At 37.7% G+C, this 71,477-nt stretch overlaps 5 protein-coding genes, 1 long non-coding RNA gene and 1 other non-coding gene across 11 annotated transcripts; 5 read left to right on the top strand and 2 right to left on the bottom strand.

Annotated features, from left to right (window-relative positions):
- The first annotated feature begins 14,597 nt into the window (after positions 1-14,597).
- Positions 14,598-18,039, top strand: LOC107811518 (protein IQ-DOMAIN 21). 4 transcript variants are annotated; one of them, XM_016636466.2, is made up of 6 exons: positions 14,598-14,712; positions 14,795-14,882; positions 14,983-15,083; positions 16,242-16,547; positions 16,686-17,054; positions 17,177-18,039. In XM_016636466.2, the coding sequence occupies exons 3-6, from the start codon at positions 15,003-15,005 to the stop codon at positions 17,828-17,830; spliced, it is 1,410 nt and encodes a 469-aa protein (XP_016491952.1). In that variant the 5' UTR covers positions 14,598-14,712; positions 14,795-14,882; positions 14,983-15,002; the 3' UTR covers positions 17,831-18,039. The 4 variants fall into 4 exon arrangements, with proteins under 4 accessions (XP_016491952.1, XP_016491953.1, XP_016491951.1 ...); XM_016636467.2 differs by having other exon boundaries at positions 14,606-14,659; XM_016636465.2 differs by having other exon boundaries at positions 14,680-14,882.
- Positions 18,040-32,233: 14,194 nt separating this feature from the next.
- On the top strand, positions 32,234-46,289 carry LOC107811519 (soluble starch synthase 1, chloroplastic/amyloplastic). Of its 2 annotated transcripts, XM_075255564.1 has the most exons (16): positions 32,234-32,452; positions 32,639-32,929; positions 34,104-34,471; positions 34,879-34,956; positions 35,054-35,178; positions 35,908-35,989; positions 36,766-36,939; positions 37,144-37,225; positions 37,480-37,571; positions 37,885-37,947; positions 38,030-38,119; positions 38,725-38,849; positions 38,927-39,035; positions 39,116-39,171; positions 45,743-45,782; positions 45,865-46,289. In XM_075255564.1, the coding sequence occupies exons 2-16, from the start codon at positions 32,656-32,658 to the stop codon at positions 46,021-46,023; spliced, it is 1,917 nt and encodes a 638-aa protein (XP_075111665.1). In that variant the 5' UTR covers positions 32,234-32,452; positions 32,639-32,655; the 3' UTR covers positions 46,024-46,289. The 2 variants fall into 2 exon arrangements, with proteins under 2 accessions (XP_075111665.1, XP_075111664.1); XM_075255563.1 differs by lacking the exon at positions 32,234-32,452 and having other exon boundaries at positions 32,488-32,929.
- Positions 46,290-47,734: 1,445 nt separating this feature from the next.
- LOC142182450 (U4 spliceosomal RNA) lies at positions 47,735-47,885 on the top strand. Its single transcript, XR_012711271.1, has one exon. It is a non-coding gene; the product is annotated as a U4 spliceosomal RNA (small nuclear RNA).
- A 121-nt stretch (positions 47,886-48,006) lies between these two features.
- On the bottom strand, positions 48,007-49,671 carry LOC107826160 (uncharacterized). The gene is made up of 2 exons (XR_001657213.2): positions 49,413-49,671; positions 48,007-48,489 (listed from the first exon to the last, which is right to left on the bottom strand). It is a non-coding gene; the product is annotated as an uncharacterized LOC107826160 (long non-coding RNA).
- Positions 49,672-50,509: 838 nt separating this feature from the next.
- LOC107826159 (phytolongin Phyl2.2-like) lies at positions 50,510-52,107 on the top strand. Its single transcript, XM_016653116.2, has one exon. It carries the CDS (start codon positions 50,891-50,893, stop codon positions 51,707-51,709), a length of 819 nt encoding a protein of 272 aa, XP_016508602.1. The 5' UTR covers positions 50,510-50,890; the 3' UTR covers positions 51,710-52,107.
- A 3,350-nt stretch (positions 52,108-55,457) lies between these two features.
- Positions 55,458-58,310, top strand: LOC142182095 (uncharacterized). Its single transcript, XM_075256019.1, has 6 exons — positions 55,458-55,803; positions 55,976-56,180; positions 56,329-56,879; positions 57,054-57,490; positions 57,563-57,664; positions 57,867-58,310. Exons 1-6 carry the CDS (start codon positions 55,458-55,460, stop codon positions 58,308-58,310), a joined length of 2,085 nt encoding a protein of 694 aa, XP_075112120.1.
- Positions 58,311-59,100: 790 nt separating this feature from the next.
- On the bottom strand, positions 59,101-64,288 carry LOC142182094 (uncharacterized). The gene is made up of 12 exons (XM_075256018.1): positions 64,142-64,288; positions 62,432-63,259; positions 62,122-62,325; positions 61,801-61,932; positions 61,613-61,718; positions 61,247-61,327; positions 60,765-61,191; positions 60,536-60,662; positions 60,142-60,221; positions 59,972-59,999; positions 59,329-59,867; positions 59,101-59,242 (listed from the first exon to the last, which is right to left on the bottom strand). The coding sequence occupies exons 1-12, from the start codon at positions 64,286-64,288 to the stop codon at positions 59,101-59,103; spliced, it is 2,841 nt and encodes a 946-aa protein (XP_075112119.1).
- Positions 64,289-71,477: the final 7,189 nt, after the last annotated feature.

Genomic DNA, 71,477 nt, shown 5'->3' with positions numbered 1-71,477 from the left:
AGCTAAACAACAGTATAGATACAAATACATGAATACAATGCAATGCATATGATAGTACATTCCCGTACCCACTATGGCGTGCAGCCCGAGCCATCACTATTTATTTATCGTCGACGGCGCTCACTGAGGGTGTTTACAGACTCCGGAGGGGCTCCTACAGCCCAAGCGCAATATCTTGGTCAGTCATTGTTACCTGACCGGTCAGCCATTATTACCTGACCAATTTATATCATACTGTGCCATTGTTACCACTGTTCAAGTATATCACACAGTGTCATTGTTACCACTTTTTCAAGTCACTTTATAATCAGTCCAGAAAATAATATAATAAGCCCCTTGGGCATTTACAAAACAGAAGTTCCCAGCCCGGAATACATTTAAAAATATCATTTAAGTTTTCAACACTTAGAATTATGGCTGAGTTTACAAAACAATATTGAAAACCTTGGACTGAAATTAAATGATATGCAAATCATGCTAAGCAGTAATATCAATCCTCGAAGGATTTTACAAATCGGCACAAGGCCCCAACATGGTATCAAGCCTAGTAATATCAATGAAGTATGTGTATCAATCACCAGTATAGTATAAACATCACACGGGATGGACCAAGTCACAATCCCCAATAGTATCCGACCCCGCACTCGCCATGGAGTGCGTGTCACGCCTCAATATAGCGTTACGATGTGAAAGTTCGGGGTTTCAAACCCTCAGAACAACATTTACATCTATTACTCACCTCTAGCTCGCTATGCCCTTGCCTCTCTAATTGGCCTCCACGTGTGACGAATCTGCCAAAAATCACACAAACCTCGATGAAGTTCGATTTCTAAAAGACGGGGTTTTAACCATACATATCTGAAATTCGCCCCTTAATGATACTATAATGATCTCATACAGCTATGTAAATTCAATCTACAATATAACACTCAGTATGGCCAATATTAGTACTAGATCCCATAAATTATGCCATTTAGGCATATTATCAAACATCTTATAGGTATAAATATTTACACCTCTTAACTATAGCATTGGTTCCTCCAACTATCACCATTAACCAACAATTCATCACACTATTATTCTTTAACAATTTATACTCCTAACATCACATGTGTGATCAACCATTCACACCCAAACCAACAAAAATTCCATCAAATAAACACCTCTAAATCCCTACCATGTTCATGTATTTAAATAGGGAATTTATGGCTTCCAACCACCATACAATAAGTTGTAATACTTGACTCATACTCATATTTCCATAATATATCCATATATGTGAGTCTAATGCGTAGGATTTACCTTTTGGAAGAAATCTTGCAAAACCCTTCTTTGAGTTCTTGAAGGAATTTCTTGAAAATCTAAGGATTTTTAAGATCAATCCATGTTAATATAAGTGTTTGGGAGTAGTAATCAACTCAAAATACTCAAAACATCTTACCTTAGGAGTGCAATTAGGTGCCTTGGTCGAATTGGGTGTGTAGAGGAAGCCCTAAGCTTGAGAAATGACTCAATTCCTTTCATTTCCGGTCTTTAGAGTACTTAAAAACCTTCAGTCGCGTAGTTCGCACGTTGTTCGCGCGTTTTGCTGAGCATTCTGCCTCAGACGCGCGAAATGCGCGACTTCGCGCGATACTTCGCGCGCTCTGACACCTGACCAGTGAAATGGTCATAACTTCCTGTATACACTTCCAAATGACGAACGGTTTGTTGCGTTGGAAACTAGACTCAAAGGGCTTTAATTTAAGGTTGTATCTCACACAAATCCTTATATAACAAGAGATATTATCATTCAAAGTGAGGCCTTGTGCGCACTCATTTACAACTTTCGTCTATTATGAAATTTCCAACTTCAAAAGTTCCCGTTAGCCATCCGAAATCATCCCGAAGTCCTCAGGACCTCAACCAAAAATACCAATACATATTATAATATTATTCAAACTTGTTCCAATTATCAAAACACCTCGACTAATACCAAAATTATCGAATTATACTGAATTCAAGTCTAAGTTCCTTTAAAACTTCCAAAACGCACTTTCGATCAAAACTCGACCAAAATATGTCAGAATGACTTGAAATTTTGCACAAATATCCAAAATGGCATAACGAAGCTACAGAAATTCTCAGAACTCCATTCCGACCGTCGGATCAAAATTTCACCTATCAACCGGAAATCGCCAAAATACTAACTTCGCCAAAATGAGCTAATTTCTTCACCGGACCTCCAAAATTAATCCCGATTCCGCTCCTAGGCCTTAAATCATCCCCCGAAACTAACCGAATCATCGGAATTCAATTCCGAGCCCTCTAACTCACAAGTCAATGCCCGGTTGACTTTTCCAAACTAATTCTTCCTTAAAGAGACTAATTGTCTCATTTCATACCAAACTCGATCCGAATTGACTCAAATTCACCAAGTACACATATTGAAACATGAATAAGCATTTAACGGGGAATACGAGACGAAAATACAGGAAACAACGGTTTGGGTCATTACACCTGCACCTTAATCTAAAACAACTATAATAATACTATCACTAAGTTAAGAAAGGTACAACTATCGCACAACGAACGACAAGCTTATTTTGTATAAAAACGGGCAGCATCTCCCCTATAATCCTTACTTCCTCCAAATTCAAGATAACACCAAAAATACAAGAACACAACAATATCAATAAATATACATTATTTTTAAACCTTATATACACCACAAAATACTACAAAACATCCCAACACAACCCAATCTCTTTATACACAAAACGACCACCGTAGCAATGTCAAACAACCCGAATATGTTATGACGAACAACCATACCTCCACCCTGCATTTATGTGGTGTTTCTCCACATCCTTCCTCATCCAAAAATCCAGAAATCAGTAGTAAAACATGCAATCCAACATCAACATAAAACAGTCTGCTACAAGTGAATAACTCGAACTCACGACTTTCGGTCACCGTCCATGAGTTCTTACAATTATAGAACGACTTTCCATACATATCCACCAGAAAAAATAGATAAAAGAGAGCAGTAAACATACCTTATTTGTTGAATAACTAATCTCCTAGCTTGGTTCTTCAAACTCTAGGTTATACCTCTAACTAGAACTTGAAAAGGAGAAAAAATCAATTAGGGTTTGTGGGCAATTTTTGGGAGGATGTTTGCATGAGTTTAGGTCTGGTTATTGTGTTATGTAATTGAGTGTTATATTGTAGGACATAAGCTATTAAATGGGCTCTTTGGCAGACCCGAAATATCCCCTTTTTGGACTCTCATTTAAGCAAGTAGGTGACATACCTACTTGTCAACTAGCAGTCTGTGCAGTCTTGCGGAAATGCACATATATCTCTACTCCAATATTATATTGATAAAAAATTTAATGTGTGAGAAAATAGACTCATAGATATTCAATTTGGTAGGTATATCATCCCCTAATTCCAAGTATATTGGGAGAAAATCGCATCTATATTTGACCTAATTTTCATCACATTTATGAATGTAACTTGTGATGACCTTTGCCTACTTTTGTTCCAAAACTTGCTTGACTTAAAAACATAACACACGACTATCACACGACTAAAATAACTCATAACATAACCTCTTTATCTTGTTAAGCACCCTAGTATCATCACAAAAGTACACGTTATAACATTTTCAACTTGCCGACATTCGACGAAACTTATTTTTTTTAATTTGTTTAGCTTCTTAGCCTTTCAACCCTTTTGGTATTTGTTATCCATGATCTTAAAGATTTGTAATCTCCAAGGTAACATGATTAACTTACTTTATGTACTCTCAAAGATGATCTCATTTTTTAGCTTACATTAGTTGACTTACGAATACTCTTTCGTATGAAGCTATGTGGTGTAACAGATGTCTTTGCATCTTATCTATATTCGAAAAGTAAAATATTGGAGTTGGTTACTAGAGAACTTCATGGGAATTTCTTTGTGGTGGTACAGCCGTGAAACTACCTCTAAAGGCATTTCCTGACCATCCATTGAGACTTGGGATACAATGAAGTGTTTTTTGAGAAGAAAGTTTGCACCTTTGAGTTTAAAAGATATGAGGCACAAGAAGAATGAGACTTCCAAGATGGGAAAATCTATTTTTTTTAATTACCCAAGAACATTAAAACATGTAAGCCTTCCAAAAGGAGAGCTTCTAACGAAAAAGTCTTCTTTATGTTTAACTTCATCTGCACATTTATATTATTTATATGGTGAGGAAAGAGTGATAAAGCATGAAGGGTGATGTCGTGCACATTTCATATTATCTCCTTTGTCGGGATGTTGTTGCTTTGATATTCTCTCCCTTGCCGGGACGTTATTATTCATGATATTGTTTCCCTTGCCGAGGTTTTATTGTGATATTCTTGATTTTCCCTTGCCCAAATTGCTTTATGATTGTTGTTTGGGTGAGGAAGCGTGATAAAGCATGAAGGGTGATTGTCGTGCACATTTATATTATTCATATGGTGAGAAAAGAGTGATAAAGCACGAAAGGTGATGCCGTGCACATTTATATTATTCATATAGTGAGGAAAGAGTGATAAAGCATGAAGAGTGATGCCATGTTGCACGATGTACAAATCCGTGCCAATAACATTGATTTTACAGTAAGGATGAGAGTAAAAGCACGATGGGTGATGTCGTGCAGTTTATATTCTTATGGTGAGGACGAGAGTAAAAGCACGAAGGGTGATGTTGTGCACTTGTCCTTGATTTTTTTCCTGATTCTAATTGAGTTATGTTGTCCTTTACGTTTATTTACTGATTTTTTGTTGTTACTTGATTTTATTTCGATGTTATAGATTCCCTTACTCTATTTGCCTTGTGTTTGTTGCTTGGGTGAGGAAGAGTGTAAAGCACGAAGGGTAATGTCGTGTATTGTTTTGGTGAGAGAGTGTTAAAGCACGAAGGGTGATGTCGTGCACTTTCTATTTGTTGTGTTTACTTGTTATTAACAATCCATAGTGTTTTCAATACTTCGCCTTATTTTTTTTATATGTTCAATACTTCAAATTTCAACTATTGTTACATTTTTGTTTTACTTAATTGATTTCTCAACTAAAGTTTCCTTAAACCGTTTGAGGTCGTACTTTACTTTAAAAGGAATTTCTACTATGTTTTGATTTATTGATTTCTCGTTTTAAAGGTAATGACTCATTCGATATTGTAATTTAATTGAAAAGGGTATTTTCTTTATCAAATGATTTCAAAAGAAAACTTCATCTTTTCTTGTTGATTTCCTAATTGGGTTGGAAGTTGTACTCTACTTTATGTTAAGTGAATGAGGCTCCTTGAACATTCTTAAATTGTATTGGGTTATGGAACCTATGAACTGAGTAACATGAGAATATTGTTGTGCAATGTGAGACAGAAATATGTGGGCACAAGGTGTCGGGGAAAATATTATGATTTTATTTAATGGCACGTGAGTTGTCCGTGCAGTTGTGATATATATAAATATGGGCACGAGGTGCCATAAAAATATGAAAGTGGGCTGAGACCTATATTATTTATGATTATAAAATGAGGCATCACAAGGTGACCTTTACTCGAAAAAATTATATTCGAAAGATGCTTATTTGAAAGATATTTATTTGAAGGAAATATATTCGAAATATATTTATTGAAAAGCATATTATCTTAGAGATTATTACTTGAAAGGTTTGTAGGCGAAAGAGTTATATTTGAAAGACTTGATTAATTGATTGCACTTATATTTATTATTTGTTGAGAAACATTTATGTTGTTCTTGTTGCCTGCTATTTATATCACTGGTTGATCATTATTGCCACCATTGTTATATGCTTCCTATTATTTTTGTACGCTATATTGCACAGGTTTATTTGGTAGTCTGCTCCTAGCCTCGTCACTACTTCGTCGAGGTTAGGCTAGGCACTTACCGGCACATGGGGTCGGTTGTGCTGATACTACAATTCTGTACATTTTTGTGTACAGATCCAGGTATTTGATCGATAGTAGCTGTTCGTTGCGGTGGAGACTCAAGGTAAACCTACTGCAGCATTCGTAGTCCTCGGAGTCACCTTCAATTGAGCTTATTTCCATATGTTCCCTTGTTTCGGAATAGTGATGTATTTATGTTGTATGACTACTCCTAAAAAGGCTTATGACTTGTATACCGGTTTTGGGAATTGTATTTTGTTCAGAGTAATTTAATTTAAAGTTAGTAAATACCCATATAATTACAGTAAATGTTAGGCTTACCTAGTCTAGAGACTAGGTGCCATCACGACTTCTTTGGAGGGACTTTTGGGTCGTGACAGAATTACCTTACTTATCATTTGCTATTACTATCTGATATGATCCTGGATAGTTCGGAAAAAATGGAGAATATTGAAAATGATGCCAAATTATCTTGTGGATCGGTTGATTTACTTCAAATCCAACAATGTCCAAGGGATGCACATTAAGGAACCTACGTGATCTTCTACAAGTGACTAGAAGATGTTTGGAGAATCACTTTGTGAATTCATTCAAAGAAATAATATGTTTGGAGCCTTGAGAATTGAAGAATCAAGACCCCAAGTCAAACCGTGTGACACAGTTTCACCAACCGTCGGCTACGCTTCAAGAGGGGCCTGAAGAGCTGAAGAAAATAAGCTTCTGGAGTTCGTCACGGTTCAACTGTGTGTTACAGTTGGGGTTACGGTTTAGGCTACGGTTTGGCCTGGCGAGTTTCTTTTGGAAATTAATTTTGAAACTTTTCATATTTTATCCATTGGGTATTTATAATAGCCTAGGGTTATTTCATTTGCAACTTATCATATTTTGACATAAGAAAACTCTTGAGAGAGATTTGGGAACCTCTTGGTTCAAGTTCGACTTTGAATTATCAGTTTTCAAGACTTGGGTTCTTGAGGGTAATCTTCTTCTCCTTTCTTTATATCTAGGGTTTCTAATATGTCGTTTTTGGAAGGTGATCAGATGTTATTTTGGTTGTTGTTTGAGACGTTCACTTAGCGTTCTTGATTGTCTTCTATACTTTATTATCCATACTACTTTGATTATCTTAATCAAGCCTATCATTAGTTTTGCTTTAAACATTGTTATTTTCATATTCTGTTGTTTTATTTATCTCGGATTATATCAGAGTGAATGCTCAATTATTGTTCTAACAAATTCATGTTCCCCAATTTTGAAATCAAGATCCGAATGAGTAAAAAAAGGTATAGTTCTTGTTTTCGACTAAACCATAGTCAAGTTGATTACAAAAAAAAATCTTGAGTTTAAAAAAAATATAAAGGAAATTATTGACATGTTCTTGTTGATTGTTGGGGAAAGACTAGTTTTGGGTAAGAAAGATTCATTGGGATTCTTGTTGAGAACGAGCTAGTACTAGTTCGCATTAAATCGTTCTTAAATATTTTAAACTGACTATTTCTTTCGTGCCAATTCGTTCGTGCTTTTTTTGTTATTTTCGTAAAAATTTCTTGGCTCCCGTCCTTAGTTTTTAAAAGTCCATTCTTGATTACGTAAACTCTACTCTTAAATTACTTTCAAGAAAACTCATTCTTGGATAACCATGTGAATCACGATAAGAAACATACTAAAAAGTATGATAACCATCATGCTAGTCATGGAAGATATGGAGTTGAATCGAGGAACATGAAAGAAAAATAGGGAAATTCTTTTACAAGGGCAGTGAGGTAAGTTTGATCCTTGGAAACTATAAGATATCGATACCATTCTTAGAAGGAATTCATGGTCCGAATGCCTACCTTAATTGGGAGAGCAAGGTGGACGTTATTGTCATGCCCCAAACCTGAAGAGGTGTGACCAGCACCCGGTGCCATACTCGGCCCGAGCATACCACTCTGTAACTGTAAACTCTAGAGGGGTAACACTCAACTTAGGCCGATGAGGCCATATTCTGAATCGTCTGAAAAATGCCTCTCTCATCTGCGGGGTAAACATACCCAAAATCTGGTATATAACTGTGCAGGCCGACGAAACCGTCATGAACATCTACTAATATACAAAATATACAAGAGTCGTCTACAAGCCTCTAAAGATAACTGAACTGTACCATGGTCGGGACAGAGCTTCGACCTACTCATCAAACTTGTATATATAAAATGGACTTCAAGGTCTAGACCAGATAACTCCGAGAAAATGGAGCTTACTAACCAAGATAATGTTTGACTCTGTCTGCTGGGAGGGTCTGTCCAATTGTCAATCAGGACCTGCAGGCATGAAATGCAACGTCCCCAACAAAAGAGACGTCAGTACGAAATAATGTACCGAGTATGTAAGGCAACAGAATAACTGAAAGTTGAAACTGAACTGATAATATAATAACTGAAAGTAACTGGGATTCAAAGATAATCTGAAGATATGCTTACCTATTGATACTGACTCAACTCTCTCAATAGTAAGTAAAATAGATGTACGGCCTTATAAGGCTTGGTATGTATAACTTTTCTACCGTAGTAGGCTCGCTCATAGGTGCTCCACCATACTATGCTCTGTATCTCGGCCATTCTGGGCTCGCTCATAGGCGCTTGACCACAGTAGGCTCGGTATATAATTTACCATCTGATCAGAGATTGCCCAATAAGGGCTTGCCCATCAATTATAGCTCGATGGTGGTGAAAATATTGTAATATTGTATATATATATATATATATATATATATATATATATATAGAGAGAGAGAGAGAGAGAGAGGCCCTCTACTCTCTTGGATGAAAGAAGACAAAACCAAACTGAATATGAAGCCTTGTTAGGGAATTGCTGTAACTTATGAGACCAGGACAATGTACATAGATTCAGGAATATGAACTTCTCTTTATATCTCGTTATCAAACACATGTGTTACTAGATCATGCCAAAATAAAGGGAAGGTTTAGCCTTAACATACCTTATCACAATCTTTCCAATCACCAAGTTCAACTCGCCTCCTTGCACCTTAATCTAAAACAACTATAATAATACTATCACTAAGTTAAGAAAGGTACAACTATCGCACAACGAACGACAAGCTTATTTTGTATAAAAACGGGCAGCATCTCCCCTATAATCCTTACTTCCTCCAAATTCAAGATAACACCAAAAATACAAGAACACAACAATATCAATATATATACATTTATTTTCAACCTTATATACACCACAAAATACTACAAAACATCCCAACACAACCCAATCTCTTTATACACAAAACGACCACCGTAGCAATGTCAAACAACCCGAATATGTTATGACGAATGACCATACCTCCACCCTGCATTTATGTGGTGTTTCTCCACATCCTTCCTCATCCAAAAATCCAGAAAATAGTAGTAAAACATGCAATCCAACATCAACATAAAACAGTCTGCTACAAGTGAATAACTCGAACTCACGACTTTCGGTCACCTTCCATGAGTTCTTACACTTATAGAACGACTTTCCATACATATCCACCAGAAAAAATAGATAAACGAAAGCAGTAAACATACCTTATTTGTTGAATAACTAATCTCCTAGCTTGGTTCTTCAAACTCTAGGTTATACCTCTAACTAGAACTTGAAAAGAAGAAAAAATCAATTAGGGTTTGTGGGCAATTTTTGGGAGGATGTTTGCAGGAGTTCAGGTCTGGTTATTGTGTTATATAATTGAGTGTTATATTGTAGGATATAAGCTATTAAATGGGCTCTTTGGCAGACCCGAAATATCCCCTTTTTGGACTCTCATTTAAGCAAGTAGGTGACATACCTACTTGTCAACTAGCAGTCTGTGCAGTCTTGCGGAAATGCACATATATCTCTACTCCAATATTATATTGATAAAAAATTTAATGTGTGAGAAAATAGACTCATAGATATTCAATTTGGTAGGTATATCATCCCCTAATTCCAAGTATATTGGGAGAAAATCGCATCTATATTTGACATAATTTTCATCACATTTATGAATGTAACTTGTGATGACCTTTGCCTACTTTTGTTCCACAACTTGCTTGACTTAAAAACATAACACACAACTATCACACGACTAAAATAACTCATAACATAACCTCTTTATCTTGTTAAGCACCCTAGTATCATCAAAAAGTACACATTATAATATTCTCAACTTGTCGACATTCGACGAAACTTATTTTTTTCAATTTGTTTAGCTTCTTAGCCTTTCAACCCTCTTGGTATTTGTTATCCATGATCTTAAAGATTTGTAATCTCCAAGGTAACATGATTAACTTACTTTATGTACTCTCAAAGATGATCTCATTTTTGAGCTTACATTAGTTGACTTACGAATACTCTTTCGTATGAAGCTATGTGGTGTAACAGATGTCTTTGCATCTTATCTATATTTGGAAAGTAAAATATTGGAGCTGGTTATTAGAGAACTTCATGGGAATTTCTTTGTGGTGGTACAGCCGTGAAACTACCTCTAAAGGCATTTTCTGTCCATCCATTGAGACTTGGGATACAATGAAGTATTTTTTGAGAAGAAAGTTTGCACCTTTGAGTTTAAAAGATATGAGGCACAAGAAGAATGAGACTTCCAGGATGGGAAAATCTATTTTTTTTAATTACCCAAGAACATCAAAGCATGTAAGCCTTCCAAAAGGAGAGCTTCTAACGAAAAAGTCTTCTTTATGTTTAACTTCATCTGCAACAAAACAAAAGTGAGCAAGCGAGACAAAAGAAAGAGAGGAGTAAGAGAGTGACAATTCACAATTTAATAGAGGCAAAAGGAGATATTGAGAGGAGTAACGTGAGAGAGATGTCAAAAGAGAAAAAATCGATTAAAAATGAAAAAGAGAGTGTTGCAAAAAAAAACGTTTGAGTGAAAATACTTCTTGTCTTCATTCTGACTTGTTAACACCTTCTTTGTATAATATGTATTTCTCTAATGTGTAGACCTTAAAGGATACTTTGACAAATTAGAGGAAACCATGGAAGATGCCACTATTTAAAGTGGTAAGGGAAAGCCAGATGATAAAACATTAAAGCATAATGATCCATTCTTAAGTATAAGAAACAAAGGTAAAGAAGAACTTCTGAGAATAACTCAAAGTATAATGACTAATCACAACTCCTTTTGTTTGAGAGAATTTGATTCTCGTATAAGTGCTTGTGTTCGTTGTGACTATTGTGAGCCTAGTGAATCTTTACTTTTTGTTGCAAATCATGAAGTTTGTTGTGATGATTCACTACTTGAGCTCAATAGTTTGGATAACAATTACTCATATGAGTCTGAACTCGATGGTCTTATATAGGGTGGCCTTATGAATAATATATTTGAAAGAAGAGGGAAAGTTGAATGTGCACCTTATTCTGAGGGAATTGATGCTTTAAGTGGAGACATCACTCAAAGTACTAATGATTTTGTTGGTTATTTGTTTCAATTTCATATTAATAATTGTGTTGTTGAGCGAACTTCCTTAATGAGTGAGTTTGATCTTCTTCTCATGAGAATAATATGATGCAATGTGATGAGAGCATGGCACAAGAAAAGTTGAATAAGAATGAAAAGAGAGCTCAGGGGAGCATCAATCTTGTTCATATATTAATCCATTAACAATTTCTTATTTTAGTATTATTTCTCTGTTTATACAGGAATTTGAAAAAGATTACGAGGAAAAGGACAATAATGAGAATGCGAGTGGTCAAGTTAAGGTGTATTATTCTAAGCCCTTATGGGATGATGACATAAAGATAAATGTTACCAATAAGAAAAATAAGGCCCATGGATATTTTGGTTACTTAGATGCCGCGGGGATTGAGTTGAAAGAAGAATATAGTGGCTCAAGTTTAGAAGAGAATGTCAAGACTGAAGACTACAAAGATGAAGGGAAGCAAACTATTTGATATTACTTTTAGTGTTTATATCTGTACCTGTTTAGTTTCTAATTTTGATGAGTCATCCTCTTTAGTTTACACCGAGAGATCTATGTTGAAACTAGAGTTAGATCCTTTTGAGGATTGGCATGATATTTATTTAGGACCTAGAGATTCTATCATTAGGAAGAGGGATTTGTGTAATTATTTCTTTAATGCATTAGCTTTATCTAGTATACATCATATGTATAATGAATTTAAGAGAGATTTTAATCCTATGTATCTGGGTTGGCATAAATTTTGTCGGTATGATGATGTCCATATGCTTTCTATGGGAGTGTTTATACTTTATAGATGTAATTGGATCAAGTGGATGCATGGACACTATCTTATTTTGCTAATACTAAATAAGTATTGTTTTTTTTTTTTTGGTAATTAAAAAAAAGTATTGTTTATCATGTAAGTTTTACATCTTATTATGGTTTTTCTATGTTATTTTTTTTAAAGAGGGGGAGAATGATATGATCTTGAATAGTCCGGAAAAAATAGAGAATATTGAGAATGACACCAAATTATCTAGTGGACCGTTGACCCGCTCCAAGTCCAAAAACGTCCAAGGGATGCACGCTAAGGAACCTGCATGATCTTCAACAAGTATCTAGAAGATGTTTAGAGAATCATTTTGTGGATTCATGCAAAGAAATACCACGTTTGGAGTTGTGTGACACGGTTTCACCAACCGTCGGCTACAGTTCAAGAGGGCCCTGAAGAGCTGAAGAAAATAAGCTTCTGGAATTCGTCACGGTTCAGCAGTGTGTTACGGTTTGGCTTGGCGAGTTTATTTTGGAAAATTAACTTTGAAACTTTTCCTATTTTACCCGTTGGATATTTATAACATCCTAGGGTTATTTCATTAGCAACTTAGCATATTTTGACATAAGAAAACTTTTGAAAGAGATTTGAGAACCTCTTGGTTCGAGTTCGACTTTGGATTACATCTTTTCAAGACTTGGGTTCTTGAAGGTAATCTTCTTCTCCTTTCTTTATATTTAGGGTTTTTAATTTGTCATTCTTGGAAGGTGATCGGATATTATTTCAATTGTTGCTTGAGACATTCACTTAGGGTTCTAGATTTGCTCATATACTTTATTATTCAGGCTACTTTGATCATCTTAATCAAGCATATCATTAGTTTTGGTTTAATCATTGTTATTTTCATATTCTATTTTTTTTTTATCTCGGATCGTGTCACTATCACAAGATAGTTGCCTCTATCTCTAAAGAGATCTGTGCATTCCACGACTTTCTTACCAGCTAAAAATCAGATGTTACTATTTTAATACTATCTCTTAGTGAATATTGTCTATGCTTTCATTTTCTTAGAGAAAAAATTAAAAGACAAACGACTAATAACTAAGGTGGGAGGTGGTTATCACAAAACTTAATTTGAACAAACCATCATTAAATCATTAAGGACGGTACACCATAAAAGCTTCTCTCTTCCTCCTAATTCAAGAATCAAACCAACTCTCGCTTCAATGCAAGCAAAACACTTTAAATCCAAGCAAAACACTCTTATCTACCTAATCATATAAGCTCACCTTTTATTGTAAGTCTATTTCGCTCATGTTAGAAGTGTTTTTTAACTTTGTCTAGATCTTCTTAACATTTTGCTTGGTTCTTTTTCCCTTAGCAACCACAATAATAACAAATTCAATGTAAATGAGGTTTGGTGAAGATAGTGTGCATTCATATCTTATATTTTTCTTGTGAAGATAGAGATGATGTTTCCAATAGATTCTCGACTCAAGGAAAGGTGAAAAAAGGAAGCAATACCAATCAACAGTAACAACAACAAAATAATAAGATAACTGAAGCGAACGAAACACATGTAGTAACAAAGATCTAAGAATAATACTAATAGCACAATACATATAATTAAACTGAATTACTAAAATAAGATGGGAGTAATGAACACAATCACAATTTCCATAATTTATACTATGTCATTATCATGCCCGTGAACCTCCGAATTAGGCCTTGCATACACCTTGCTCAACTTGTATGTATTCAATAATTGGACTGTCTTATTCCAGGTACATCACCTGACTCCCATTAAGGTATGTAAACTACCCTGAAAAAAGGGAAAAAGGTCCACTCCAATCTTTTCCTATAACACCTTTTCTAATATATTACTTTAATCTGCATCCTTCAACTCCTTCATTAATTTTACCAATGTTTTGTAATTAAACTATGTAGACAAACATATATACTTTGGCATATTAACAAAAATGTAGCATCTTGGGGTGTGTCCTAAGGATTAATAAAGTGAGTAAAAATCAATGAGTGATTAGGATTCAAATCTCAATATAGACAAAATAACTTTAAATGATTTCTTAACATTTGCCAATCATTAAAGGCAGATTCAAAATTTTGACTTGATGAATTCAACGTCTAAGGTCTTCACATTAAACTCATTATATTTTTAAAATTATGTGTTCATATCTAATATTTATAAAATTTTACACAAAAATCTATTATTCGAGTCTAAGATATAATATTTTTGGTGCCAATAGAAGATACTAGCAGTTACCTAGTGCTATAATCGAAGTGCGCATAAACTGACCATTTTTATTTGAAAAGATTACAATGAATGAATATTGAGTGTGATATATTTAGGAGGAAACAAGGAAATGGTCGAGACCTATGAAGGGGGGCAAGAATAGTGTAAAAGACACGTGTAAGAAGGCCAGTTGGTGATGCCAACTGTATATAGATTAGTGAAAGTGTATCGTAGTAACAAAAGAGGAGAGTGTATAGACTATAGAGTGTAGAGGCACTAAACATTACTCCATAAGGAAAGGTACTGCCTTGACCCCCCGTGAGAATGATAAATACTAACGGCAAAATGAGCGGGTCTGCAGTTACTACTCTTACCAAATACTACTACTACTTGTCTTATTATTAGCCAACTCTTTTTTTCTTCTTTATTGTTCAGTTTTCTCATCCTTAATGCTGTCAAAAGATGCACATGAAGAAACAAAACAGATCATGATTCAGCAACAGTAGCTTAATTCTGTCCTCAGGTTTTGTGTTTTTTGTTGGATCACTGTGAAATTTGACTTGGGAAAGTTCTGTTTTTTCTTATCTTTATGTTTATGATCTGCTGAATGCATGTTCTTAAAGGTCAATTCTTTGGCTGAATTATGGGCAAGAAAGGGAGTAGTTGGTTTTCATCTGTGAAGAAAGTTTTCAAACATTCTCCCAAGGATTCACCAGAGAAGAAGGTCAGTTCATGTAGTTTTTACATCTTATGATCAACAGAGAGAAAGAAGAACAACAACAGCATTTTTTTTAATGTCATTAATATTTCCATGTCTATTTCAGGGCAGAATTCTCTTTGGTTATTCATGTTTAGAGAGAAATCTTTCCCTGATTTTCAACGTTATGATCCAAATTAATTACCACTGACTTGCTAATTACGGGTGTAATTATTATTATATTTGCTATATTGCCTTGTGTTGTTCTATGATAATTGCTGTTTTCTTCCCTTCAATTCCGTAAAAGAGGACAATTAATGTGATAATTTTAGCATAATTGCTATCATTAACATTAGCAAGACAAATGCCATTATGCCAATAATATCAATAAATCATAATTATACTATCATCTCTTGCTTTTTAATGAGTATGTCATTTTGTTGGATCTCTGCTAAAAACCTTCCAATATAGTATCTCAGAAGCTGCAATTCATGGGCATTTTTCCCTTCAAGAAATAAACAACCTAGTCATTTACTCTTTTTTTTGGCTACTATTGGTCCCCCCTACAATATGACCCTAGGGAAATGGCAGAGTTCAGGACATATTGCTTTCAATCCACCTATTTCTTTCCCACCCATATTCATCATTACATGTGCTGTTTACGTTAGTTCTCAATCATTCCACTACCACCACCACTCTGATGTTACAATTAAAAAAACAAAAGGGCAGCTCCGGTCCCGCTATTTGCCGGGATCGGGGAAGGTTCGGACTACAAGGGTCTATTATATGCAGTCTTACTCTTCATGTATGCAAGAGGTTGTTTCCATGGCTCGAACCCGTAAATTTCTGGCCACATGGCAGCAACTTTGCTAGTTACGCCAAGGCTCCCTTTACTATGAGGTTACAATATCCCATAAATAAGATCATATCCCAAATATTTAATAGTATGATTTTTTTTTTTATTATTATTTTTTAACTGTGGTGTCCGGTGCCCGCATGCGGGCACGACTATTCCACAGGGCCCTGGATGCGCGACCATTTTTCAATGCCTCCAGTGGCCCTGGGGGAGGCTCGAACCTGGGACCTTGAGGACGTCTTGTTTTTCTACTTGTACCCCTCAGGGTTAATAGTATGATTATTAAGTGTTAATATTGTTTAGTATAGTAATTCTTTTATGCTTTTCAGAAGGAAACATTAGACAGCAAATGGCAACCTGAAGCTCCAGAAGTTGTGTCACTTGAACATTTTCCAACAGGGAGTTCTCCAGATCTTATTAGCCATGGAGAGAGTAACGTCGATTCATCGTCTACAGTGGCTGAAGATCATAACCATGCCATTGCTGTTGCAGTGGCCACGGCTGCAGCCGCTGAGGCAGCTGTTGCAGCTGCTCAAGCGGCTGCTAAAGTCGTTAGATTAGCTGGTGGCTACGGCCGCGAGTCCACAGAGGAAAGAGCTGCCACGCTTATTCAATCATACTACAGGGGATATCTGGTAACATAAAAGCCTAGCCAATTTCTTATTTCTGTGTCACTCTAATAAAATGTCACATTGTCCTTGATATGCTAGTAATGTTAATTAGATATGAGAAGGTTTAATTGGCTAGCTAGCTATATGTTACTAATTTTGTAGGCAAGGCGTGCTTTGCGCGCTCTGAAAGGATTGGTAAGACTGCAAGCACTAGTGAGGGGACATAATGTGCGGAAACAAGCACAGATGACCATGAGATGCATGCAAGCATTAGTACGTGTTCAGGCCAGAGTACGAGCAAGAAGACTCCAGTTAGTCCAGGAGAAGCTAGAGAGCAAGCTAGAAGAAGCGCGAAGGCACGCTAATGAACAAAAACAACAACACAAGCACACCAGCCCCATTAAAAATTTAGAGACAGAAGGTTGGGATAACAGGAACCAAAGCATGGACAAGATCCAAGAAAGCAGTAGGAGAAAATATGATGCTGAAATGAAAAGGGAGAGAGCTCTTTCTTATGCCTTTGCCTATCAGGTTAGCTATAATTCCTCTTACTATCTACTAAAATTTGTCTTTATTACACACACCATTATCTTACCTAACTTACTATAAAACGAATTCTAATGTTGTCTTACTATTATTACTGGTGCTGACAGCAAAACCAGCAACAACAACTATTGCACGTCGATCCACATGGTGAGGACGCCGAGTTCTTTGGCAATGAGCGCGAAAAGTCGCAATGGAGTTGGAGTTGGCTCGAGCGTTGGATGGCTTCGCAACCATACCAATACTCAAGACACATTGTGCCAAGGGACAACTCCTATGTGACAATTTCCACCACAAGTGACATGTCTGAGAAGACAGTAGAAATGGATCTAGTCACTGGCCCATTGGGCTCAGAGAATGTTAACTCGGCCCGTCATGCTTTCGACCAAGCTGAAACAAGCCCATATTCAGCCCGGCAACAACGTCAGTCAAGCTCTGATTCTGTCCCAAGTTACATGGCCCCAACTCAGTCTGCAAAAGCTAAGGTTAGGAGTCAAGGCTATGTTAAACATCGTAGCCCACCAGCGGCGCAATGGAATACATCAACAAAGAAGGGAACACACTATGGATTGGGCCTTGAATCGAGCTCAGGAGCAAGTACAACAGCAATCTATCAAGTCTCGAGAAGCCCAAGCCCAAAAACTACGACGAATCGTAGTAGTGGATATGCTAATAAATGGATGGCAACTTACAGTCCAGAATCAAGTGGCGATGACCGGGCCTCGCCATTAGGAGTACATGGCAGGAGATACAATTTTAGTTGATCGTTTGTGGTAAATAAAATACTCAATAATGCCGTTGATGTGTGCTAATAGCTTAATGTTTTTATTTCAGTATCCTATTTTGACTTGAATTGTTAAATATAAAGTTTGAGTATTTGCATTGTTTGTAAAATATAATCTGCGTAAGTGTACGATAAAATTATTGTTATTTCATCTGTTGCAATTTATATGAGACTCCTTTTATCTTGAAACTTTTCAAAATCTTTGACACCATTTAATTAATAAGTAGTAGGTCAAGTTTGTGAATTGGAGAGGAAGGAAGGAATCAACTTTTACCATTGGACACTATTTTCTATATGGTCATAATTATGGGTTGTTTAGAGGGAGGAAAAGGAAAATGAAGGCATGAAATTTGTAGAATATCTGGCTCTTGATCTAGTTAAATTCTACACTTGCAAATATATGAGACCCAGTTGGAAGAGCAAGAAGAAGATATCATATCATGGCTATGCACAAATCAAAAAATCATCATATATCATGGTTATGCACAAAGCAGAAAACAATACAAGCTTTAAGAAATATACTTCCTTCAGTTCCAAGGAAATAAAGGAAACGTACGGCTTTCTTTTTATTTCTCCTTGACTATTTATTCTGATTTTACTATCTTTTCAGTTCGTTACTTTATGTTCGCACCTAAACTTGTTTGTATTTATTAAGAGATTGGGAGATACAGAGGAAAAAGGAAAAAGAAAATGTACAAGCCAAAGACTCTAAGGGGTCGTTTGGTAAGATGCATTAGATAAAATAATGTATGCATTAGCTTTGTGTATTAATAATACCTTGTTTGGTAAATATTTTGAATCTATGCATTACTTATGCAAACATTAGTTATACATTCTATTTGGTATTATCTTATGCATAACTAATGCATAAAAAAACCATGGTATTAGCAATGCAATGGATTTTAATACATGCATTAGCTTAGTTAAAGACAAAATTATCCTTCAAAATTTATGCTTTATTAAAATATGCTTGTTATTATATTAATGCAAGTTTAAATAATCCAAATTGTGAAAAATAAAATTATTTCCTATTAAATAAATAAATACTTAGCATATTTTCTTTTTTATAAATAAATATTTAGTTCTATATTACAATATAGGTAGACAAATCAAATAATTTTTTTAAAACTTTTTCATATAAAAACATTTCTCAACATATGTTTCTTTTAAAAAGTTAGAGTGATGGACTGGTTTTGAGGGCATTTTTGTAAACAAACAATTCTTTTTAGAAATTGTGCAATGCTTTAATATATCAAACCAAACAATAGATAAGAAATATGTCAGCATAACTAATACCAGCATAACTAATGCAAGCATAACTAATACCAGCATTACTAATACACCCTATTCAGCATTATTCGTATGCAACCTACCAAACGACCCCTAATATTAACCATAGTGGCAAAGAATCTAACGAAGCTTTCTTATTTTTCGATCCCGTTTGGATGGGCTTGTTGTAAGTGACTTTTAAGCCAAAAGTCATGCGTTAGGAATTTTAGCTTTTGGCTTGTTTTTGTCATTTTAGGTTAAAAACTAGTGCTTAAAGCACTTTTTTACTTTCTCCAAACACTACAAAATGACTTAAAAACTATTTTGTTAAAAACATATTAAGTCAATCCAAACGGGCTCTTCTCTTAACAACATGAAAAATAAAATTAACCAAAAGTAATTCTGGTTTAACCAATTTATGTTTAAACACTAAAATAATCTTTACACAATTAGGTTGCTTATAAACTAAGGGGTCGTTTGGTATGAGGTATAAGGAGGTATAGGGGTGGTATAAAAATTTAATACCACCTTAATACTCTGTTTGGTTAGCAAGTCAGGTATAAGTTATCCCGGTGTAAATTTTAACACCGAGATAACTTATACCTTATAAAGGGTGGGGTAATTAGCACCGGCATAACTTATGCTTTCTTCTTAGAAATTATGCAATTGTCATTCTTAATACAACATACCAAATAGTAAATAAACAATAATCCCAATATAACTAATCTCAGCATAACTTATCCCAACATAACTTATACCGGCATAAGCCGTATTCCAACCAAACGACCCCTAAGTAGTATAAGTAGTTGGAGTCAATAAACATGTGAAGTAACAACTTGAAAAAGATGATAAGTACCAAGTTAATTAAATTATCAATTTTTTTAAAAAAAGTTGTCTTCTCAATTATTACTCAATAGAAACAATCGCCTGAAGTAACAACTTGTTTGGGTGGTTGTTATGTATTGTATATCATTGTACTATATCATTTTGATGTATAATGTTGGGATAAATTATATTGTTTGTCATCATTTCATGATGTCATGCACCAACAATATGAAGAATAAACTTGCAATATTATAAAGAAAAACTAAGGTACGAAGTAGAATTATTATACAAAAGGTTGGGTAAAGGATAAAATCATATTTTATTTAATAATAAGGAAGGGCAAACTAAGATAAAAAAAAATAAGGTAATGATACGACTACCAAATCGTTCGTTCCATAAAGTAACACTTTTCGTCGTTACGTAATACGAATTTAATGATACGATATAGTTTACCCTCAAAAACGGATAATAATTAAATTTGTAAGTGATTTAAAGGCTACACAGATTAATTCGATACAAACGATAAATTGTGTTAGACTAAACAGATAAAAGATGTAGTAAATTATCAAACCACTTGAGGAGGATAATTTCGGACTTAGCAACAGCCTTAATGAAATGTCTGCCCTCTATCCGGACTCACAATGACCAAGCACAGATGAACAAGAATAAGAACTTTGAATAACAGAGAAAATAACAGTATTGCCTCGGTATGCGTGTATTATAATGTGTTTAATGAATAATCAGACTCCCCTTTATAAAGTAGGGGAATTTTGCCCTATGTACAATTCTATAAAAGGTAAAAATATCTTTTGTTTAACTAATCATCGGTTCTCTATCGTTACGTGCCGAGAGCTACACCGTGATATCCGGCCGGTCGCCGATATCACGGTCTTCTGTTGGTCGTGCTCGATCGTCAGGCAGTGCTCTCCGGGGCCTTTGGGGTTCGAACCGAACCTGGGGCTATGGCCCCGATATCCTCAAGGGCAGGCATTTCTCTCGAACCCCGATCGAGGGGCCCCTTGCCTCGATTCTGGTTCCTCGCCTTCACATTTCTTATTCCATTTATTTCATCGGAAATCGAGGCATACCATGAGCTCAATTTTACCTGTATATAGATAGTCCCCTCGTTTCTCGGAGAGTAAGTTGATGAGAAACGACATGAGCTCCTCGATTCCTTCTTCAACACGCCGTGACAGAAATGACAAAGAACCCGAAACTTCTCGTCGGTTAGGTCATTATGACCTCAAACGCGTGTCAGCCGTCGATTGGCTATCTGTGGATGTGAAACGTCGGGAGGCCTCTATAAATATCCCCCTTCTTTGTTTGTTTTTCACTTTACGTCCAAGATTCTACCCTCAAGCCTTCAGGATTTTACTATCCTTCTTTACACTCTAGTATTTTTACTTCTATTCTTCAAGATTCCTCCGTAAGTATCAAATTTTTACTCATTTTCTACTCAAGCCAACACATCTGAGCTTTCATCTTTCAAACTTTCTTTATCTTTTTCAAGATTTTCCAGATAACAATGGCCAAAACCTCCAAATATGTTCCCCAAAAGGTGGCTTCTACTTCCAACCAATTACCAAAATTAATGAAACCACCCTGATGTGGTCGGCCTCGAGAGGTCTGTTGCTGACGTAGCTACCGATGAACCGGCTGCTTAACCTCTTTTGAAAATGTTCATTCCGTGGGGTTGTTCGGTCGCTGATGACTTCAAGGTTGAGAACCCCTCTTCGGTGCAGGGTCTACGTAAGGAGGCACCAAGATATATTTGCTCAATCACCGAAGATGTCCTCCCCGAGGTCTGAAAGGACTGCAACTGGTCCGACAAGGACATAGTGGTCCCCGACTCGGAGAATGCCATTACTACTCATGTTGAGGGATATCTAAGTATTTACACTTATCCCTTTACACTGGGTCCGGTGGACCCGGTCTTTATAGATTTTTGTAGGAGATACGATGTATGCCTCGATCAAATCCATCCATCGTTGTAGAGGATCGTAATCCTCCTTCGATTCTTTGTGAACAAGATCGATTTATGTCGGCTCACTATAAATCATCTACTCCTTTTGTACAGTCCCTGAATCTTCCGAGGGGGACTGATAAAGCTCGTGCACGGGACTAGCAAAGCCCCATTCTCAAGCATCGATAAGGACCGAGATCGAGGCTGCGGGGTGCTTTGTCCGGGTCAGGACCTCGGACCTGATCCCTGCAGTTAGGCCATTCTTCGAGAGGTGGAATGCATCACAAAAGTACAACTTTCCTTTGAGTATTGATTTTATGTTCATCTCTTTTTTCCTTATCGGTGTTTGTGGTGGTGCAGTTGTAGCCCGAATCCCAAACGTTGTCCCTCAGCTCAAGGACTGGATTGAGGGTATTGTCACACATATGCTTTACTCCGAGCGCTCATGGCGCAAACTTTCAAAGGGCCGTTAGGAGGCTTGTTCCCATGGTAATATTTCTTTCCCCAAATAAGTTACATTAGGCTTCTTCTTTTAGCATTACGTTTTTATTTCCTTTTCATAGGTTTGCCTAAGACCGTCGAGCTTAGGCCTCCGGTCGAGGACGAGGACTTGCAAGTTGATTCCTCTACTTGGGGGCAGTTCGGGGCTGCAACAGAAGAGAAGAAGAAGAAGAAAAGAAAGGCTCTGGGTTCCCCGAGCTTAGAGAAGAAAAAACCAAAGAGAAGATTGGCTCGGAAGTCAAAGGAGAGCTCCAGCTCCCGAGCACCATACTCAAACTCGCTCTACCAGCTCAGGGATGAGCTTGAGGAGGAAGATCTTTTTGCGGCCTACGAGTCGTTGGCCCCTAAAGGGGGGGACGTTGAACAGAAGATCCATGAGGCTGATCTCCCTCAGATTAGGGATGTTGATGACGAGGCCGGGGCTGAGACTTCCCAGGATGTCGGCAGTGCCCCGAAGGAGGCACCCGGTGTGATAGATATTACCAGGTTACTTTCGTTCACCAAGTCTATGTTCGATAAAGCCCGAATGGTGAAAGAGCAGTTCAACGACGATCCCCTTCGCTCTTTTTTTTGAGGGTGTGGACTCGACCGCTCTAGAAGACTCTTCTGGGTTGGGTGACTTGGAGGTGCCGAGGAAAGTCCCTCCTTCAAAAGTTATCGGGCTAACTTCGAGACCAAAACTGATCAACAGGTTTCCCGCCCCGAGTGTGGATCCCGGCCGAAGGAGGTCAAAAATCATCAGTGTCCCAGAGGTTGCCCGGGTTCTTTATGCCCTCATTGGAGTGGCGAGCTATCTCTGGTGTCTGGTAACCTAAGAAAACCAGGCGAGAATAAACGAGATAGAGGTGTTGTGCTTATTCAACGAAGCGCAGCAGGCGCTGAACCGGGTAAGGTGTCATTTCGCTTTTTCGTGTTCTAACCAAGTTTGTAATGTTCATCATGTCTTCTCTCTCTTATATTTGCAGGCCTTGGTTCTTCACCATGAAAGTTTTCTCAGGTACAGGGGATGAGGTTAACCAGCTTGAGGTCGAGGTTAGGGAGCTTGCTGAGAAGAGGGATTCATATAAGCTTCTCAGCGAGCAACACGAAGAAGTTATCAAGAGCCTTTAGGCCCAGTTGGATGCGGCTAAGAGTGAGCATGCTGACCTGGTGGAACAGGTAAAGAAATTTGAAGTTAGTGATGACGAGTTAGACATGGCGACTAACGACCAAACCTTGCAGGTTCAGCAAAAGATTGACAAGATCGCCCAACTCCGAGCCGAGATGAACAAGGTCAAGGCCATGGCCAACGGATGGAAAGAAAAAAAAAGACTGATTAACTCCGGAGAAAGAGACTGCCCATGAGCAACTGGCATCGATGGAGGTCCAACTCCGAGTGGCGAAAGAGAAAGCCGAAGCTCGAGCTCAAAAAATCGAAGACCTCCAGTCTCAACTAGGCTCGGCCATTGCTAAATGGGATGCTCTTGGCAAGGAGCTTGAATCAACACGGTCTGTGTTAGAAATAACCAGGGCCGATGCTAAAGATATGGTGGCCCAATATAGGGCTGATGTCGAGGCAGCCCAAGACCGCCTGAAAGTTACTGTTGAGTATGTGAAGTGGCAGTCCCGAAGGGAGGCTCTCGAGGAGGTCCATGCCCCAGGTTTTGAACTGTCGACCGAGATTGAAGATGCTAAAAAACTCAAAGCCAAAGTGGTTGACCCTAAGGATGAGGAAGTCTCTAAAGACTCCGGCGAACTCGAGGACAAAGAAGACCCCAATGGCCCCGGTGACGAGGCGGGCTCCGGTGAAGATCTGGCTTAGGTGCATTGGAGACTTTTCTTAGTTTTTGTATATTTTGTATATTTTGTAGAGGTCGTTTGGCCTTTGTAAGGCTGCTTAGGTGCTTTGTAGATTTTTCTTTGTTTGTGTACTTTTGTATTTTTTGTTGAGGCAATTTGGCCTTTATAAAGATCTTTATATATATATATATACAAGGCTTTTTCCCTTCGACAAATTTCAAGCTCGTTTCTTTTGGATCCTTTTTTTATGATTGCAAAGATTTCGAATGTCTTAGCATGGAATAAATCGTAGTAATCGGAACTCCGTTCGGAGGTTCGAACAAGGCTCGTTCCTAATGTAATTTTGTTTAAAACTGGGGGGGCTTGATATGACCGAAAGTTTTCTCCAAAACGCTTACTTATGTTTTTAGATTATAATTTTACTGAACGTAGCCTTTGGTTTTTTGAAGGCCTTAAGTTTTGGTTACGGGCTTCGGACGTCTCCAAGCCATTTCTAGGATGTTCGTAGCCTTTTAAGTTTAGATTTTGCCTACTAGGCTTTTTACCCCGGGCTTCGATACCCGATCCGTATGGGCTTGCCTAGGACGACGGTCCCCGAGTAGGGGTGGTTATAGCTTTTAAAGTTTAAGCACTGTCTAATAGGCTTTGTACCTTCGGCCTTCGATGCCTGAGCCGTCCGAACTTACCTTGGACGATAGTCCCCGAGTGGGGGTGGTTGTAGCCTTTTAGGTTCGGGTGCAGCCTAATAGGTGTTATGCCTCCGGGCTTGATAACTCGAGCCGTCCGAGTTTATTTTGGACGATAGTCCCCGAGTAGGGGTGATTTATTGGATCCAAACAGAGGCGGCCCATGGGCACGATATATTTAAGGAACAAGATGTAACAGTCTTATGAGACAAAATATGTATCTATAAGGTAGAAACTTTCTTTTATTTCTGTGCACAATATACAAGATTGTAAGTGTGTACAGCTTCTTGTTGTGGCTTAGGTGGTTTATCCGGGCATGCTTAATTTGACCGTTTGACCTTTACAGTAAATCCTATCCACTGAGCCCAGACTATTCAAGAACAAAGTTTCCTTCCTTGCTAAAATCATTATCCGACGATGATGGTCCCCAGTATTCGAGGCCAATCGTAAAGAGGGATTGGATACTGTTGATGTGATCCTCGACTATGGTTTATAACCAGTCTTCAATTCTAGTTTAGCACGATCTACTGTTGCCTCATTAAAAACCTTGCAGGAAAACCCATTTGGGACAAAATCGGTTCAAGGGAAAAAGAGTACAACATGTGCTTTCAGGCCTAAAAGTTGCATCATTCTTTGGTCGTTGCCGGCAAACATTAGTCCAATTCATAATATATGTAAAGAAAAGAATGAATGGGGTTGTACCTTAGCAGTAGTATCATTTTAAGTGGGTTACGTTCTAGCTGTTCGATAGTCGCTCACCGTTCACTGCTTAGAGTTTATACGAACCTTTATCGGTAATCTCGACAATCCGATATGGACCTTCCCAATTCGGTCCCAGCTTCTCTTCATTCAGGTTCCGTGTATTCACTGTCACCCTTCATAACACCAAGTCCCTGATATTGAAATGTTGGAGGTTGGATCTCCAGTTGTAACACCTTTCGATCCGTTGTTTTTGGGTGGCCAACCGGACCAGGGCAGCCTCGCACCTCTCGTCCAATAGATCCAGGATTATGCTCATGGCTTCACCGTTTGACTCTTCGATCGTATATCGGAACCTGAAACTCGATTCTCCTACCTCGACCGATATTAGAGCTTCAGCACCGTAGACCAACGAGAACGAGGTGGCCTCGGTACTAGATTTTGACATTGTACGATATGCCCACAGTACTTCGAGCAAAATTTTCTTCCATTTTCCTTTGGCGTCAATTAATCTCTTCTTGAGGTTTTTGAGTATGGTCTTGTTAGTAGACCCCGCCTACCTGTTCTCCCTAGGGTGATAAGGTGTTGATAGGATCCTTTTGGTCTTATGGTACTCAAAAAATTTACTTACCTTATTGTCAATGAACTGCTTCCCATTGTCGCATACAATCTCGGTTTGCATTCCGAACCGGCATATTATATGGTCCCAAACAAAATCAATAACTTCTTTCTCCCTAACTTTCTCAAATGCCTGGGTTTCAACCCATTTAGAAAAATAGTCAGTCATAAATAATATAAATTAAGCCTTACTGGGCGCCCATGGCAGGGGACCGACGATGTCCATTCCCCATTTTATGAATGTCCAAGGTGACAAGACCGAATGCAGTAACTCTCTGGGCTAGTGGATCATCGGAGTAGGCCTCTAACATCCATTACCTTTTCGTACGAACTCCTTCGCGTCTTTCTCTATGTCGATCCAGTAGTAACCGACTCTGATTATCTTATGAACCAACGATTCTGCACCCGAATGGTTCCCGTAGGTGCCTTTGTGAACTTCTCTCAAGACATATTCAATATCTCCTGGTCCTAGACATATGGTTAGTGGTCCATCGAACGTTCTCCTGAATAAAGTGTTATCTTCAGATAGGCTGAACCTGGACGCCTTCGTGCATAGATTTCTCAATTCTTTAGGATCCGAGGGCAACTTTCGAGTCTTCAGGTAATCGATATACTTGTTTCTCCAATCCCAAGTTAATCTTGTCGAGTTTATCTCGGCGTGACCCTTGTCTACTACCGATTTCATGAGTTGTACGACCGTTCCCGTGCTGAATTCATCATCATCAACCGACGATCCCAAGTTAGCTAGAGCATCGACCTCGTTGTTTTGATATCAGGGTACATGTTGCAGGGTCTACTCCTTGAATCAATGCAATGTTACCTGCAGCTTATCCAGGTATCTATGCATTCGTTCCTCTTTTACTTCGAATGTTCTATTGACCTGATTCACCACCAGGAGGGAATCGCACTTAGCTTCGACTACTTCAGCCCCCAGGCTTTTAGCCAGTTCGAGACCTGCAATCATGGCCTCATACTCGGTCTCATTGTTAGTCAATTTTACACTTCTAATAGATTGCCTAACTACATTACACGTTGGTGGCTTTAACACGATACCAAGGCAGGACCCTTTCGCGTTCGAGGCACCATCCGTAAAGAGGGTCCAGATCCCCGAGGAAGTCCCTGAGTTCAACAACAATTCCCTTTCGACTTCGGGCACTAGGGCCAGTATAAAGTCAGCTACGAAGTCTGCCAAAATTTGAGATTTGATGGTAGTTCGGGGTCGATATTCGATATCATACCCGCTGATTTCCATGGACCATTTGACCAGTCGTCCCTAAAGTTGGGGTTTATGCATTATGTTTCTCAACGGGTATGTAGTTACAACACATATGGGATGGCACTAGAAATATGCCTTTAACTTTCTGAAGGCGCTTAGCAAAGCGAGCGCCAATTCTTCCACATGAGGATACCTAGTTTCGGTTGCGCCTAGAGTCTTGCTAACATAGTAGATAGGAAATTGCGTACCTTCCTCCTCCCGGACTGACTTCACTTACCGCTATCTTGGATACTGCTAAGTATATGTACAACTACTCGTCTGCTTTTGGAGTATGAAGCAAAGGTGGGCTCGAAAGGTATCGCTTGAGTTCTTCCAAGGCTTGTTGGCACTCCAGGGTCCATGACAAGTTGTTCTTCTTCAATAATGAGAAGAATCGATGGCTCTTGTCAGGACCTCTAAATAAATCGTCCCAAGGAGGCTATGCGCCCGGTTAGCCTTTGAAAGGCCTTGACATTGTCCACCAGGGTGATGTCCTTAATGGCCTTGATCTTGTCGGGATTGATCTCGATTCCCCTGTTGTACACCATGAATCCGAGGAACTTTCCAGACCCGACTCCAAATGCGTATTTCTCTGGGTTCAGCTTCATATTGTATTTCTTCAATATGCTGAAGGTTTCCTATAAATGTTTCAGATGGTCCTCTGCTCGCAGGGACTTAACTAATATGTTGTCAATGTAAACTTCCATTGATTTTCCTATATGTTCTTCAAACATCCGATTTACTAGGCGTTGGTAAGTGGCACCGACGTTCTTTAATCCAAATGGCATTACATCATGACAATATGTGCGAATTTAGTGATGAAAGAAGTCTTTTCTTGATCGTTCGGGTCCATCCGAATTTGGTTGTACCCGGAGTAGGCGTCGAGAAAGCTGAGTATCTCATGGCCGGCCATTGCATCGATTATGCAATCGATGTTAGGCGAAGGGAAAGTCTTTGGGGCATGCCTTGTTTAAGTCTTTATAGTCTACCACATTCTCAATTTATTTCCCTTTTTAGGCAATACCACTAGGTTTGCTAAATAATTCGGGTACTTAACTTCCCAAATAGAGACTATTTTAAGAAGTTTGAATACCTCGTCCTTGATGAACACATGCTTGACTTCAGACTAAGGCCTCCTCTTCTGTTTAACCGGGTGAAACTTCGTATCCAAGCTTAGCTTGTGAGTAGCTATCTCCGGCGGGATCTTTGTCATGTCAAGATGGGACTAAGCGAAGCAATCTATGTTAGCTATAAGGAATTTAATGAGTTTTTTCCTGAGCCCGAGAGTTAGTCTCGTGCCCAGGTATACCTTTCAATCGGGCAGGTGCTCGATCAGCCTGACTTACTCCAGCTCCTCAACTATTGACTTGGTGGTATCGGAATCGCCGGGGACTATGAAAGACCTAGGGACTCCGTAGTCGTCATCCTCGCCTGTTTCCTGCCTTTCTATTCGGTTGGGGCCGACGCCGGTGATTGCTATTTGGTTTCTCCCTCGGTGACTGAACTTGGGCTTTTCGATGTCGAGAGTGCAGATATCAGGACCACCTCATCGACCGCGAACATTTCTTTTACAGCCGGTTGTTCCCCGTAAATTGTTTTGATCTCTCCTGGTGTAGGAAATTTCAATACTTGATGTAGCGTCGAGGGTACTGCCCTCATATTGTGAATCCATGGCCTCCCGAATAAAGCATTGTACCTCATATCTCCTTCGATCACGTAGAACTTTGTGTCCTGATAGTCCCGGCCGGTAGGGTTATTTCCCCTTTAGTGGTCTTGCATGCCATGTTGAATCCGTTTAGAACTCGGACCGCAAGCACAATTTGGTCTTGTAGACCCAGCTGCTCTACGACCCTCGATTTGATGATATTAGCCGAGCTACTTGGATCAACTAACACACACGTAACTCGAGATTTATTTATGAGTACAGATATTACCAGTGCATTATTGTGCGGTTGCACGATGCCTTCAGAATCCTCATCATTGAAGGATACAGTTCCTTCTGGCACGTAATCTCTAGTCCGTTTTTCCCTTGTGATGGACACTTTGGTGTGCTTTAACATTGGCCCTTAGGGGATGTCAACTCCACCAATGATCATGTTAATGATGTGTTGAGGTTCCTCTTGCTCGATCTGTTTGTTGGCGTCTCTATTCCAGAAGTGATTCTTGGCACGATCACTCAAAAATTCTTAGAGGTGCCCATTGTTGAATAACTAGGCTACTCCTTCTCTCAATTGCCGTCAGTCTTCGGTTATGTGTCGGTGGGTGCCATGAAATTTACACATTAGAATGGGGTCCTTTTGGGCAGGATCATACTGTAATAGTCGAGGACATTTAGTATCTTTGATACATTCGATGGCTGATACGATACCCGCAACATTGACATTGAAGTTATATTCTGATAACCTTGGCGTTTCCTTGGACCCGATAGGTCTTTCAAAATCGTTCTTGCTCATGAGTCCCCGGTTATTATGACCTCGATCACTCCTTCTCTCACTCATCATAGGGTTGCGTCCGAACCTACTGCATCTTCGATCTACATTGTATGGCTGATACCGATCTCTGTCCGATCTTGATTCGTGATCAACAGTTCTTTTGGATATGTCACTTGTCCTAACTGGGTAAACGGACCCAGAAGGGGCCCCGAGCTGATCATCTTCGACCCTGATTTTTGATTGGTACCTGTTATGAACGTCAACCCAAGTTACTGCCGGGTATTCTATCAAATTTTGCTTCAACTGTTGTAAAGCTAACGAGCTTTGGGGATTAAGTCCTTGGGTGAACGGCTAAACGGCCCAATCGTCTACGACCGGGGGTAGGTCCATTCGTTCCATTTGAAACCTTGACATGAATTCCCTGAGCATCTCGTTATTTCTTTGCTTCACCTTGAAAAGGTCTATTTCCTGGTCTCGGCAGTGATGGCTCCGGCGTGCGCTTTCACAAAGGCATCTGCAAGCATAGCAAACGAGTCAACATAATTAGGGAGAAAATTGTGATACTATATCATGTCTCCTTTTAACAAGGTCTCTCCGATCTTTTTTAGTAGAACAGATTCAATTTTGTCATCTTCCAAGTCGTTCCCCTTGATGGCGCATGTGTACGAGGTCACATACTCATTTGGATCGGTCGTTCTATTATACTTCGGGATTTCGGGCATACGGAACTTTTTAGGGATCGGCTTCGGAGTTGCACTCGGGGGCAAAGACTTTTGGACAAACTTCTTGGAATCTAGGCCTTTCAGTATCGGTAGTGCTCTTAGGATTTGGTCGACCCTGGAGTTGTAGGTCTCCACCTTTTTGTCGTTATCTTTGATTTTCTTTTCTCCCGATTCTACCTGTTTCGTCAATTCCTCGAGCATTTTTATTATCTCGGGGCTGGTCCCAGATTCAGCTCTATTTGGCCTTTCTGTGACTGGTTCATTTCTGCGAGTGTTTTCCCGGGATAGTTCGGGCTTAAATATATTGGGAGCGCGACTTTGGTTCTGTAACTGGGCTATCGCTACTTATTGAGCCTGCAATATTTTGAAGATCACTCGCAAGTTGATCTCATCACCTTTACCATCGTATGTATTTTGGGCTATAGATCGGACTACCCCACAAATGCTATTCTCTGGATTGGTAGGCAGGTTTGCATTGATGGCTACATGTGAGTTAGCGTCGATCAGGTTCGCAATAGGAACTCCGTTGGGGTCAACAAGGGGCACCTCGTCATCGGGTACCACATTGTTGTTCTCGCCATGGTGGACACACTCAACATCCACGTTCAAAGGGGCGGATTGGGAGTTCGACGTTTTAAACTTTGACATGAAGTTAAAGACACTTAAAAGAACAAGTGTAAAATAGGGTGTGTTATGGTAATTTGTATCAAATTGCCACTATTATCCTTAGCCCCACGGTGGGCGTCAAACTGTTTACCCTAAAAAAATGGATAACAATTAAATTTGTAAGTGGTTTTAAGGATACGTGGATTATTCGATACAAACTATAAATTACGTTAGATTAAACAGATAAAAGATGTAGTAAATTATCAAACCACTTGAGGAGGATGATTTCGGACTTAGCAACAGCCTTAATGAAATGTCCGCCCTCGATCCGGACTCACAATGACCAAGCACTGATGGACAAGAACAAGAACTTTGAATAACAGAGAAAATTAACAGTATATTGCCTCGGTATGCGTGTGTTACAATGTGTTCAATGTATAATCAGACTCCCATTTATATAGTAGGGGAGTTTTACCATACATACAATTCTATAAAAGGTAAAAAATCTTCTATTTAACTAATCACCGGTTCTCTTCAATACGTGCCGAGAGCCACGCCGTGATATCCGGCCAGTCGCGGATATCACGGTCTTCTGTTGGTCATGCTCGATCGTCTGGCAATGCTTTCCGAGGCCTTTGGGGTTCGAACCTGACCTGGGGCTATGGCCCCGATATCCTCAAGGGCAGACATTTCTCTCGAACACCGGATCGAGGGGCCCTTGTCTCGGTTCTAATTTCTCGGCTTCACGCTTCTTGTTCCGTTTATTTCATCGGAAACCGAAGCATACCATGAGCTCGGTTTTACCCTTATACAAATATAATAAAATTTAAGTAACAATCAAAACAAACATCTTATTTAAAGTAACATAACGATACAATATAACAAAGTAACAACTAACAAACATCCAAACAATTAGCTTGATTCCCTGATTTTCTAATTGATAAAACGAACACTAGTTGAATTTCTTTAAGTATGTAACCGTATATAATTTTAGATTCTTTAAATCAATAGAGCATGGTGGCACAGGTGAGATAGTAACGGGGATATTTATCGGGGGGTTTCTGGTTATCAATGAACACCGCCCCGTGATGGGGTTTGCTACTTTTTGGATGAATCTCCTACTTGTCGGTCCCCCAAGATTTTTCGCGCCAACTGTCCATTAACACAGTAGTAGTAGTATTTAGTCCTAAAAAACGTAACTCTCCCTAGCTCAAACGCTGTCGTTTTGTGTACTGCCGACCTCCTAGGTACTTGTGTTTTCATCATCAGATCCTATAACACTAGTATTCTTTTGAGTGTCAAATATTACTACTAATAAAATCTCCTCTTGCTTCTTCTAGGACCCTTTCACTTTTTTCCTTTTCAGATTTTCTAATCTTCTTTTTGTCCCTTACATTATTATCTCATTCTCTGCATGATTGTTGATCTTACAGCAGGCGCCGGTACCCAAATGGGGTCACTGCAAACTTCAAGAAATCTTTCATGTTTATGTGTATCAGTTAGAGGAGGTGTACAGGGTTTGAGTACTGTAGTTAGGCAAGTGGGGTTCAATTCTTGGTTATTGCAGGGGCGAATTAGAAGCAGAAAGATCCAATCTTTATGTGTTAGAAGTTCCTTTAATAATGCTGGTGGTAGTAGTTCTTCAGAGGAGAAGGGTCTTCTTTTGGGTGCTGAGAGGGATGGCTCTGGCTCTGTTGTTGGTTTTCAACTGATTCCCCATTCTGGTACTGCCCCTTTGTTTTCTTGAATTTAAAGTTACCGTTCAGTAATTTCTTTTATGTGTTTCTGTTAATTGCGGATTTGGTTTTCAAGTTGATCAAACTAGTAAAAATCACATATTCAAGATAGCATAATTCATAGTTCTCCATTTAATTATACAATGCCAATTTCCTTAACGACCTCAACTTCTACCTTAAAAAGAGGGAGGAATAGTTGAGTGGGCGCAAGCCGACCCGGACTCCACCGTCATCAACAAAAGAAAAAAAGAAGGGAAGATGGTGCATGTAAGGTGAGAAGATTTGCTAAATGTATGGAGTTCCACTTTGTTGTTTGGACAAATGTTCATTACTGCTGATGGCTAAAGTGATTGATATCATGAAGTGAACAAAGGCGGGAACATTTACCTTGATACTGTATGAGCTCCATTGAAGTGTTCGGGGACAATTAGAATTCAACAATTTTGTTATGATTAATGTTATTGTTTAGACTTGTGGATCAGCATCATTTTATAGTAGTTCAATTTTTAGAGTGTAAGCCTGATACAATCTGAGAGTTAGATGAGTTGGTCTTTCAATACGACAGAAAGGATGCTTAGCTATTTTGATATTGTGGTGATATATTAAGACTGAAGTTCTGGAACTTTACTTCATTGGCTAGCTAAGTTTCATCCATAAGTACTCTCATACTGATGTTTGTTACGGTTAAAAAGAACGTGTGTATACTTATGGGCTAGTGCTATTGGGGGGGGGGGGGGTCAAAGACTTATCATCTTGCTGCTACAAAAGGTTACTGTTAGTGGGAATATAACGGGTGTCTGGTCAATATAAGTTGGGGTTTAGACTGGAGTGTGATTGAGGATAATGAGGTCATGAGCTTGACTGAACTAATGACGTTGCCTTTGTATGTATGTGTATCTTTTGTAGTTTCCCTCTTGTTTCCACCATATGAAGCTGAAGATAGTGTCCTTTTTTAATCTTTTTCTTTTAAATATATAAAAAGATTTAAATGAAGTAACTTGGGGAGTTTTAACTCATTTATGGCGTTGATTAAGGCTCTTAACTAATTCCTTTCACACCTGATGTATTTCTGTCTCAGAATATGTAAGGATAGTTTTATTGTCTACTTCTCCATTTTTCTAGTTTTGCCTTCAAAGAAAATGAAATGGTGTACTCAATTCAGTCACAGGTGATGCAACAATTGTTGAATCTCATGATATTGTAGCTGATGATAGAGATGATTTGAGTGAGGATGCTGAACAGAAGGAGAAAACCCCAACCAAATTAACATTCAATATCATTTTTGTTACTGCTGAAGCAGCTCCGTATTCTAAGACAGGTGGTTTAGGAGATGTTTGTGGCTCTTTGCCTGTAGCACTAGCTTCTCGGGGTCATCGTGTAATGGTCGTCTCGCCTAGGTATCTGAATGGAGGTCCTTCAGATAAAAAGTATGCTAATACTGTTGACCTTGATGTGCGGGCTACAGTCCATTGTTTTGGTGGTCCCCAGGAAGTAGCCTACTACCATGAATACAGGGCAGGTGTTGACTGGGTAAGAGCATTTTGTGTACTTCCTTTTTCTTTGGGTTTTTGGGTGGGTGGGTGGGGAGGGGGGGGGGGTATATTGTACTTGTTGGTGCTTATTGTTCAGCTTTATCTTTGTTCATCTCTCCCTCCCTCTAATGATTAACTGGCTTGCTTCAAGCAAAGGACCGTCTGACTAAAGGATGATGTATGCAAACAATTTAAAATTCACTATTGTTTTGAGGACGTCAACCTGACTGACTTGAGGATGGTCGCGAACAACTTAAAGTCCACTATGGTTAATAGGATGTCTGCCTGGGTCATTAATTTATATAGTTGATTGTGTCTGTATTTTTATTTAACAGAAATGATTCTTATTAAGTAGTACATATTTATGATTTTAATGTTAAAGAAGTACACTGCTCTTTCTATCAGGTATTCGTGGACCACCCTTCTTATCGCAGACCTGGAACGCCATATGGTGATATTTATGGTGCATTTGGTGATAATCAGGTAATATGTTACTCTTTTTTCATGCATGATGATCACATCTCCATATGGTTTAATGCGATGGCTAGTGATAATACTTCCCTATCTTTTTGGTAAGCAGTTTCGCTTCACTTTGCTTTGTCACGCAGCATGTGAAGCACCATTGATTCTTCCACTGGGAGGGTTCACTTATGGAGAGAAGTGCTTGTTTCTTGCTAATGATTGGCACGCTGCCCTGGTTCCTTTGTATGTTAACAAAATATCCTGACTTATTTATATTTTTTGATGTAACCTATTTTGATCTTTAACTGAACACTACTTTTGCTTGTGACATTTTTAGCATCCTTACAATGGCACTACTTAAGAAGGTTCCCTACAAGGGCGTAATCTGTAGATGTATTGCTATAAATAGAAAAGAAAAACTGTAGGCACAATAATGTTTCTATGTCGGTATTGCAACTGTTACTAACAATTTAATGCTGCTGCAATTTTATCTGATAATAATGCCATCTTAGCTTTCATCAAGAAGTTCTTTAGCCTTTGATAAGGTACAAGGTAATGTATTAGTATGTAGTAATACTTTTCTGAAAAATTTAAGAACAAGAAAAAGAAAAAAGAAGAATATAGACTAGTAGTCATCTGTTCCTTGAAGTGCTGTCATGTTTAGACATTCATATCGTGGTTAACTGATTACTGTCAGTCTGTCAGTGACTGCCATCTGATTGTCATGCTTATTTCTGAATGTCCAGACTTGAGTGAGGGGTTATTGTACGGTCCTCTAGTGCGTGTCTGGATATTTGTACACACCATCATGTAACTATGTCATGCTATATCAATAGTAGCCTTGGTAACACTTCCCTCCATTCACCTGCAGCACCTTAACGTGCTGCGGAATATCTTAATTCTGGTTATATGTGCTATTGACCAGTTTATGACAGAGTCCTTCTCCTGATTTCCAAGTGTTCTATGGTGCAGACTTTTAGCAGCCAAGTATCGTCCTTATGGTGTTTACGAGGATGCTCGTAGTATTGTCGTAATACACAACATAGCACATCAGGTACTTTCCTAGTTTACTTCTCCCTATTTCTGTAACAAGGAGGTATAGCTGCCTGCAAGTTTTGCATCTGTTTGAATGTCTCCTGTTTTGATGGCTCCGAGTTACGGGCTTATATTTTCTGGTCAGAATGTAACATCCTCATGGTTTTCTTTTAATTCTTAGTCATCGGAATGTTTGTTCTTGGTTTGAATTTGATGTCTTAAATTACTCAACTCATGTTCACTTCCTGAATCTGTGAGTCTACTAGAACATGGGATAAGCTCAAACTGTTGATTCTTGGTTCAGAAAGATGTGATTTGATTTAAGGTTCACAATTCCTTGGGACTGGTTGCTCCAGGAATATAAATGTCTCTCCTTTGGTGGAAATTTGAAGTTTGGTACTCAAAGCTGCTATTTGATAAAATCTTCTAGGCACCTTCCATAAGTAGGAAAGTTAAAGAGAAACTGACCTAATCTTGTTAGGTCAGTTTGTTATTTTGGACTTATTCTGATTGGTTTAGACAAATTTAGTGGGTGATCGCGAGGTGGATTCTACAGTCTAAATGTCTGATTTCATTGTTTGTTGGTACTAGGATAGTTCATCATCTACCTTGTATTTGGTCTATCTCGACCATATGCTGTGACCTGTGGTTCATAATTATTTATTGATTGCCTGATGGAATATTCTTGTACAACTAAGTTATGCAGTGGCTTGTATTGAATTAATCTACACCTTGAGGTTATTAGTGTTCTATTTTAAACCTTCATACATTGTCTTTTGTTTGATATTTTCATAGGGAGTGGAGCCTGCAGCAACCTACCATAATTTGGGATTGCCTCCAGAATGGTATGGAGCACTTGAATGGATATTTCCCACTTGGGCAAGGGCGCATGCGCTTGACACTGGTGAAACAGTCAATGTTTTGAAAGGGGCAGTCGCAATTGCTGATCGGATACTGACAGTTAGCCAGGTCTGTCCAAAAAATTTCCACTTAGGTATACTAACCGAAAAATACTAGGAATCATATCACTGATTATGGTTCATGAATTTCTTGTTATGAGAAATCTACATGACTTCATGATAAATTGTTGAACATTGTTATTGAGTATATAAAAAAAAGTTGCATTTTGCCTGTCCTTTTTTCTTTGTAGTTACCTTTTTTTTTGGGTGGCAGGGGTACTCATGGGAAATAACAACTCCTGAAGGGGGATATGGACTACATGAGCTGTTGACCAGTAGAAAGTCAGTTCTTAATGGTACGCCTGTTAGTTGGTTTCTTATGAGTTCTTTCTAATATTCTTTTCCGCTTCTTATTCTAATCCTAGTATGGTAAGATATATGTTGATTGAAGAGACGTCTTTACAAGCATTAGCTTCATTTTAACCAAGTCCTTATTTTTGTTAAACGTCAAGACCAAAGCCAAGGCTAAGTGTAGTAATGACCTTAACTGTGGATTCCATTGTCTCTGAACTTTAGAATTACTAGTTAATCTATCTGTACTTTTATGCAGGAATTACTAATGGACTAGATGTTAGTGATTGGAACCCATTGACAGATGAGCATACTGCTTCACATTACTCCATCAATGACCTCTCTGGAAAGGTAATTAAGCTGCTTCAGTGACCTCTCAGTTTCACAATTTTACTACTTCAGTGATAAGTTTTGCCTTGAGAAAAGGACTGTCTGCAAAACCTTCGTAACTGCTATGAAATTCGATCCAAATGAGGGTTCCTGAGGATTGTCCATAAACATTAAAAAGGGAACAAACCAATTGACATCATAGTACTTTAGTACTTTCTTACTTTTCATGTTAATTCTGTATGCAGCTGTGCACAAGCTCTCTCTCTCTCTCTCTCTCTCTCTCTTATGATAACTCTACACAAACTTGTCTCTGCTAACTTCCTTTTTTATTCAGGTTAAGTGCAAGACTGCTCTGCAAAAGGAGTTGGGACTTCCAATTCGACCCGATTGTCCGCTGGTGAGAGTTTTGTTACTTCTTTGAATTATGAAGAAAATTTCTTCCTTCTCCTACCGGAAAATTTGAAACTTTGATAATGCAGATTGGATTTATTGGAAGGCTGGACTATCAGAAAGGTGTTGACATAATCCTGTCAGCAATTCCAGAACTTATGCAGGATGATGTCCAATTTGTAGGATTTTCTACCCACATCTTTTTTTATATCGTTATTAATGCAGCCTGTTTGAGTCTGATTAGTAAACTTTTGGTAGATCCTAGTCTTTCCAATTGTTCATTAACTGTATTCGCTTTTGGACATGAGTTGACTCAAATTTCGTTGCCTGAAATTGTTTATGACATTTATGTTTTTGCCTTCTTGTTTTACTACGCACCTTGGATCTACAATCCTCTTCCTTCATGCCCCCTTACTTAGTAATAAGTTGATAGTACTGAATTTTATTCGAGTGAATGTGTTCAAATTGAGATTTTGTTACGGCGTAATTATACAGTTTATAGAGAGAATTCCTAAAAGGGAACTGAAAATTTGGGCTTCAACTAGGTAGGGAGAACTTCTGAAACGGGTAGGGAACTCGAATTCAAAGTTCAGGTTACCCTTTTAGGAATTATCCCTTATTTTTTTCGTCATTACTTGAAAAACTTGTTCATTTGATGTTGCAAATTATAAAATTATATCCAGGATTTGTTCTGGAGCATTTGTTTAGTCATCCTGTTTTCTAGTATAAGTTTCTGCAAATTGTTCTTGTTTGGGGTTGAATTTATTATCTATTCCTTATCCAGGTAATGCTTGGATCTGGTGAGAAACAATATGAAAACTGGATGAGACATACAGAAAATCTCTTCAAAGACAAATTCCGCGGTTGGGTTGGATTTAATGTTCCAGTTTCTCATAGGATAACAGCAGGGTAATTCTAAATTTCATATGGTGGATTTAAATGCTTTAGTAATCAGTATGCTAACTTATTTATACTGTGTTGTGCAGCTGCGACATACTATTGATGCCCTCAAGATTCGAACCTTGTGGTTTAAACCAATTGTACGCAATGAGATATGGTACCATACCTGTCGTTCATAGCACTGGGGGCCTAAGAGTGAGTTGATTTCCGTATAGAGAAATGGCTTTTCAAATGAAAAAAGCTTATGCATTATACTTTCTCTTCCTTATCTTTAGGACACGGTGAAGGATTTTAATCCATATGCTCAAGAAGGAGAAGGTGAAGGTACCGGGTATGTGTCTTTCCTAGAAATGCTGTTGATATTTATGACGTACTGTGATGTTGTTGCTCATTAAGAAACTGGAAATAAATTACACTGGTACTACCACATAAAGTAGCTCCAAGTAATTGTGCTTGTAGAGAGAATCACCTTATTTTAACTGCCATCTCTTGCTTCTTCATTTTTAGGACAGAATAGAATTTCACCCTTGAATGGAAATTTAGGGAGATTAATGTCACGTCCTTAGTTGTTAACTAAATACACGTGCGACACTTGACAACTCGCTCACGATCTTGCACAACTTGCTCACGTTCTTGCTATGTCAAGTCAGCCTTACTACACTCAAGATCGCTAAGAGAATGGAAGAAAGAACACAAGAGAATTGTTAAAGGAAGCTTTGTATTAGAGAGAACTTGAATTGTTTGCTTGATGAATTACAAATGAATGGCCTCCTTTATATACTAGTCTCCTAGGGGCTAGTGTGTAAATATTAATTATTATACAAGTCCTTGATATTTATAAGATAAGGGCTTTCTCTAGAATTCTCTACTAGCCTAGAAGATTCCAAGGACTTTCTTAGCAAATCCATAAGGATCTAGGTTCTTCCTAAGGAAATGTCTATACCTCTCTAGAATCTTCTCAGAAATGCTAGCTTTCTTCTTATGTAAGCTTCCACATGACATTAATATATGTCAAATGGTGCCTATGTGGCATGATGACATGGCGGGTCATCACACTCTCCCCCACCTAATATTGCGGCGACCGCGGCGCAATGCTGCTACATAAACTCTCGGATTTTATCTTTGAATTGCTACAAGTCTTTATATCGTTCCCATGTGGCCTCCTCCGGTGATTGCCCTTTCCAATGGATGAGGAACATAGCAGCGGCTTTTTGCCCTTGTTTTCGCCTGGCCTGGTAATCTATGATAGCCTCAATCTCCCGATCATGCAAGGCGGTGATAGTCATTGGCGCTTGACTTGATTGGCCCCTACTCGGATCATCCTTATCTTCATGATATGGCTTAAGCATGCTGGCATGGAAGACAGGGTAGATCTTAGGATACGATGGCATGTCAAGCTTGTATGAGATCTTGCCTACCTTGGCGACGATCTTAAATGGCCCCTCGTACTTGCGAATCAGATTCTGATGCATACCCCATAGTGCCTTGAACTGTCTTAGGTTAAACTTCACCATGACCATGTCCCCAACTCTATAGTCTGTGGGACGTTGCTTACGGTCTGCAAACTTCTTCATCTTCTTAGCTGCCTTATCCAAGTAGGACTTAGCAGTGTTGAGCTACTCCTCCCATCCTTTGGCCATATGATAAGCCCCCAAACTCTTTCCTTCGAACGCGGCTTGTAATGAATGTGGAGTTTGTGGTTGTTGGTCTGTGGCTCGCTCAAATGGTGTCCGCCCCGTAGACTCACTCCGCTGCAAGTTATAAGAGAATTGGGCGATGTCTATGAGCCTTGCCCAATCTTTCTGATGCGCGCTTACATAATGCCTCAAGTAGCATTCTAGTAAGGCATTGACTCGTTCCGTTTGTCCATCCGTTTGTGGGTGGAAACTAGTAGAAAAGTGCAGCTCCGTACCAAGTATGTCAAACAACTCTCTCCAAAAGTTTCCAGTAAAGCGGGGGTCTCGATCACTGATTATATGCCTTGGTAAGCTCCAACACTTCACCACGTTCTTAAAGAATAGCTTGGCGGCTTCCTTGGCTGTGCAACCTGGTGAGGCGGGCATGAAGGTGGCATATTTGGAAAATTTATCCACGACTACCATAATAGTACCATAACCGTCGGACCTTGGTAGGCAAGTGATAAAGTCCATAGTCACGCTCTCCCATGGACGCTCTGCAACTGGTAGTGGCTCCAAAAGTCCTCCGGGCTGTTGTTGCTCAACCTTGTCCTGCTGACATACAAGACAAGTCTGCACATAACATTCTATATCATATCGCATGCGTGGCCAATAGTAGACTGACTCAACCAAGGCCCTAGTGCGACGTTGGCTTGGATGACCATCCCACATTGTATCATGACTCTCCCTTATGATCTGCCATCTAATGTCTCCAAACTTAGGCACGTAGACCCGCCGACCAGTGGTAAGCAATATGCCGTCTTCTACCCAAAAACGTCTCGTCTTGCCCTGGTTGGCTAACTTGATAAGTTGTTTGGATGTTGGATCATGTTGCATGCCTTCTTTTATAGCCTCTCGAATATCCCATCTCGCTGAAGTGATTGCAGCAAGCTCGGCTTTCCGGCTCAAGGCATCGGCTACAACGTTACCTTTGCCCGGCTTATACTCCAGCGCATAATCAAACTCGACCAAGAAATCCTGCCACCTAGCCTGCTTTGGTGTGAGCTTCTTCTGTGTCTGAAAGAAGCTAGTAGCCACATTATCAGTCTTGACCACGAACCTCGACCCGAGAAGATAATGTCTCCATGTACGAAGGCAATGCACAATGGCAGTCATTTCCTTCTCTTGTACCGTGTAACGCCGCTCCGTCTCATTTAACTTGCGGCTCTCAAATGCTATGGGATGCTTATCCTGCATCAGGACAACCCCAATGGCAAAGTCTGAGGCATCTGTGTCACCTCAAAAGTCTTGGCAAAGTCAGGTAATGCCAAAACTGGCTCCTCTATTATAGCTGCCTTAAGGCATTCAAACGCTTTTTGACAATGCTCCGTCCAAACCCATGGCTTGTTCTTCTTTAGCAACTCAGTCAATGGTGCGACCTTTGCTGAGTATCCACTGATGAACCGACGATAGTTGTTAACAAGGCCAAGTAAGGATCTCAACTCAGTTACGTTTATGGGTGCCTCCCACTCCTGGATAGCATGTACCTTAGCCTCGTCCATGCGTACCTCGTCATAGCTAATGACATGGCCCAAGAAGTGCACCTTTGATTGTGCAAACTCGCACTTCTCTCTCTTGATGTATAGCTCGTTCTCCCGCAAGACTTGGAAAACCTTTCTTAAGTGCTCCATGTGTTCCTCCAAGGTGTTGCTGTAGATGACTATGTCATCTAGGTAGACTATCACGAACTGATCAAGGTAGGGATGAAAAATCTTGTTCATAAGGGTGCAAAATGTGGCCAGTGCATTAGTTAAGCCGAAGGGCATCACCAACCACTCAAAGGCTCCATATCTCGTCACTCATGCTGTCTTTGGCTCATCACCTTCCGCAATGCGAACCTGGTAGTAGCCCTTTCGAAGATCCACCTTGGTAAAGTACTTGGCTTGCCCAAGTCTATCGAACAAATCAGCAAGGAGCGGGATCGAGTACTTATTCTTCACTGTAACCTTATTAAGTGCTCGGTAGTCTATGCACAAGCGCAGCGATTCATCCTTCTTCTTGTGGAACAATACTGGTGCACCGAAAAGTGCCTTTGATGGGCGAATGTGACCAGCGTCCAGCAACTCTTTCAATTGTTTCTTGAGCTCCTCCAGCTCGGACGGTGCCATACGATATGGGGCAAATGCGGGTGGCTTAGCCCCTGACTCCAACTCAATCTTGTGATCCACCTCTCGCCTAGGGGGCAAGTGCTTAGGTAACTCCTCGGGCATGACATCTTTGTTCTCCTCAAGCAACTTCTCTATACAAGGCGGCACAATCTCTTGAAAATTCTTGTCTTCCTCTAGACTTGCAATGGTTGCCACGAACGTCGGCTCCCCCTTCTTGATCCCCTTGACAACCTGCATAGCTGAGAGTTGTGCTTGGATTTGTCCGTGTGGCATAGTCACTGTAGGTACCATGCAAGCTCCTTCTCGCTCCATAACCAAGAGATGTTGGAGGTAGGGGTCGATTAAAGTATGACAATGTCTAAAGAACTCTTGCCCCAGTATGATGTCAAAGATATCCATAGTGGTTACGGTAAAGTTTGTCATACCTTTCCAAGTTCCCAATTTGACATCAACTCCATTAGCTACCCCACGAGCATTCTGTATCTCGGCATTCACGGTCTTGACGCGAGAGTTAGTTGGAGCAAGCTTCAATTCTAGTCTCTTTGCGGCAGCCTCAGTCACGAAATTATGAGTTGCTCCCGTATCCACCATTGCACGAGCGGGCTTGTTGTTGATGGTGAGATCCACGTACTGATTGCCATTCTCGGTAGGTTGGATAGCTTGCTTCGTGACAAAACCACATAATCTGATCATACCCAACTGTGTTGTTCTCGGACTCTCTCCTTGTGGCTGCTCCTTCCGCTAACGTACCATGGCACTGAGGCTCTTGAGGTCGGGACAATTCCTGAAGCCATGTGGCCCTCCGCATATATAGCACCCCTTCTTCTCGACCTGCGCCTTCTTCTCGGCGTAGCCCTGACGGCCACTCGGCTTTTTGAAATCTTGAGTCTTGGAGTATTGTTGTTGTATCTCCTTGCCTTTGCCACGGTCTCCCCCACCTTTGACATTGTTAACCTTTGACTCCTTGCCATTGCCTTTCTCGTGCTTGTCATGCCTGAAATCCATCAATGATTTGGCCTCCACTATGGCTTGGTCTATATCAGTGACTTGTCGGTGTTGCAACTCCTGCTTACCCAATTTTGCAACCTGTCCATGAAATGGAACAACAAGTCATCATTGGTTAGATTGGGGATTTGAAGCATAAGGGTAGTGAACTCCTTGACATAGTTATGTATGCTCCCTGTTTGCTTCAATTCCCTAAGCTTGCGCCTTGCCTCGTACAAGACATTGTTTGGAAAGAACTGTCGCTTGAACTCCGCTTTGAACTGATCCATGTGCTAATAGTACATAGACCTTTATCCACGTCGGCCATCTTCCTTCTCCACCATAGCATGGCCGTCTCTGAGAGGTACAATACCACAGTGTTGATCTTGGCCTCGTCATCCCTCACTTTGCCGTGCCTGAAGTAGTTCTCCAAGTGCCAAATGAAGTTTTCCACTTCTTGTGCATCACGAACACCTTTGAACACCGGGGGTTTGGGAGCCTCGATCTTGGCCTCCCTCGTCACCACAACATTGCTGGCTACCTCGGTCACGCCAGCATTGACATGCTCCTCGAGTGACTCTATCTTTGCCTTCATAACATCGATAGTACTCAAAGACTCCATGAGTCTGCACTCTAAGGCCGTGATGGTTTGCCTTAGTTCCATCTCAGTTTGTGTACGTCCCTCCAAGTCATTTCAGATACTCTCAATCTCTTCAAGAGTGTGCCCCTCTAGAACGTTAAGGGTGCCTTCCACCTTCCCCAAACGTTGGCCAAAGATCTTCACGGCGTCCATCCCCGCTTTCATCTTCATCACCCACTCTTTACCGAGCGAGGCGTCCTCTAGAAGGACCTCTACTTCATCCTCGCTCGCCTCAGTGGCAGATGGTTCTTGGGATGTAAGCCCTTCGTTTGACACAACCTCAGGTGGCACCTCCTGGATCTTGTTGGTGGCATTCCTCTTTATGCTACGGCCGCTCTTGCCAGCAGCATCCTGGATGACGTTGGCTTGGGTGTTGGCAGCGTTAATTTCTCCGTCGTTCGCCATTCCCTTAGTTGAAACCTTCGCTCTGATACCACGTTGTCACGTCCTTAGTTGTTAACTAAGTACACGTGCGGCACTTGACAACTCGCTCACGATCTTGCACAACTTGCTCACGTTCTTGCTATGTCAAGTCAGCCTTACTACACTCAAGATCGCTAGGAGAATGGAAGAAAGAACACAAGAGAATTGTTAAAGGAAGCTTTGTATTAGAGAGAACTTGGATTGTTTTCTTGGTGAATTACAAATGAGTGTCCCCCTTTATATACTAGTCTCCTAGGGGCTAGTGTGTAAATATTAATTATTATACAAGTCCTTGATATTTACAAGATAAGGGCTTTCTCTAGAATTCTCTACAAGCCTAGAAGATTCCAAGGACTTTCTTAGCAAATCCATAAGGATCTAGGTTCTTCCTAAAGAAATGTCTATACCTCTCTAGAATCTTCTCAGAAATGCTAGCTTTCTTCTTATGTAAGCTTCCACATGGCATTAATATATGCCAAATGACGCCTATGTGGCATGATGACATGGCGGGTCATCACATTAAGATATGTTAAACTAGATAGCTTTGTACTTGTGCGCAGCCTGCAAATCCTTGTACCAAATTTTTTCCTTTGAATTCAAGTGGGTTTTGTGATGTCCACATAAGGCGGTCAATGCTCATTGCTTAAGAGTTAGAAACATATATGGCATCCAGGGATGTGACCTAGTGGTCAATGAAGTGGTGAGAACCATAAGGTCTCAGGTTCAAATCCCAGCGGAGGAAAAAAAACACTAGGAGATTTTTTTCCATCTATCCAAGCTTGGGTGGATAGAGTTACCTGATACCTGTTGCTGGTTGGAGATGGCAGGTATGATGTGGAATTAGTGCGCGCAAGCTGGCCCGGACACTACGGTTATTAAAAAAAGAGTTAGAAACATATGTGTACTGTAGTCAATTATCTGGCTCTTATCCTTCTTGGAGCTTGGTTCTTTTTATTTTTAGATATCCATCTACCAAAAATACCAGAATATTTTCCACTCTTGTTACTGAATTATTATGCACTTGTGCTAACTTTCGGTTCGTAGTATCTAACTGTTTATGAAATTTAACAGGTGGACATTTTCTCCTCTATCTAAAGAAAAGTTGCTTGATGTAAGTTTCCCCACGATAGATAGATTCTTCTGTTTTTCCGTGGACCATACTGTAATTTTACTGTTATTTTCACTGTTTGCAGACATTGAAGGTGGCGATTAGCACTTACATAGAACATAAGTCATCTTGGGAGGGGTTGATGAAAAGAGGAATGGAAAGGGACTATTCCTGGGAAAATGCGGCCATTCAATACGAGCAAGTATTTGAATGGGCATTTATAGATCCTCCATATGTCAGATGATTTATCAAGAAAGAATATATTATTGAACAGAAGGGAAAAAGATACCAGAATACACTCAGCTTTTGGGGATATTAGCTGTGGCTTATGTTAGTGTGTAATGTTCACTTATCATTTTTTATTTTTGCTGAGAAACCAAGTTAGTTCTAAAGACATATAGATGATCTGTGAGGGAGAGAAAATGACAGAAACCAAGCACTGCCACTTTGGGAGAATAGTGGAGACATGTACAAAGAATTTTGAATTTAAGTTAAGGTCTATTATGATTATATCCTCTTTTGCGTGTGAGGAGAGGCCAATTGATTAATATTGGTTCTCATTTTTTTAATATCTCGTGGAGTATGATTATTGTTGTTATTAATTTGGCACAAAGGTATCCTGAGTTGGTGGCTTCGGTAAGCATGGTTTTGTTCACGGTTGATATGAGATACTCCTATATATTGTATTCAAATTGAACATGATTAGGTTGAAAAGAGTGAATGTGACTATCGGAAATGGTTTTAATCAAAGAAAGTGAGAAAAAGTGCAGCTTGGCGCGCTAAGCTTTTATGCAATCTTATCTTGCATTCCTCAAATCAAATGATCGGGTCGGATATGAGACAGTCGAAAATGGGTAAATCAAAACTAATAACATATTGGACCATTCCATATTTAATACGCATAGAAAATAGGTTTATCGGTGGATAATATAGGTGGATAATATAAACACCTATATTATCCATGGTTTTTTGAATGTGATCACTTTTGGGAGAATTCTTAGTCTAACAAATTTGAGAAATTCCCGATTTGAGTCTTTAAAAATGTAAAAGTTAAACTCATTGGTTATGCATTTTTTAAGTGCATATATAAATCTTATTCATATTTGACCCATCTTGAAACAGTTCATTATGCATATTTTTTAGTGGATAATATGGATGGATAATTATTTTTTTAATCTTTTTACCAACACTAAATGTGAGCAACAAGGATTAATAAATTCTCGATAAAAATGGGGATATGAGAGAAATAGATGATGAAACAACATATTAAACTCAACGTTTGGTAGTACGGCTTGAGGTTATTTCAAGTTAGGTTTTGCTTTTTTTTTTTAGGGTTTCGCACTTAATGTCTCGTATACGCATTGGAGCCCGATTATATTCGGATTCGCGCCGCGCTACCTACCAAGAATTTTTCCATACTCAGGGCTCGAACCCGGGGCCTCTGGTTAAGGGAAGAACAATCTCATTTACTGCACCATATCGTTCGATGGAGCTTCAAATGCTACACGATGATATTATGCTAGTGTTTCAATCCTAGAATTTGAAACTTGAGATAGAGTGACTATTCTTTCCCAATAACGACTCATGGGTTCTTGAAAGGGTCATATCACATGACAAAAAACAAAAAAAAGGGTCATATCAAGGTCGCCCATTATTAATCAGCGAATAGGAATTTGGGGCTGAGTTTTTTGTATAGTTACTCCCACTCCCACCGACCCATTTCTCTGTACTCATTTCATTGGGTTGATCAGTTTTATTTTATCAAAGAAAGAAAAAAGTAAAGTTAGTGAGGCGTAGGTGGGCACATGGGGCAAAGTAATGATACCCAAACTCCTCCCTCCTATTGATAATGATTCTTGTGTCGGTTGCTTCGATTCGTCCCACATCGACAGCAGGTGAAAGGAAGCGGACAATAGGCTCATTATAAAAACGGAAGGAGGCATCATAAGAAAAGCATCTTTGCGCTTGGGGCAATGACGCAGCTAGTGAGGTACTAACCGAGGCGCGTCTATTGCTGGTTGAAAACTATTTCCAAACCCCCTCTTCGGCCTGGGTTCTGCCTTGGCCGTTGAGAATTTTTGAAAGGGCTTCCCTCTGGGTACAGCCCTACAATTCTAGTTCAAAATTTCTTTTTTAAGTTGGTAAACCAATGCTAATCACAGTGTTTACATCGCAAAATAATTAAGGTTTCAATTTTTATTTCACAATCATTTATTAGCTCATAAAATGCAACAAAAAAAAGGTCCTGGATCTTAAATAAATCTTAAAATCATTATTAAAGATTCTTGTGCATATACTACTCCCGTTAACTTTAATGTATGGTCTGTGTCAACACGGGCCCAATATTGTAAAAGTTACCATATGCCAACTGCTGGATAACACATGTAACATCAAGGCATAAAAACATTCAAATTGCCTTTCATCTAACTTTGAATGGATATTGTTCTCAAGAGGCCTTTATAAGCCTGAATCCTGAGACCTTGGCATCAAGCACTTCCACCAATATGTTGCTTCCTTTTATGTTACGACGCATCTCACTTAGTCTAATTCTTTCATGCGAAGTATTTTCCTGAAAATTAGACATTATCATGTCATCTTTTATTTATCATCCAAAAAAGCATTAAAAACTTATCTTTTAGCAGGGCCACTGAATTTCATCTATCATCATCTTCTGCCTCCAAGCTCTTCTTCCTCCTTAGAAGATGTATTCCTAAGAATGTCAAATTTAAGTAGTACGTACTAAATCGTAAGACTGTGGCTTGGTACCTATCGAATATAATATTGAAAAGGAAAACATTTGAAACATACTCATAAAGCAGAATTATTCTCTGAAGAGCACTATAACTTTATAAAAAATCAAATATGCAACCTGTTATATTTGTTACGCATACTTGGATGTATATTCATCCACAACATATATCTTTCTTTTCTAGGAACCTCTAATTATCTGCATGTAGGTAGAATGCTAATCTCGCTAACTGGAAAGATACACATGTTGAATGATCAATTTTCATCTATGTATGCTCATAAATATTGTTTCATAACTATGATGGAAAGAAATAAACTGAACAATAAAAACTCTTAGGAGCAAAATTGCAATGCCAAGTTGCTAGAAGTGACTCCACGTTATAGAATATAATGACCATGAATCTCAGGAATGTAGTGCTCTGAAGCTCTCTGGTGGAATCTTGCAAGATCTGCTTCTACTTTTCCCTTTTTAGATTGCAATTTAGCAAATGGTTTGCTCAACGCACACTTAAAGCTCAATAGAATTGCTCACAAAGTTTATAATCAACTGAAAGACTTTACACCTTTTTACATCAGCCATGAAATTGCAAACATAGAAAACCACCGAAGTTCAATACTAAGCATGCTTAGAGTTTAGAAACACAGTTTTACCACTGATTTTAACACATCCTTGCCATAAGATTGAAAAGTTAAAAATCATGTAGAGAACCCAAAAGAAAATAGGGCAGAAATTAAAAGAATAAAAAAAGGATTTGGAGAAAATCAGAAAAGAACCTACAACAATCACTGAACTTCAGAATCAAACCTAACAATGATGAAGAAAACCTAGAAGAAACCCAAAATGGAAAAAGAACGAAGGAAATGCAAAATTGATTGAAAGCATACCTGCAGCTAGATTTGTGAGCGAAGAGAATCAGGAAGAAGCTGTGAGAATCACTCTCAAAATTAAAGGATAACTTAATTATGTTGTCTGCTAAAAATACAAGTGGAGCCATCTATAACTTACGCGTAGAGTTTGTATAGACAAACCTAGACACGTACTATATGCATATTGTAAGAGTTGAGGCGAAATTACTAATATACCCTCGAGCTTTTTAAAAATGACATGAAACACACATGTTGAAACTCTTTCTCTTCTAGAGAAGAGAAATACATTATTTCTTTTAATGTTAATTAACAATATAATTGGTCATATTAAATTGAGTTTTGTTTTTTATACATATTAAGAAATTTAATTTTCAATTTTAATTAATAATAACATTGACCGTATTACCTTTTATTATCTTTTTAATTTGTTCATTAGAAATATTATACATATGCGTTATAACTCTTTATTTCAAGGCCAACTTTTATAAAATTAAAAGTTAATTTCTTTTTTTTGATATCTAAAAAAATCAAATATTATGAAATCACAAAAGAGAGCCAAAAATCAATTAAAACGGACAAGGAAAATAACTTTTTACCATCATTCTATAGGTTATCATCGCCAACAATACTATTTAATCACCATTAAAAAAATTATACGATATCATAAATATATTGTTCTCAAAAATCTAGTTTGTTCTAAAAAGTTTGTAACATACTTCATTTGATTTAATATTTTTATCTAATATTAGGTGAACATAATAATATTTATTAATTTTAATAAAAAGTATACATATTCAAATGCTAAAAAAACAAATAATGTTAGTTATCTAGGTTCTTATTTAAATGCACTATCTTAATAATTAGATATGTCGTCGATTTAAGAGATTAACAAGTATTTATTTTGTCATGAATTAAAAATCTTAACTTCACGATAATTCAAGATATAATTATCCCAAAAATTAAAATATAGCAACCCTTTAGAGTGACTAGCTGATGTCATTTTATTTTTAGGGCCTAAAATGGGAGAGGTCAACTTTGCTTAAAAATCAACTTCCCCTCCAACTTTGAATAATAGAGGCAAATAAAGTTGAATGTAAATGCAAAAAAAGGATAAAAGCGATTACTAAGAAGAACAATAATGTAATCCCATCCTTCTTATTTCCGAATAATCTAATCCCTTCTTTTGGTGAAATAAAAGTTTGATTACGGATTGTTCTCTCTCCTTCTCCCTCTCCTCTCTCCTCTCTCCCATGGCCGAGAGAACAATCCTTGCTTTCCCTTTCCTTCCAAACCCTAAATCTCCCTAATCTTTCTCTCACCTCCCAATAATCTGCAATCAAAATCTCTTATGTTCTCCCTTTTCTATAGATTTCTCTAGATTTACATACATATCTGTTATTTCTATCTATTTATTTCAACTGATATATTTACATATCCTCTCATTGGATGTTTCGGATCCGATTGATTTGGATGTTTGTTTATTTCGGGTCACCTAAATGATGATTCCGGATCCGAATTTGGTCTACTACGCTTGTGTTGCTAAAGGAACAATCATCCTTGCTGAAATCAATTCAAAAGATGCCGATCTTGGTTCGATTGCCTTAAAATGCCTTGAAAAGACTCCACCTTTACACACTTTTTTCACCCACACCGTCCGTAACAGGACGTACACGTTCTTAATCGAAAACGCATTTGTGTTTTTCGCCATTTTCGATGAAAAGATCGATAAATCTGATGGGTTAGCGTTTTTAAGCAGGGTTAAAGGTGCGTTTCGCGAAGTGATGGACCGATCATCTGGGAGGAAGAGATTGGATAAACTCCATTCGCATTGCTTTCAGGGTGAGCTGAACCCGGTTTTTCACCAGCTGTTGGTTTCGAGTATTGATGATGTGGATGAGGGTGAAGGTTCCCATTCGACCAGGAGTGAGCTGGAGGATCATGGGCGGAGCTCGAGTTTGGATTCTGTTAAAGGGAAGAAAATGGGGTCAATGCCGTTGCTTGCTGATGCTGCTAATAGTTTGAAACAGAAAAAGAAGAGGTTTTTCGGGCAGTTTAAGAAGAAGCATGAAGAGGTTAGTGAGAAGAATGTGAATGTGGATATTTGTGATGATCATGGGATCAAATTGAGCAGAGAATTTTCAGTTGTTATGCAAAAGAATGGTGGATTGGTTCATGGAGAAGTGGGGCATCAAAAGGCCAAGAAAGTGTGGAAGAAGCAAGTTTGGGTGGTCTTATCGTTGGATTTAATCGTCTGCACCATTTTGTTCATAGTTTGGTTGTGTGTTTGCAGGGGCTTCAAATGCATTGATGGTTGATTGATACTGCTACTTATGTTACTGTGTTTTTTCATCTATCGTTGCGATAGATGTTTCCACTGAGTTGGAGGATTAAATGCTTCGCATGTTCGCCAATGTCACACTTGAGCTACTTCTGTCAAATTTGAAGTCTATTTTCTCAGTACGGAGCTGATTTGATATCTTTCTCAAACGACTTTTACTTATGTTGATGTTTTTAAGTTGTGCATATCTATATATATGTGTGGATATTATGACATATGCAAACTTTTCTTTTAAGATATTTGTGTTATCTTGGAGAAAGAACCATTATAAATTGTATGATACTTGCTGGTAAGGAAGGAGAAGACATTCTTTCCGTGTAGTATATGTTTTAATTTTAATCTGTATCAAGATGACGACAACCAGGATTTGAACTACCGAGCTTACTGTTGTCTTTGAAGTCTTCCTTTTTATTGGTGTGATTGTTCTCTTTTTTTTTTCCGTGTCAAATGAAGTACAGTTTCTATAGTGATTGACAATATCTATCTGGGGGATAATGATTATGCTTCTGAACCTTGTAAAATTTCCTACGAAGTAACCTATAGTTGACTTATCCCTTTTATTATGTTACATCAAAGGGAAACAAAGTGTAAGTGAATTCGGAACAAGAGAAGCTTGCATGATCTAGGCACTTCTCTGATTGTGAGGCTGCTCTGGTTTCTTTTTTTTTTTTTTTTGCTTGTAGTTCTTTCGCTTGCAGACAATAGTAGGGACGAGATGTGATATATTAGCGTTTTATGGTGTTTCTAGCTTCTACATACAATTCGCTTCAGCTTTTTTGAAGTTCTGAGTGAAGAGGCAATTAGTCGCTTGATGGTATGTACAAATTTTTAGGAGATGTTAGCTCTCTGCTATTTGAATCTACTATCCCTTTGTTTGAATAAAAAGTTGCAAACTAATTATGCATTAAAAAGTAGTCTCTTAAACAATACTGAGGGTACAATGGAAAATTAGCATCTGATACAATGGTTAGCTTCTACTTGTGGGCCTTAGTGAGTTAACACTTTTCAACGGGAGTGGATGGAACTGGAACCACCAGTAAGAGCTTTGAAAACATGTACAGGCTACAGCACATCACAGTTTGCTGTAGGATAGTGGCGCTTCTCCTTGGTGGCTGATGATGTAAGTGATTCCAGATTGTTATTTACTCGATTTCTCTGCTTTGTGGCATCAGCTAGTAGCTACTGCCATGCTGGAGAGATCACTTTCTGGTATCGTACAGCTTATTTTAGGGATGAATTACCTTTCTATACTATGAACATTGGTTAGATTACATGGATTAGTATTTAAAAATGCAAAGGTTGCAAAATGATGATACTTCTCATCAGGGTTTCTTTGGCTTGCTCTGTTGGCTTCAAGTTTCTCAAAGCTATGGTTATATATTTCTGATACATGCTCTAGATAATACTCTAATGTGTGTACACACACACACATATGTAAGTGGCTATTTGTTAGTGGATGCTTAATGACCTTAAGGTGAATATATTTGTGAATTCTTTCCGGTACTACTAGGAATATTCTTGTATTTTCTTATTCATGGTTCTTTATTATTACATGATGTGTCATTCGCGTTCGGTACCATAGTACATTGTTGTTACTATTGTTTGTTGCTTGGTTGCTTGGTTGCTTTACTTCCACTGTTCCTTGAGCCGAGGGTCTATCGGAAACCTCTCTATTTTTATAAGGTAGGGGTAAGGTCCGCGTATATATTACCCTCTCCAGACCACTTATGGGATTGCATTGGTTTTTTTTTTTTTTTGGTTATTATTTGTGAATTCTTTCTTTTGGAGTACTGAAAGAAGATTGTACCACTATTGCTAAACTACACTGCCCATTTTCTTGCCTGCAGCCCTGCACAACCCTTTTACACGAAAAAAGCACAATTTTGTATGAATACAATGTGAAATTCGCTGGTCTGGGCTAGGACGGGTTAGATCTAAAGGTTTATATTTCTGTGAATAGAGTGAGCATGTATTGCATAATCAAGGCCATTGTTCCTTAATGTTGAGCTTATTAGATGGCATCAGCAGTTATATTATGGATTGCCATATTGAGCTTTCTACCTTGGGCCATCAACATCATACGCCCTACTGAAATAGATTTCACGGTAAACCAGCTTATATCATATCTATTAGGGTATCGTCTGTGCTTTAATGGCCGATAAAGATGAATTTGCCGGGTCCAACCTTCACCAGCCATATTTCTGTTTACTTGATATCCTCTTCCCCAAGCTAAGTATTGTTTGTTTCCCTTGATCTCCTTTTCAGATATCTCTTTCCTTTCTCTTCTTTCTATTCTCCACTTCACCATTTGCCACTGTGTTCCTTTGTTCTTCTCATTTTTCTTAGAGTTATTAGACCTTGGAGGTTATTTCTGTTAAACTCTGAACTGTGTGAATACTATTTAGGATTAAATTAGTGGGCACTTGAAAGTTTGACAAATGGAGAATTGTGCAATTGAGTTATATCTGAAGGGAGAAAAGTAAAACAGTAAAGGAAATTAGATACACTGAGCTTCAGTATCAGGAAGTGTACATTTGCTGAATGGTGGAAACGACAAGGTCTAATGGAACCTCCTACTTTTAGCATATCCGTCAAAAGAGCTGCAGGAAGTAGAGGGACTAGATGTTCTAGCATGTTTGGCCGTGCTTTTAGAATTTGCTTCTTATGAAAAGTGTTTTTCAAGAAATTACTTTTGAATAACAATTAATGTTTAGCCAAATTTTTAAAAAGTAATTTTAAGTATATTTTCTTCAAAAGTAGTTTTCAAAAAAATATTTTTGGAGAGAAATTACTTTTTATGCTTTTTAAAAACTGCTTTTGCTTTTACACAGAAATATTTTTTTTCCTAAGGTTGGTCAGACATTTACCTTCCAGAAAAAAATACATTTGACAAAAAAAAGCATTTTCAAAACAAGTGCAAGTTGCTTATGTGGATAAGTGCAAGACATTAAGTGCAAGTTGTCGTGCCTACGTGGATTGGTCATTTCTAAATTTTTGGTTGATAAAGTACAAACAACTGAGATGTACTTGGGTTATTCCATTGAGTACTAGCTATTTTCCTCTAGTATAGGTAGTTTGGTAATTTTGTCCACCAAAATTCAAAAGAAATCAACTACTAATAAGTACATATTTTTTGTCTTTACAACTCATTTCATTGATCATTAGATCACAAGTTTAGCCTTCTACTTTTTCCGATGCTACCCGTATTTTATAAATACTAATTAATCTCTAAATAATATCCATGAAAATAGCCATATGTGCACCTGCACCTTAAAATTTGGGATTTTTACCTATCTATACCATATATCAAACCTTATTACAAAAAATGTTCATAATTTGTTATTTACCCGTGTAGTCCACACTTTTACTACAAATTATATACCAATCCAAAAATAGGTAGATTTTGCCATAAAAAAAGCCCTAAAATGAAGGCACCATATCTGTTGTGATTCTGTCAATAATTTTATTCGAATTTTGAAACGGAAGGAGATCTCATTGCTGCGTAATTCTCTTCTTCCTCAACAGAAAGAAATCTCTCTTCTCTCACTCAACTACAATTCTCAAAAAACGCAAGCTACTGAAGCTCCAGTAATCAAATTGCTTTTACTAATTCTACAACGCAATACAAATTGTAGAATACAAAATTGCTCTTCGTCGATATCAATACTCAAATTGTCGAAACTATATCTGTTCTTCGTCTTTTTTCCTATCAACTACACGAAATCATGTCAAAAATCCCAATAATGCTGAAATCGAATGGTAATTGGGATAACTATGACAGATTTAGAGATTTTGAAGTTGATGCCATTGTGGTAGATGATAATGCAAGCTACGGAATTCTCAGTTCTACAATTGCAGAACAATTATTGATTGATACATCAGATAAAATTATAGAAATCAAATACATTGTGAATGAGAATTGTCCTCCAATGGAAATTAGGAATGATATGGGGGTTCGTGTGTACATGGAAACCAAAAAAGAGAATAAAAACTTAGGTTCGTATCCTTTATGTATAAGCGTAAGAGATTTCAATATGGAATTGACAATCAACAATGAAAGCACCAGTGCAGGTATGTTTGATTCGACATTGCAGAGAGTTATGGTGTTACTATGTTATCTACAATATTACTACAATTACCTACAATTAAACTACAAAGCTCACATAGTACTGAAAAGAATAAAGCAATGTTGCTTTCAAAATTATCTACATAGAAACTACATTTATGAATTTATTGTCTGCAGGTTCGTCTGGATCCCTAAACTTACTTGAATTTCCATCCTCACCAGTTATAGAGGAATATCAAAGTGAAATAATAACTGAATCTACGCAAACATATATTGAAGAAGGACAAGTTTATCAGGACAAACAAACAGTAGCTGCTGCAATGAAGAATTATTCAGTGATGCACAAGTTCCAGTTCAGAGTAAAAAGATCTAGTCATAGAAGGTATGTAGTTATTTGTGGATAATATATCAGCAAAATCAGTGTATGATTGAAGATAGGTGGGTTTTATAAATTGTAGTTAAATTGTAGTCAGTTTGTAGTTAATTGTAGTTTTTCATAAATTTGTGTAAATATTGTATTTCTTTTGTAGCTACTGGCTTATATGTGTTGCTGAAAGCTGTAAATGGCATTTCAAGGCAACGTCAATTAATGATTCGGCAATGTTCAAGATAAGAAGTTTCAGCCGACAACACACATGCTGCCTAATGGACGAAACATTCATACAGCGCAAACGTACTGCAACAGTACTTGGTAGCATGGTCGTTCCAAAGTATTGTGATCCTAAGACTGTTTACACACCAAAGGACATACAAACTGACATGTTATCCGAAAATGGACTTGACCTAAGCTACATGCAAGCATGGAGAGCAAAGGAAAAAGCTTTACAGTTTTTGAGAGGGAATCCGTGTAACTCCTACAACAAATTACCCAAATATTTTTATATTCTTGAGAAGAATTATCCTGGTTCTGTTGTTAAATTGAAGAAGGCAGCAGATGATTGCTTCTTATACGCATTTGTTGCTCTTTGTACATCAATAAATGGTTGGCAACATTGTAGGCCGGTAGTAGTGGTTGATGGGACATTCTTAAAGTCAGCCTACAGGGGGATTATGCTGACAGCAAGCACCATGGATGCAGCAGGTAAATAATGGAATAATTTTGTACTTATTTTGTAGACAGTCTTTAAAATGCAGTTAAATTGTAGTTATGTTGTAGTTATTTTGTAGTTATATAAAAGAATGTAGTTAACTTGTCTATATTCTCAATATATATTGTAGTTGTTATTTAATCATATTTTATGTCTAAAAAATGTAGGTACTATTTTGCCCTTGGCATATGCTGTGGTTGATTCTGAAAACGACGCGTCTTGGAAGTGGTTCTTTGAGCAATTCAAGGAGGCATATGGTGAAAGACCTTCAATGTGTGTTGTTTCAGATAGGCATGAGAGTATACTGAAGGCAACATCAGTTGTCTATCCGGGCATGGCATACTACTCTTGCATGTGGCATATATGGACAAATATAAGGTCAAAATTCAAGAAGGGACATCTACAATTACATGAATTGTACTTTGCTACAGCACGGTCATACACTCTGGATGAATTTAATGAAAGGATGTTGAAGATTGAAGAGGTAGACCCGCGTGTAAAGTCTTACCTATATGATATTGGCTATCATAGATGGTCAAGAGTACATGCAACGGTGAATAGAACTTTTACTATGACGTCAAATATTGCCGAGTCATTGAATGCTGTAACAAAAGATGCAAGAGAGCTGCCAATATTTGATCTATTTGAGTATATGAGGACTCTTCTTGAACGTTAGACAAAAGAAAAGTTATCGAAGGCAAAGGGTACTTTCAGATACCTTGGTCACAAATACAACAAAGAATTGGAAGACAACAATACATTATCTCAGAAACTAAGGGTAAGATATTTTTTTTGGTGCAGGAGAAAAAAAAAGTACTAGCTGCAGTGTTTCCAGATTGTAGTTAAACTGTAGTCAAATTGTCGGTAATAATAGTTTGTAGATGAGCTGTAATATATTTATTGCTGATTTGTAGGTAAATTGTTGATAATCCATTTTAATGATTGATGTATTATTATTTGTGTTTGGTCTTCAATTGTAGGTGAGGGCTTCAACAGATCATATACATACTGTGTTAGATGGTGTGAAGCGGTACATTGTGTGTCTAGAAAACAAGAAATGTAGCTGTGGACAATTCCAACTTGATGAACTTCCATGTGCGCATGCTTTGGCAGCATTAAGGCATAGGAATGAAACATACGAAAACTATTGCTCTCCATATTACACAAGGAAGAGCCTTCTACTTACCTATGAAATGCCAGTAAATCCTCTTCCTAATGAAGGCAAATGGGATGTGCCACAACATATTTTGGATGAGGTAGTAAAGCCACCGGCGGGAGATAAAAGGCAGCCAGGGAGACCTCACAAGGAAAGATATAAAACATTTGATGAAATAAAGTCAAAGAAATACAAGGTGTCATGTGGCAATTGTGGAGGTGAAGGGCATAACAAAAGAACTTGCAAGAATGCGCCGAAAAAGAAATGAATATCATGTAGTTAGAATAGTTATTCAAAATAAATGTTAGTGAGCTCAAATTATCGGATTTTCTTGTGTAATTGTTTAAGTTTTTGAAGATGAATAAGAAGTATAAACATCAATTTGTGTATCTGCACTATTTATGTTTTTATGTATTCTGTAAAGCATCTAAAGCTGTCTTTTTTTATAGAATAGTTAAACTTTAATATTTACTGTATACAAAAAAACTGATATTAATAAAGAATGCATTCAACGTAAATTGTATCCAGATTGTAGTGAATATGTAGTTTAACTGTGTTAGAACTGTAGTCCTGTTATTCATATGTAGAGGAGTTGTAGTTAAAATGTAGTTTAACGTAGTTTAAATGTAGATAAATTGAATTTTTTTGATAAACCTTGTTGATAAAAGATGGCTAAATTATTTATATGATTCCTGTATTTATTTTATCTTTATGCTGTGTAACAAATGACAGTTATATACAGATATTACTTGGCACTTGAAGGTATTTATAAAAATAACTTGAAGATTAAAGTCAAATTGTAAGACAAAGTTGTTGCTGTAAAAATGTAATCAGAGTACTCGAGTATAATGTAATCAACAAAAAGTGTTGTAGAAAACCAAAACAACATATTTCCTACATTGTTTTCCAATTCAACTACCAAATTTCACAGACCAAACTAGGAACACAATAGTCTATTTCTTCTTTCGTTGCACTCTAGTCCTCTCGTTTTTTGTCGGAGCACCCTTCCTCCTTGCTAGCCTGCCAGTAACCTTACTCTCACTGATTGACCCATCTTCTTACTTTTTTGTTGCATAGTCCCATAGTAGAGCTCTATAGCGTCTACGGTGTTGGTCAATATCAGAAAGATCTTCCTTTGGGATTGCCAAATCTCCAAAGCTAACATACTCCGCAAAGGCAGCCACAAATATACCACAATCGCTGCATAAGATGAGAATTTTTCATTATATAACAAATGATTAAAATAAAATAATTAAACATATAGAAAGGGAGATTATTTTTTTTACACTGAGCCTTCCTTTTGTTGTGGAATCTCAGCAACCATCCATTGTATGTCGAGAGGGTCCGTAACTGGTTTCTCGATGTATGCCTTTGTGGTTTTGAAGTCAATGTCTTTACGTTTACCATAGAAACCAGTGCATGACAAATACAGAGGGATAATGATTGAAAACTTGTCAACCAATGTCTCAACTGTTTTATGACGGTTTGCTCTCACCATGAAATCATAAACATAAAGTTGTCTGCCCTTTATGTCAAAAACTAGCAACAACCAATGGAAGTTCTCTACAAGGTTCACAGGCATGAGCACATAGTCAACAAGATCCCAGGCAACATTAGCAAGAATTATGTACCTGAGAATATATTCTCCAACATCATCCTCGGGTTTAACAACCGAATACCTTTGTTCCGGTGGAGAACTTATGAACTTGTCATAGATTCTTTCAATCTTTGTCTTGAACAAGCAATCGGTGGTTGTGAACCTAGTATTATTGTTGGGGCCATATTTGCCTCTTTTTCGTAGATAATACATAATAACATCAATGTGCTGCCAAAATAGAATAAACATATACAATAAGCTACGGTGTAACCACACTTGTCTACAAAACAGCTACAGATTAACTACAATTTGAATTTATTAAAAACTCTAACAGATTGCTGCAAATTAGCTACACTGTAACTACAGAAATATAACAGTTAGTCCAAGTACCTCACAAAATGTAATTTAATTGTAGTTTGTATGAACCATAGTGAACAAGTACTATATGTACAATTGACCCATCAGACTACAAAACAACTACACATTAACTATATTTATGCACTGTCTACATTTATTCACTATACAGAGGAACAAATGAAACATACCACCTAACTTAAGGTCCCAATAATCAGCAAGTTCAACCTACAGTTAATATTAATAGGCACAATCACAAGCTCTACAATATTACTACAAGGTAACTACAGTTGTGGTACACAGAGATTCCAAGTCAGTCAAAAGTACCAAAATTCCAGTTTGTACATACAATCATCATCACATATGATACATAAGGTCCATAAAAAGCAAAATTTCACAGCTGAGACATAAATATAGTAACATATATATGTTGTCTACAATATTACTACGATTACACATCATAGCTGAAAAATAAACTACAATTACACTACACAGCTGAAGACAAAACAGATATTGTGAATGATTCTGTTCTTTATACTTACTGTGTTATTGATGACTTGTCCGGGGTGAGCAATGGCATAAAACCAGTCCTTCTTATCAATCTTTTCACAACCAAAATCCAACCAAGGCTTGATTTGGTTATCCTTCTTGGAAAAGTAATCTTTCCTCCTGTAATAACAAAAAATATCAAATACAAAAAATTGACAAAATGAATTACAACTTTAAAGTATAAAAATGGTGAACAGACAGTGTAAAATGAAGCATTCATACCTCCTAGATACTTTATCACTACGAATGTATAACCAGTTGGTGAACCTTTCTGTCAATTCAGGATCTACATTTTCACCTATGACACTTGTGAAGGGGTGCTTGAGGTAAAATAATTTAGGTCCAACAGATGTGCTGCCTCCAGAACTATACAAAGATGTGAAAGGTGATCGTGCATGTTTTCCCGGTTGCCTGGTTCTACCGGGATGAACAGGGGTTGATTCATCTGGTATGGGCTCGCCATACATGACCAACTGTGATAAGTTTTCTGGCAGCTCAAAGTCATCCAATGTCAAACCTTTGTTGTCAATGCCTTCAGGAACAACTTCAGGAATAACTTTTTTATCAATGCCTTCAGGAACAACTTCAGTCACAGTCACACCGTGAATTGACGACTGTGGAACTTCACCTTCTGTAGATAAGTGTAGATCTATGTAGTTATGAACAGTATTATGGAGTTATAGAGAATATAGAGAATATATTACCTGCTTTTTGTGCCTCAGCTACTTCATCAATTACTGGTTCTTCCTCAATATTTCCTTGTAGATGTTCTGGTGAAACTTCAGCTTGAATGAATAATTGGAAATGAGAATTGTACATATATGTAGGAATATGTAGTTAAGGTGTAAATTATTAAAATTTTGCATAAAAACCTTATTGTAATGAAGGAATGGTTCTGTACCTGCTTTATATGCCTCAACTGCTTCTTGGAAGTCAGGATATAAGTCAACATGTGGTTAAAAATGTTCTGGAGAAATTGTAGCTGCAACACATAGTGAAAAAGTGATTAGTATAATTAAATAATGTTGTCTTGAAATTTGTAGATATGTATGTAGGAATTTTGTAGATACCTGTATTGCTTATGCTTCCATGCAGTTGGTCACCAACATTGAACTGGAATTGCTGGTTGTTCTCTCCTTGATGTTGGTAATTATTTTTGGTTGAACTACCAGCAAACTACAATTTTGGGGAATATTTGAGACTACTTTATTCATATGTCTTAATTAGTCTTAGTACAAAATTATATGTAAATTCTTACCTTTGACTCGTCCAAATCAAACCTCCTGTTTATCACATTCATAACACTCTTCAAAGATTGATCTATGAACTCTCGAAGGCTTGAGATTTCCTCAAAAACAGCCTTCCTAAAAGCATCTAACTTTCCATCAACCTAAAATTTAAATATATAATTAGTTGGTAATCTTATTCTAATTGCTACAGTTACACTACAATTCAACAAACTATAATTGTTATACATTTATACCACAAATTAACTACAATGTATAACATACTATAATTGTTATGTAATGAAGTCAAAATGTAGCAAATTATGTCAATATATTGTAGTTATTCATAATACCTGCACAATCCCCTTTTCCAACTTCCTGAGCTTGCTACTGACAGATTCAATGTCCTCTTGACAATCTGTATCTTTGGGTTCAAATGATGGAGAAGCAGCAGTTGGAACATGTGATGGTTGAGCACCATGTTCATCTTCATATTGAATCTTGTCTGGCAGATTAAGCACTCCAAGCTCTTCTCCAGATTCAATCATGTTTGTGAACTGAATGATGGAAATAACAGTTAATTCAAGTGACAATAAAAATGTAGATTCAATGTAGTTATTATGAATGTAATTGTAGCATCATACAAAAGTGGAAAAAAAATACCTTGAGCCACTCAGGCTTGATCATCTTCTCTTCAGTTGCAGTTAACCAAATCTGCCCCTTTGTAGCTGACCATCTTAAAATGCGAGTTATAGATTCAGAACATCTCGTAGCAAGCTCGGTGCTGACGGACGACCAACACTTATATAGCCACACTTGCAAGGCTAATGAGCATCCCCGTATCAGATAAGAATGTACATGGGGATTAAGACGATGTCGTACAGATTCAATAACCTGCTTGAAGGATTTGATACCCCATGGGTATGACTCAAAATTACCAGACTCTATTAGAAAGAACATAAACTTGTCTATGAAAGTCACATGGTCTTTATCAGAAGGACAAACAAAAAATTCCAACATATAAATAATGCACAACTTCACCGCATCCACATCGTTTGCCCATGCTTTATTAGTCACTACATTTTTCAAATGCCATTTCTCAACCTTTTCTTTGTTCGAAAAATATGTATTCATTAAAGGGCTAACATAGGTGGAAGTGTAACCATAATTTGAAAACTTATTCACACAATTAAGACCAGTTATCAACCCAAATTCTCTCAAGGAAAAATTCAATTTTTCACCCTTAAATAGTACTGAAAAATATGAGTCAGTAGACTTTGTCAATTCATACTTCATCAGAAGATGAAGTGATTGGTTTTGCATACAGATTGTGGGGAGACCTAATAAGTAAACAAAATAAGTTTTTTTGAAAACACTTAAAGCATTTGGAGAGAGTAAAGCTTGTATTTGGCTAGGTATGCTAGGATCACACAAACTGTGGAATCTAAGCACACCATAATCAATATTTTGTTGTGCAAAGTAAGGGCCATTCTGTAGAAAATATAAAATTAATGAACATTAGTAGTTTGCATAAAAAGGAAGCAGTAATCTACATATAACTACATGACAAATACAAAATATAACTAGAAGAAGAACAGCCTACCCACACCTATAACTACAAAACAATAACAGAAGAACAATACCCATGTAAACATTACCTACAGGATGTAACAGTTACTTCAAGTATCTCACATAAATGTAGATTAACTGTAGTTAGAATGAAGTTAAATATATGAGCTATACAGGCTACAATAAAAAATATCATATCTACAATTTAACCATCAGACTACACATCAACTACAAACTAACTACATTTATACACTGTCTAAGAGTCACAGTTCCAATTAACCTACAAAATTGAGACAAAGAATCTACAAAATTAGGACAACACCACATTTTACCAAAATACACTTGAACAATCAAAGAAGAACAATGCACGTGTAAACATTATCTACAGAATGTAACAGTTACTTCAAGTAACTCACAAAATGTAGATTAATTGTATTTAGAATGAAGTTAAATGTAGCAGCAATACAGGTTGCAATGAAAAATACCATCTCTACAATTTAACGATCAGACTACAAATCAACTACAAACTAACTACAGTTATAGACTGTCTAATAATCACAGTTCCATTAAACCTACAAAATTGCGACAAATAATCTACAAAATTAGGACAATACCACATTTGGCCAAAAAACACTTGAACACTAAATTAACACTTGAACAACAGATTTTTACAACCAAAATCAAACTACAAAACAGTGAGGAAAAATAAATAGTGTTTACCTTTATTGAAATTTTTTGGTGAACCAATTTTGGTACTTTTTTTGAGGGTTTCTTCTTTTTTGGTTTTGATGAAGTAGGAGAGACCTTGGGTTTTTTCACAGATGGAACTTTGGGGGAATCATCTACAAAATCGTCATCTACACTCAACTCTTTCCCCTTGCGTTTGAGTTGTTTCTCGACTAGTTTATCACCTGCACCAGCATCAACATCGTGCAAATGCTTGCTTCTCATTTTCGCACGAATTTGTCTAGGAGATGAAATACCAGTAGTTTGTTCACTTGCATGCGTCGATTGTGGGTTTTTGGGTGGTGATTTTGGTGTTAAAACACCCAAATCAAAGGTTGGAATATCAGCTAATATAGCTTTTGATGATTTTTTTGGGGAGTGTTGGTTTTTTTCATGATTTAGGAGTTGAAGACAAAGATGGAAGTGAATTCAAATCGTGGGGGATACAACTGAAGGTAATTAAGTGGAGAAGAAAGTGATGGTAATTGTGGGTGAGAAGAGATTGTACGAGAATGAAGGAAAAACTGAAGGTAAATCGTGGGGGTGGGGGGGGGAAAAACTGAAGGTAAATCGTGGGGGGGGGGGAGGAGAGAGAGGCGGGTAAACGAAATAACGTGAAAATACGGTCCTAAAATCACGCCTACAATAAATGAAAATCAAATATATCCTAATCATCTTCAACACTTATGCTTTTTTAAAGGGGAAAATTTCATATTAAAATAACTGGACTGCTTGCTTTTCAACTTTATAGCTCATATTTCAATTTATAATTGAGTAGCCTAAAAATAAGAGGCCCATATCCAAAAAAAGGGGCGTTATTTTCGTTTTTTGGGAGTCAGAAGCGGGATTTTGTATCTTTCAGCGGGATTTTCTCTCATTCTTTCCATTCTTCTTCCCCAAATCTACAAAAATGAGATCTTGCGGTCAATGCAGCTCCAAAAATCATAGAAATTCTTCTTCATCTCGAATTAATAGCAAATCAAACACGAAAAGTGAATTTTTTTTTGCTGCAAATCAACGCAATTTTCATTTTTGCAGCAATTTTGATTTCAACTTTTTGTTCGATGGAGCTTTTTCCAGTTTACGTTCTTCATAGTGGTGAATGGGAAGAAAACAAGTTTATCAATTTCATTAGCGATTGTGTAATAATCGAGTCGACATTCAACTACAACAAATTAGTTGCAGCTATTTTGGAACAGGTTAGGATCGATAGTGAGTTAAACACAATAGAGATTAACTTTCTCCCAAATGATGGTTTCCCACCGATCCTGATTTACAACGATACAGGTGTTAAGGTGTATATCGAATTAAAGAAGAAAAACTTGAATTTCACTGAATATCCCTTGTTTGTGACAGTGAAAGAGATTTATGATAATCGTTTGGTTGCTACAAGTTCCAGTTGTTTAGTTGCTACAAGTTCCAATTCTATATATGTATCCACAATTGATAGCACCGAGATTATGCCTGATATCGAATTCATTGAAAACACGAAATTTAGTGAAAATACGGGTATAATAGATAATATGTTGAACGAATTTGTTGAGGAGGATCAAGTTTATAAAGATAAAGAGACAGTTATGAATGTGATGAAGAACTTGGCTGTACGCGAGAGGTTCCAATTCAAGGTGAAGAGATCAAGCGCAACAAGGTATGGCAATAGTTGTATATTATGTTATATATATGTATAAATATGTATAAATATGTATAAAGTAGTATATATTTGTATATAGGTATTAAAATTAGTATATATCTAGTTATGTTTTTGTATACAAGTGTATTTAGAAGTTGAATGATCTTTAATCCTAGGTATCACCTTATATGTGTGGATGACAATTGTGCTTGGAGTTTCAAATCTTCTGTCATTTTCAAGGCAAACATATTCAAAGTGAGAAGTTACAATAATAATCACACATGTGGCTATGGTGAAAGATACTTAACACAATGTCAAGCTACTTCGGGTGTAATTGCTAGTATAGTCAAGGACAAGTATGTTAATCCAAAAATAGTTTACACCGCAAATGAAATAATAGAGGACATACAAAAGCAACACGAGATTGAAGTGAGCTACATGAAAGCATGGAGAGCTAAAGAGATAGCAATGGCAATGATAAGAGGAAGTCCGAGTGATTCATATAAGGAGTTGCCGAAGTATTTTTTATATATTGGAGCATACAAATCCAGGAACGGTTATAAAGTTGCACAAATCAGAAGATGGATGCTTTCCTTGTTTCTGCAGTTTGTATAATATTGTAGTTTCATGTATAAAAGTGTATAAGATTTCACAATTGCTGTTTTTATAAAATTTGCAGTTGGTATAAAGTTGTATAATTGTGTATAACTGTGTATAAGATTTGTATAATTGTCTGAATCCTAATACCTATTTTGTATAAACATGAAAAATCCTTCCACTTGCATATGCAATTGTAGATTCAGAGAATAACAAATCTTGGGAGTGGTTCTTTGTCCAGATAAATGATACTTTTGGTGTTAGGGAAGGGATGTGTATAGTTTCAGATAGAAACGAAAGCATCTTCAATGCCACAAAAGCTGTGTACCCAGAAGTACCACATTGTATTTGTATGTTTCACTTGTGGCAGAATGTAAAGCGCACATTCAAGAAACATCACAAACAATTGAAGGATATATTCTTTGCTTTGGCTAGAGCTTACACGATAAAGAATTTGAGTACCATATGATAGATATGTGCAAAATTGATCCGAGGTGCAACCTTACTTGTTAGAAATTGCCTACGAAAGATAGTCTAGGGCATACTCCAAAGTGAAAAGGTCGATGGTAATAACTTCCAATATTGCAGAGTCAATTATTGCAACAAACAAGGATGCTAGAGGGTTACCGGTAATGCGATTGCTGGAGTACATGACAAATTTTCTACAACAGTGGAACAACAAAAACAGAAAAAGTGCAATGAAGACATCTACAGAGCTTGGCGAAAAGTACGACAAACTCTTTCGGGAAAATCTGAATTGCATCAGAGCAAATGACGACAAAATGAATCAAATATAATGATGCTTTGCACTGCTGACTTGCATTTTACTGCTTGTATAAGGATGTATAACTCTATATAATAATGTATAATGTTCTTTAACTTTTTTTAAAAAAAAACTTTTGTAGGTGAGGCCTGCTATGGAGTAGTTATATGTTGTGTTTGAAGGGGTAAAGCGAAACATAGTGTGCCTTGAAGAGGGAACATGCAGTTGCGGAAAATTTCAAATGGATGAACTTCCATGTCCGCATGCTTGGGCGGTTTTGAAGAACCAGCAGCTGAAACCTGGCCAGTATTGCTCTTTTTACTACAAGAAGGATAACCTCCTTAGAACTTATGAATTTCCAGTGAATCCGATGCCAGATGAGAGTTTATGGGTAATCCCAACAGAGGTGCTGGAAGATGTGGTCCTACCACCTAAAGGGAGAAGGAATGCAGGAAGGCCAAGAAAGGAAAGACTCAAACCTGCTTCAGAGAAAGAGTCTAAGAGGGCGTTTTCATGTTCTGTGTGTGGACAAGGCGGTCACAGTAGAAAAACATGTAGGAATCGACCAAAATAAATAGTTGGAAATATAACACTTCCTATTACATTTGTTGTCATGTTGAGTAGTTAAGTTTCACAAACAATAGAGTTACAAATGTTGAGTAGTTAAGTTTCACAAGCAATTGAGTTAGAAATGTCAAGAAAGAATTATAATTTACACCATATATTGCAATTATGTTAAATATGTTTCATTATACATGTTTTGATTATCCAATAATAGTGTCTTGTTGTTTTTAATGGTGCTAAATATATTGATAGATTGTACAAATATAAAATAGAACTGCAAATAATCAATGGTGTTATATGTATACAGATGTATAAATGAGAGTATAAGTTTGTATAACTATGTATATTATTGTATACATATGTATAAACCCTGCAACATTAACAAAACTGCAATCATAATGAAAATACATACTTTGTCAAAGGACAAAAGCAACTGAAATATTCATTAAAATGTAATTCATTCACAGTCACAATGTGTAATGACTACCACAAATTACATAAAAATAAAAACATCTATAATATCCTTTAAGGTTATCTCACAAGTAGCAGAATAATACTTAGACAAAACTAGGCAACAACTCCTGATACATAGCAAAACTACAGTAAAATAGAAAAAAACAAAACTACTTTCTCGGTCGTCCCCTCTTCCTGAAAAGTCTTCCTGTGATTTCATCACCACTAATTGCACCGGACTATTGTTTTTTCCTTCCATAATCACACAACAGAAATCCCCATCTAGTGCGAAGTGTCTCAATGTCAAAATTATCTTTTCGAATTTCCTTACCAAGAATGAAATACTCAACAAAGCCAGCAACAAATGCACCACAATCACTGTAATTAAAAAGAAACAAATATAATTCAAATAGGTACACTAATAGTAAAATAGTAAAACAATTGAGATTAACCTACCATTTGATCTGTTGGGGCACATTATTAACCAGATTAATCTGCAAAGCATCAGAATGGGATTTATCAGTATCTGCACCATTGTTCCAATCAATGCCCTTCTTCTCGACATAAAAAACAGAACTCTTCAAGAAGTAAGGTATCAGAATTGCATAAGGTAATGCAGCATTTAAAGCAAGTCTATCATTAATAGCTCCAAGTTAGAGTCATAGATGTGGATGCACCTATCTATGAATGTAAACAACCCCAAAACCCAATGGCCCAATTTTGCTCTTACGCGCTTCACATAGATAGGGAATAAGACGTGGTCAATAGTATGCCACGATACATTTGCATCACAATAATATCCTCTAATGTACTCTTCTATCTCATGCCCTTCAGGAATCACTGAAAGATCTTGATTCACTTTGAAATCTTTATACATGGAGTTGATTTTGTTATCAAAGGCAAAGTCGGTTGTAGTAAACCGCATAGCAACATTCGGCCTATATTTTCCCCTCTTCCTCAAATAATAGAAGAGGACATCCAAGTGCTGAGACAAGAAATAAAATAGAAACCATCACTACCAAATTTTTTAAATATAGAAATTTATACACTATTATACAGAGGTATACATATTTATACAAGGTTATACAATCTTATACTTTGATTATACAAAGCTATGTATACACTATGGTGGTCTCAAACAATAAAGATATGTAACAAATAAAAAAAGGCATTAGAACTGATAGTTATTAAATACCGTGTCAATCAAAGGTCGACCACAATACGCAAGTGAGTGGAACCAATCCTTCGTGGTCACATGACACGAGCCAAAAGTAAAAGCTTCCGCAAGCTTATTTACTTCATCAGTATATATATTTTTGGCACTTTAACTCACAAAAAATAAAAAGTAATCAGAACTACCTTCATTGACAAGTATAAAATCAGAACATGAAAGATTAAAGAATGTGAAGATACATTCCATCCCATTATCAACAAACACGCAAAACTCTTTAGCCAATGGCGACAATGGATCAAAATCATCAATTTCGATCGTGAAAGGATGCTTGATATAAAAAATGAGCTTGTGTGCCGATCCTGATGCCCCCGAATCAAAACTGGTAAATATGGAGATTTGGCATATTTTCCTAGTATTTTCTGTCGAACTGACTGTTCAGGGGAAAGGTAATCATCTTCTACGTCTATGATGGATGGTTTGTGAAGCACAATTTGGGACATCTGTAGCGCAACTAAATCTTCATCGCCAGTGTCATCCCAAAATGTGTCACCCTTGACATTACCTGCTGCCCCTTAGACAAAGAAAACCAATAATAAAAACTTTCAAAATGAAGAAAAGGAAAATCAGACAAAAAAAGATAAAATGCAGAACGCATACCATGATCAACACCATCAGTAACTCCCTCGTTAGCTAGCGCGTTATCTTGATTCACTTAATCGACAAAGTCAGGAACAACATCATATTGATAGCCATCAAATTCGCCGAGACAAGATGTATTGTCATCAGACACGCGCTGACGAATATAATAAAAAACAATAGAAATAGAAGGCATAACTGTTGAGTGATGATTCAGAGAAGGCATAACTGTTGAGTGATTTGTTTTTATCAGTAAAAAATTACCTTAGAATCAGTAACATCCTCCCTCGTTTGCTTGGTTTCCTTCATATTCAGAAAACTAAACACTTTTTCAAAGGAAGAAACTACATAATTGTTGAGTGCCGTAACTGTATCAGTCAACTACAACAAAAAAAAAACAAAAGTAAATCAACAAGTTTATAACCAAAAAACCATGTATATACAAAAACTACCGATAAACTACAGAAAAGCTAAAGCTCCAGTACCTTTCCAATAGCACTCCTCAACTTCTCAACTTCAGCATTCAACAGATCAATACGCACCGAAGGATCATAACTCGGGTTAGGCTGTTGATCCATATTCTGAGGAAAAGGTCGTTTAGACTGTTGCTCCGTATTCTGAGGATAAGGTCGTTTAGACTGTTGCTCCGTATTCTGAGGATAAGGTCGTTTAGACTGTTGCTCCATATTCTGAGGACAAGGTGGAGATGCAGCGACAAAATCATCAGTGTGAAAGGAAGGCACCTCCCCTAATGCAACATCATCGGCATTAACTTCAACAAATATGTCGATGTTCAGAGTTGACATCTCTTCACGAGTAGGGGAAATGTTCCTATAGTTCAACTACAAAAAGAAAACTGGATTACAATAGTAGAAAAAGGAAATTGTGACATATTCATAAATATACATACTTACAGAAAAACTGAAATCATATATGAAGAAGTATTATGGTACAAAATATTTACCTTGTCGATACTAGACATGATCACCCCGCCAGTCAAATCCGCATATGTTGGAGTTTCAGTGACTTTCCAATTAAGAATGCGTGGCACATTTGTGCCAACACGAACAGCGAGATGCTTGTCAACCATAGAGCAACACTCAAAAAATCATATTTGTAATGCAAGTGGCAAACATAAGCCTATACATTGTCAAATAGTCATACTGTCTGTCCCTCATTGTCTTTAAAATATCTTTAAATGACTTTTTTCCCAAGCATACGTTTGATATTGACCACTTTCAATGATATCAAAATCATCTTTGTTGATACCATGATTATTGGCATATGAGAATATGAAATGATGGACAAACACCATAAAGGCCATCTTGAACGCATCTTCGTCCGACTTCCAGTCCTTTTTCTTGAAGCGATCAAGAAGTTGCTCCCTCGTTATAGCCTTTTTTTCCATCTCCTGAAAAATACTCTTTTAGCAACCTATTGACATCTGATTTGTCATAGAACGTGGCATCTTCTTATACACACTTCAAACCAGTGACAACAACAAACTCTCCAATGCCAAAACGCAGCAAACAACCATTAATTTTCACCCACAACTCCCTTTCCCGTCCTGGGACGACTTACCTCAATAGTATACAAT

This window comes from Nicotiana tabacum, chromosome 6 (assembly GCF_000715075.1).
Source record: "Nicotiana tabacum cultivar K326 chromosome 6, ASM71507v2, whole genome shotgun sequence".
NCBI classification, from domain to species: domain Eukaryota; kingdom Viridiplantae; phylum Streptophyta; class Magnoliopsida; order Solanales; family Solanaceae; genus Nicotiana; species Nicotiana tabacum.
The sequence above is the reverse complement of the archived record's forward strand: the minus strand, read 5'-3'. Positions and strand labels throughout refer to the sequence as shown.

Coding starts and splice junctions, on each gene's coding strand:
- LOC107811518 (XM_016636466.2), top strand. CDS start 15,003: ATGGGCAAGAAAGGGAGTAGTTGGTTTTCATCTGTGAAGAAAGTTTTC. Junction 15,084..16,241: donor AGGATTCACCAGAGAAGAAG/GTCAGTTCATGT, acceptor TATGCTTTTCAG/AAGGAAACATTAGACAGCAA. Junction 17,055..17,176: donor CTTATGCCTTTGCCTATCAG/GTTAGCTATAAT, acceptor TGGTGCTGACAG/CAAAACCAGCAACAACAACT.
- LOC107811519 (XM_075255563.1), top strand. CDS start 32,620: ATGATTGTTGATCTTACAGCAGGCGCCGGTACCCAAATGGGGTCACTG. Junction 39,172..45,742: donor GGAGAAGGTGAAGGTACCGG/GTATGTGTCTTT, acceptor GAAATTTAACAG/GTGGACATTTTCTCCTCTAT. Junction 45,783..45,864: donor CTAAAGAAAAGTTGCTTGAT/GTAAGTTTCCCC, acceptor CACTGTTTGCAG/ACATTGAAGGTGGCGATTAG.
- LOC107826159 (XM_016653116.2), top strand. CDS start 50,891: ATGATGATTCCGGATCCGAATTTGGTCTACTACGCTTGTGTTGCTAAA.
- LOC142182095 (XM_075256019.1), top strand. CDS start 55,458: ATGTCAAAAATCCCAATAATGCTGAAATCGAATGGTAATTGGGATAAC. Junction 56,880..57,053: donor AAGCACCATGGATGCAGCAG/GTAAATAATGGA, acceptor TAAAAAATGTAG/GTACTATTTTGCCCTTGGCA. Junction 57,665..57,866: donor CATTATCTCAGAAACTAAGG/GTAAGATATTTT, acceptor CTTCAATTGTAG/GTGAGGGCTTCAACAGATCA.
- LOC142182094 (XM_075256018.1), bottom strand. CDS start 64,288: ATGAGAAGCAAGCATTTGCACGATGTTGATGCTGGTGCAGGTGATAAA. Junction 60,222..60,535: donor GACAAGTCATCAATAACACA/GTAAGTATAAAG, acceptor TATTAACTGTAG/GTTGAACTTGCTGATTATTG. Junction 59,243..59,328: donor CAACAAAAGGAAGGCTCAGT/GTAAAAAAAATA, acceptor CATCTTATGCAG/CGATTGTGGTATATTTGTGG.